The following is a 70,730-nucleotide window of genomic DNA, read 5'->3' as shown; positions in this document are numbered from 1 at the left end:
TACTAACTTAACTAAGTCCCTCTCTCTCTATGTGGAGGGGGGACGCCGTCCCGCAGGGACCCTCCAAAGGAGGGACTTATGCGCTATGTCAACCTTGTGGCCTGAGAGAATTTCAAAAATGTTGTTTTTTGATGTTTTGTAGCAGCACCAATTCTCATTGGGTGATTAGGTGTTGGGGGAACAAAATATGCAGAAGACCATGGAGAATCTTCCTACATATCTTTCAAATTTTTTGAAGCCTTGAGTGGCACTCAAATTACTTTTTTATGACCACCATCATATCTACTTCATCCTTCATTACACATCTTGCACTGTACAGGATCCAAAACTAATGATATTACAAAGGGTATTGCAGATCAAAGAAAAGGGATGGGGGAGATAGAAATAGTACATAGATGTAGACAGCTTGGGTGGTCCCAGAAATGAAAACTAGAAGGAATTTGGTCCAGAGACCCATCTGCTATGTTGATTATAAAAAAGTGCCCACCAAAAGTTGAAATTCTCTCAGGCCGCGGGGTAGACATGCGTGTAAGTCCCTCCTTCAGAGGTTGCTTTGCTCCCCCAAGGAGGGAAACTAGCTAAGTTAGATACACATAGCTAGCTGAAATGCAGGAGAATATGATTATTTATTTTTTTGTAAAATGGATGATCTGATAAATGGATACAATGAACAACAGATTCATAAATTTAATTTTCTGATTTGGTGAGTTTTTCAACAATCTCTTTTGATTCAAATCATTGTGGTTAACAGGCTGGTCTCCACCATCCAAAAAAGGAGAAAGGAGGCAATGATACATAATAGAATGTCATCAAAATGGGAGAAAGACCCAATCTTTAACATTATCATACATTATTGGCACCTCTTGCATTGTGTGCAGCCAATCTGGCGGCAAATCAGCCTAAGAAAATTTGTCTGACAAAGCATCAGCTGCAAAGGTTCCTCCTGTACAAAAAGCGGTGCAGCCAGCAGCCTTTCCACAGTGTGTTAATCTAGGATAAGCGGCCTTTCCAAGGCCGGGACTCATATGCTTCTTCTTGTATTATTTTTGGTGTTTATTCTATGAGTGGAGAACTTCCTGTCAATCTGGAAAGTCAGATCTGAGCCAACAGATTTCAGATTTCACAGGGAAATCTAGGTCCCCAAAGCTCCCCAAAGTGATCCAGAGTTCCAGATTTCAGATTTCCCTGCAAAATCTGAAATTCCACAGAAGTCCTCCAGTTTTGTGTAAAACTGAGGGTCCCAAAAATTCCAAGAAACTAAAGGAGGGGGGGAGAGAAATCCCCTCCCTCTACTGGCTGAAAGCAACAAAAATTGAAAAGGTTTTTTTTTCTGCAGTGCGCAAAGTGTTTTAAGCTACCACACACTCTGCTGGGACGTTGTCAAAATAGAAGCGTGTTGCCTGGTAAGATAAGGTTTTCCACCTCTTTTCTAGATAGCTCCTGGGTTTGAATGGTTACTGGTGCAGAGCTTCCGCAAAATACATATCTCTTCAGCACTCCACAATGAGCCTGATATGTTCCCCTGGTCTACGTAAGGTACAACCGCACCGCTTCCCCACAGTAAAACTCTGCAAGTAAGTATTCCCCACAGTAAAACTCTGCAATTAAGTAAGATTTTGGGTGGTAAAAACTCTCCGCAATGTAGCAATACACAAAACGTCAAATCACAGTCACTACAATATTATGTACAGTGTGTATTACATAGAATGATAGAATCCTCTAAGATGCGTGAGAGAAAAGCCGCCCCAAATTCCTTTTCCTCCACTCACTCCGCCGGCATAACTCTGCTCCCAGCCAACATCACCCGCATCCTTCCTTTCCCACACTTGCCATAATTCCACATGCATCCCCTCCCAGCCCAGTACCTCTCCAATCTACGCACCCTCTGACTAGCCTCCGGCCCCAGTTTTTACCTGGCACTTCTGCCCCAATGTCATCCACTTCTGCTGCCCCAGTTCACCTGGTTCCAATCCACACTATTCAGTCCGCCCAGAAGTCCCGCCGTAGGCCTACTCCAACCAATCCGCTAAGTCTGCGCTTCCAGAAGATGGCTCAAAACCTGGCTCCCTCACACCTGTGTTGTTGAGTATGTCACTCAGGTGTTGTAGTTCATTTCACCATTTTCTGTGCTTCCACCATTTCTCATCTCTTTCACACATCTTTCACAAGTTGTAGTTAGTCTACCTGAGGCAGCAGGCATGGAAGGAACCTTTCACCATCCTTCCACGCACCTTGAATACCGGCAACACTGTGCTTGCTGTCCTCAGGTGGGTTTCTCATTTCTTTCTCCTCTCACTCTTTCCCAGTGTTTTCTCCTTTTTCTCTCAATCTGATGCAATTCACCATCCTTCCACGCACCTCAAACACTGGCAACACTGTGCCTGCTGTCCTCAGTCCTGTCTTGCTTATCACGTGTTGAGTCCCCATTCCCACATCTTGCCCCCTTTTGGAGGGTCCCAGCGGGATGGCATCCCCTCTCCACACACAGAGGGACTTATTTAGTTAATTTAGCTGCAGCCTTCAATGTTGTCATGAGATTCAATTTATATGCAATCTTCAATAAGATTTATGCATGGTAAATTTCTTCCAAAGGGGAGCTTCCTGCCAAAAGCTTGTAGTTTTCTGAGGATAAGAAAGAGTTGTCAGTGATATTCTTGGCAGCCATTTTTGGAATCCACCTTACTTGAACCTCCTTAATGTGTGTTTTACATAAATGTCTGAATATTGCTCATCAGGCATATTTAAAGGTATAAGCTCAAACTGGGTACATGCACCAAAAATATTCTCTGTGTTGATACACATTCAAAGATAGCTTACATCAGATACACTCAAATGGAAGGCTTGGTGGAAAAAATACTACAAAGAATGAGGCTAAAGATTGTCCAATCCCATTCTTGAATGAGTTGGTCAAGTCAAAAAGAATGAGAAAACTACAAAACAAACACTGGTGATTTTAATTTTTGCTGGGCTGTGAGGATGTAAATACATGTTGACAATGGTCCATTTTTTGGAGGCGCAACCACCAGGAAAAATAAATTGTCACTGGACTACAGGTGACATCAGCCTAAGTCCACTGAGCTACCCACCAGTTGCACAGTTGGCCGCATGTACAGCTCCCTGTAGGAAACAAAGGGGCCATTGTAGCCTAGTTGTGGTAGTGCCAGAGCTGGAAAAATTTGACAGCTATTGTTGCTTGATGTCAACTGATGTCTGGTGACAATTGATTTTTCCTGGTGAACTCACACACATCTTCAGATTGGTAGGTGTCTAAATTTTCTGCACGCTTCAGTAACGTGCAGATAATCTACCTTAATACTATATTGTATCTCTTTTTTTTTTGAATCAAAAAACAGAGATGAGTCAGCGGTCTTGAAGAGAGTTAGATATGAAGGGAAAGCAGGTAAACCATGGGTCTTTTGCTTACCTTCATCTCGACAATCGCAGACAGGCACGTTGAAAACACATTCATCTTGTTGAGATTTAGGGAATTTGCTGTATCGGAACCAAAAAAAGACGGATTTAGTGAGATCCTTGATAACATAATTCAACAGGAAGAAGTGAACAGAGAACATGGACCAACCCATTGGTATACGGATTATAATTCCAGTCTTTGTGTTTTTTCTGGCAGTCCAAGGAAACGTCGATGATCATTTTGGTACTGAAGCCGAATATCTCGTCAATGACCTTGGCGTTCGGGATCTCATTCTTTGATAGCTTGCCAACCGCGCGGATGATGTTGTACATCCTTGTGGTGTAAAATAAATATTTTGGTTTTAGGAAAGTGTGAAGTTCTAGTCAGTACAAATCAGTGGATCACGGTGTCGACACTGCATGCTACTTACGGTCCCCCACGATTTGGACAATACGATAATCTGTCAGGTTGAGGCCATGCACCGTCTTTTCCTTTATCAGTACATCTCTGTTATTTTTTGGAGGCAGTTTTTAGCAACAGTTGATTAGAGAATCGGACGGATTCAGGGAGGCTGGTGCTTACATCGGCACCAACTGTTATGTAGCAATTCTATACATTTTTTTTTTTTGGTCTAGTCAACGGAACTTAATCTTTCATCACACCAAAAGAAAAGGCCGAGTTAGGGATAGTTACCATGCCGCGAAGCACCAAGTTCATAGCCATTGCCATCGTCACATTACGGAATTTATCCGCAATTTCGGGGATGGGCAGCACTTTCGCTGGGCTCAGATAGGTGCCACCCTTCAGAACACCGTAGATGCCGTCTGGAGAGCTGATCGGTGAATTGATGGCTTTTTTAATGCCCTCTGAGAGTCGCTTGTGGGCCTCTTGCTCGACAGTAGCCAAGTGGAAGACGACGTCTGTCCACTGCAAAAGATTGATTCATGAATAAAAGAAAAATTCGTGGAGGGATTCAAGGGTTGTGTTGCTCTGTACAAATAACTTACAATTCCGAATCCTTCGATGATGGGTCCCTTTGGCACCTTCTGAAAGTATGCCCAAAACCCAAAGCCACCGGTTAGCCCAAAGTTCAACACGTTCAAGGCCCAACCGATCGGTCCGGTCTCGCTTCCAAGCATTATCATGATATCCATCGCCACTACGAAGCAAACAAGAAAATATGTCTACAAAGTTCGACTCTTGTTTGCTCGAATCAGGTTAGGGAGCTGCTTACATGTGCCAGAAACTTCCATCATACCAGCTGAGACGCCCAAAGACTGCTTCGCATGGATTGCTCCACTAAGATCCGCAGCTGGAAACCTACGGAATCGGAGTGATGTCAGATTCAAATGCGAAAAATTCTGCTGTCTGTTGTTGGGGCTTGTACCCACATGGTGGAAATCAAACTGTTTATACTAGCTTTTATTGTGGCAGATTACCAAAGAAGAAGAAAAAAGAAGTTTCAGTGGGGGTTATAGCTTGGAGCATTCTATAGACAGGTTTCCCGACCTTGGACTATAGAGATGGCGTAGCCAATCGACATGTAGAGGATATTGTTCATAGAATTCCATTGTTGAAGCGCAAACAAGATGTACCAATCGTTATCGGGGACAGGATAGCACATCTGGCCTGCATTGCAAATCGAGCCGAGTCCACAAACGAAGTTAGATGCGTTCTTGGATGTGGCATAATCCTGTGCGCAAAAGCAATTGACGAGCGAATCAGTCGACTTTTATTTCATTCCAAATCTGGAATGGTTTTTGGTGCTTACAATCAGAGTCATCTTATCTCCATTGGGATAATTCAGGAGGTAAGAGTCTAACTCGAGGTCCATCCATGTTTGGGGCTCAAAAGGGAGCGGTTCACAGGATCTTGCCAGTCTTTTTTGCAGCGTCCATGACGAAGCATTGCTGCTACTTTGTGGAATGGCATGTTGGACGAGCGAGGTTTCAGGATAAGCGGGGAAGAAGCTGGATTGAGGTGCCGGAGGCCTTGTGCATGCTGGATGGAAGACGGAAAGAATGATGACTGAAGCAAGGAACAGGTGGCGTGAATTGAAGGCTCGAGTTGAAGGAAGATGCATCTTGAGGTGGTGGGCGCGTAGTTTGCCCAAGGGTACGCAACAAGGCAGACATCAAAGGTTATAGCTTCTTCCAGGGTCTCCATCCCGGTAGCAGTCCTTGGTCACCGTCGGTGATTAAGAAAGTGGCACACCTCCGCCGTACAGCACTACAGCCGGCTGGGTGAAGATACATACAGGACGCCCTCGAGACCGAACGCCACCGGTGCGCTGGCTCCAGGGGCGGGTTGGCTATCACCTTGACGCACGTCTTCCGCTTCGGAGGCCTCAAGAGCAAGACATGATGTCCCAAAACTGAACTGGAAGCTTGGGGCATTTTGGCATGGCAAACGACAACGTTGCCCCGGCCGAAAAAATGCTCCAGAGGCCGGCCCGGTGGTCGAGTGATCGGGTTCGGGTGCTCCCCGGCCCCTCAAACGAGAGCATTCTGCAGTACAAGCCGGGTCGGCCGGAAGCAACTCATCCTGCCAACAACCACCACCGCAATCCCCGCTCGTATCATCGATGTCTTCGCCCGGCTCATCCTCATCGTCGGCTTCATCTGCCTCGTCCTCATCGATAGTCTTTGACCCGAACACACTCCAACAACAACAGCCCGCTCCAGCCGACCTGCCACCCCCACCGCCTCCGACAAACCCAGACCAAGCCAGCAACCAGGTCCTCTCATCGCTCAACCCGACCATCGAGTCCAGCTCCCAATCGACCGTCTTCAACCTCTCAGGATTCTCAAACAACAGCAACCTCCTCCAATCTCAGATCACCGACCTCACCTCGCTCGCAAACACTCAATCGACGGTACCCCATGCCTCCCAACCCGCCTCCAAAAATGCACCCGCAACTGCCCCTTCGAGGGGTTGGATGAGTCAGCGTAAAGGTAAAGCTATCCACATCGATGACGATCAGGCCTCTCTCAGAAACGAGCTTCCGGGAGACTTGGAATCAGACCAATCCGAACGTTACACTTCCAGCACCAGCTCTCAGCGTATCATCGAGCTCGGTGTTGTAGAAGATGTTGGTCATTCCGATCTTAATCCTTTTTTTCGAGGGTAAAAAAACCTAACTCATTGCTTTTCGTGTCAATCGCAACAGCAATTAGCACAACTGCTCAACTTGGCGTCTGACGTCTTGGGCTCACTTGGGCCTTCATTGAACGAAGATGAGTCGACAAACACGGCGATCGAGACCTTTTCAAGCTCGATCAACGAATACTTCGAGCTGCTCAACGTGGGCAACTCACCAGAGCAATTTTCCTACAGAGCTCCAGCAAAACTGACACCATTCATAAAAATTTTTATGACCACATAAAAAAAAATACAGAAAATCCAACTAGGTCTGCGCACCTCGATGTCTCATTTACGAGTCTCACGAGTATCCACTCGTATCTTATTCGAGCCTGCTCATGTCTCCATTCCGAACTGTCCGGTCGGATTAGGCGATCTCACATTGTCGGCTAATCACCTCTCATCCCGCCCCTCAACTCATCCGCTCCATGCAGACTCCTTGAAAGATAAAGATGAAGAGGAGCCGCCGGCCTTAAGTTTGGGCTCATTGGTTGCCGAAAGAAACGCGTGGCAGGACTTGGTCGAGTCGCTCGAACTCATCAAAGCACAGCGAACTGTCCTGTGAAAACACCTTTCCTTGACACTCTTGATCCTGTATTAAAAACCCTATTTCTCCTACTGCTGTTAACAATTCTTGGTGACCAAAAAAAATACAAATTCGATAAGATCGCAAAACAAACAAAATTATACTCATCTGTTCCTCAGTACGTACTTCAACTTGACTTGTTAGAAAATTTTTGGTCCTAAACCCTCCAATTCCTATTTCGTGGGTGTTTTATTTACATGTTCTTGAAGAGTTTTTGATTGAAGTGTGTGTAAATATGTAACAAAAGCCAATGTAGGAGAGAGAGCAGACCAATGCAATCATATTATCCAAGTTTACTAAAGACAGAGAGACACAGAAACAAAGATTGAGGGTTCCCCCTACAAATTAACCAAATTACAAAAACAAAATGTAAGATTTCACCTGTTCAAAAAAAGAAATCACAAAAACAAGCCTTCTTAACACAAAATCTAAACACCACAAACTGGACCCACTATCCATCCCTGTCTAGCAGGGTTTAAAATAGTGGGTGGATGGCCCCCAGCGTGCTGCATTGAAGGCATTATGCAAAGGGGGGCCACCAAGTAGAGCCCCTCAAACTGTGCAAGTGCAACAGCGGAGGGGGTTGAGGACAAACTGCACACTGGAAGTACAGCCGCAGAGGACGCCCTGGGGGACACAAACCAGCAAGCCAAAGCCTACTTTTATAGACAATCCAGTGGTACATACAGCTCTCAAGATCCACGTCCAACTCAACTGCCACATTCATCATGTAAGCCGTGACAATTGTGCCACCCCCCCTCCGGTACATCTTATTGCACAATCACCAGGGGAGACTTTGACACACTCTCTAGAGAGTGCCAGAGTCTAATTTTATGTTCTTCTGGGTCTGATTTGAGTCAGATGTGGATTAGGAAATGATTGATAAATTGTTCAGAAGTCTATGGGAAGTGTGTCAGAAGTGATGCGGAATTATCACAGGACCTTGTGCAACGTTGTATATAACCATTTAATTTTCTAAGTATAACTTAATTACAATCTGTCAAGAAATCATAGTTAATCAATGCCCAATTATTACTCATTTATGGTGAATTTCTGTTGATCAATTTCTCTATGTCAAAGGGGTTCCAAACAACGTAAATGTGACCTGCGGGGGCTTTCATGGCTTTCTGACCAGTTTTTACTTGTAATGGAGCTGTGAAAGGCGCCTCAAGTGATCTGTCACCCTAATGCGTACACAAAGGTGACATTGGCAAAGTGGAAAAAAACTCACATGCATGTGCATGGAGACATTGGAAAACAAACAAACACAAAAACAACTCACAAGCTTATATATGTTAAGAAGCCACTGCCAGGCTGTCTATCTGAAATCTGGGACCACACACCTCCAAGCTTGACTTGACTCATATTTTCACCCTACTTTCATCCTTTTTTGGCTCAATTCTAGATGATACTGGCCTTCTTTAGGGAAATATGCCAATTCAGATGGGCCTTTCACATCATTCTAATAGGGTTGTACATCTGTTGATTAGAGATCACCAAGTGGACCCGGGTACCTGCGGTGGGTACGGGTACCTGTGGTCATTTTGGGCATATTTAGATACCCGGCACCCGTAGGGCGGGTACCGGCAGTACCCGTGTTGGTTATCATGGGTACTGCCTACGATTCAACCCTCTAGCTGGTCTATGCCGGCTTCAAGGGTGGTGTAAACTCTTGATGACCGGGGCGGCACAGACCAATCATCAAGGGTGTATATACCCTCTTGATGCCCCACCTGGGCTGGGTATCAAGAGGGTGTATGTATACCCTCTTGATGTCTGGTCTGTGCTGGACACTAAGAGGGCATACAGTCTCAATGAACGGCACAGACCGGACATTGAGAGGGTGTGTGTATACCCTCCCAATGTCCGGTCTGTGCCGGTCATCAAGAGTTTACACCACCCTCAAAGCCGGCATAGACCATCATCAAGGGTGTATATACCCTCTTGGTGCCCGGTCTGGGCCAGATATTAAGAGTGTATGTGTGCGTGTGAATTCTTGATGTCCGGTCTGTGCCAGTGTAAAGCTCAAAAGTGTTCCTGAGAACCTTTTGCTGAGTGCGGAAAGGGATGAATGAGGTTACCTCTGCCTTTCCTGGGTCACTAGACACTAAAACAAGCCCCCCAATCTACAATTGGAAGGTTTAATGTAGTGATAGTGGAGGTGTATCAAAAGATAGCCTACTTTGAGCAGGTGGCTTTAAGGGTTATGGTGATGTAGCTGATGAGTAAGTGTTGTAATGAGGTTGTAATTTGTATGTAAGGGTTTTAAAACCACAATATAGAGTGGGGCTAATACTGTAGAGTGAGCAAGTGTTGTACTGTTATGGGGTAAGCTGAGTGCAAGTAGTTTGCTGAGAGAATTTACAACTGGGGGGAGGAGAGCCTCCTTAAATAGAAAAGAGTGAGACATTTTAGCTCCAGGGGAACAAGAGAATGAGGGGTTTTAGCTGCCCTGAAGACTACAATGAGGTATTTTGGCTGGTGGTTGACAGGTCACATCACATGAGGTCTTGATGTCATATGAGGAAATTTAGCTAGTGAGAAATAGGAGGTGAGCTGTTTTAGCTGGCCTGGCCTGTCAAATGATGTCATCTGCAAGCTGCATGAGGGGTTTTTTGCTATCTTGACACCTGCATGATGTCATCTGTCAACTGTCAGACTGCAGCCCCTATTACACTAGTCTGCATGCACCTGCATAAGACTACATAAGCCTGCATCAAGTGTGCATAACACTGCATGACACTGCATGACATGTGCATAGCACAATGTAATGAGTGCAGCTGATGAGGTAAAGTATATGTAAAGGGTAGACAAGCTGTCAGGGTGGTCCATGTAACGGATTACATGTCCTGGGTAAGTGTGGTTCATGTAACTTACATGACCTGAGTATGGTGTTTTGTTTGTCTGTAACTGAATGATGGTGTCTTGAAGGGGTTGTAACTTGTGATCCAGGGGGGTTTAAGGTGTTTTGTTCATGGTGTCGTGCGTAGTTTTGGCCGTAGAATCCAGTGGTGCCGCCATATTGGTTGATTTGTGAGTGTACATATGAGAAAACAGGAAATTTTGAAATGGGCTAGATGGGTAACCATAAAGCATACCACACCGGACATGGAGAGAGTGTGTGTATAACCTCCCAATGTCTGGTCTGTGCCGGACATGGAGAGGCTGTGTGTATACCCTCCTGATGTCCGGTCTGTGCCGGACATGGAGAGAGTGTGTGTATACCCTCTCAATGTCGGGTCTGTGCCGGAAATGGAGAGGCTGGGTGTATACCCTTCTGATGTCCGGTCTGCCGGACATCAAGAGGGTTAGGGTTAGCGGGGGCCATGATTGCGGTGCAAAAGGCCGTCCACAACTGCTTGTCTCCAGACCTTTTGCAGCGGGTACCTGGACGGGTACCCACCATCCAAAATTTACATACCCAGACCCGCACACAGCATCCGCAGGAGGGTACCCGCCAAGGGCGCCCACGGATACCAGGTACCCATGGGCAATTTCTACTGTTGATCTGCGGGAGGCCCAACCTGCAATTTGTAACAAAATTACACATGTGCACATGACAGTTACATTAGCAAAGTGAAAACCATTACCACCTTCATGCGCATATAAATAATATGAATTGAAACCCAATAATTCATTAATTACCAAACAATTCAAATTGAATTTTGCTTTGATTTTGGCCATTGTGTCTTAGTGGTTTCAACCGCATTCCAGTTGTGTTTCAGTTGACTTCTGCATGACTTCTGGATGGTTTATTCATGAATCCAGGATCAGTTTCAGATCATTTGTGGATTAGTTCCAGAATTTTTCATTGATTCTTACAGTAATTTCATCAAAGGCATCCAGCACAGTTACGGAAAAAGGGTACAGTATGGCACTCTCTGGAGAGTGTGTCAAAATATCACCTGGTGAATGGTGTGCCAATGGCCGGCGCAGGCCCGTAACCACCGCCGGTCACAGTGCGGAGGATACACACTCCCCTGATGACCGGACAGCACACATGTGGAGTGCAAATCACCGGTAATCTAAGGGATTAAGCAATCCTCTTGATTACTGGGTCCATTGCGGGAGTAAACACACCTATTGATGCCCAGAACAGAATCTGTCATCAAGAGGAGAAACAGACCTCTAAGCTTTCCTCTACCTCCAGTGGCAAAAGTTGGGGCACAACAAATATAAAAGGGAGCTGATGTTGGAGAGGTGTACCGGTAAGGCCGCTGGGAGGAATTGACTGGCTCTGCCATTGTGGTGGTAAATCTGGGTTGCGAACCCGAATTTACCACACAGATTTGCCAAGGTTGCGTACTGTGGATTCCGCAAGACTGGCACGGAGTGGCACAGCGCGGAGAATGTCTTTGAGGCGGAGCGCGGAGCTATTGTACACCGCGCGGCGGCGGAGCTGGATTCGACTTAAGCAGACCAGCGCGGACTGGCTAGTAGCAAAGTTGACTGGGGGAAGATGTGGCAGCCAAAGCAGGCTACATCAGTGGGTGTAGCTGGGGCCAAGGCGGCCGGTGGGATCCCAGCATTGTAGGTTAGACAGTGGTGAGGAATCTAAGGCAAGGGGAGTCCAACGGTGGACAATGACATGTGGCAAAGTTGACAGGAGATACGTGTGAGAGCGGAATGGAGAGACAATGTGCATGGTTGTGGGAGTGTGGCTTGGCGGATTGCGCGTGAGGCGGGTGGAGGAGAATGGTTTCTTTCTCTCAGGTTGTTTTTCCTTTTCTATGGAGGGGGGAGGGAGTTCCCCCCCCCCATCATCCTATCATTATGACCTTTACGGATTTGGGCTTCATTCTTGTTATTACTCTGGTACGGATTCCTTATGGCCGACATTTTACTTACTTGGGCAGAGTTTCTCTTTTGAGTACTTCTTGGCGGATTTTACTTTTTTACTGCCTATTTATTTTGTGGTTATTCTATACATTAATTTTACCTGTGTTTAGAATTATTGAGCCTCATACCTACTTGTGAAGTGGAGTGGAGTTCTCCAGATCACCCAACTTTACCCGGGAATAATCTTGGAGCGGCGGGGTCCTGACATTTCTACGCAGGAACCACTTTTGTTCACCACACCGTTATTGTCCCCAGGCAGTGTCTTACATTAAAAATCATCAATTACGCCAGCAACTCCTTTCTTTGTGCACTATTCACAGACCCTACAGTAGGGAAGTGAAATGCAAAAAAAGGAGTTGTTGATGCAATTAATGATTTTTAATTGTGAAGCCCAGCTGCTACTTTGATTTCTAGCCAGATCAGTTTCATCCCACTTGATTAGTGACCACTCTAACATCAACAGCGCCTCCTCTGATCTCTGCTGAAAGAGCACAAGGAGAACACAGGTTCTTGGTCCTGTAAACTGATTATCATATCTATGCATACACCAGTGAGCTTAGGGATGAAATTGGGTTGGGTCAACCCAGCGGGTACCCAAGCCCTGTTGGGTCTGGGGCCAGGTTTGAGTCGCCTTTGCCTCAAAAACTAGTTTTTGACCCAACCCACCACAGACCCACTGGATTTTTGAATTGGGTTTGGGCAGCCATTTTGGCTGTTGGGTTGACCCACCAATCCAATTACAGACTTGCGCGGCTGGCAGGTAGCCATGTAACATCCCATTCCCGGCACTCCCAGGCTACACAAATTGCGCGGCGCTCCTGCTGGGCTGTCAATCTCTATTTAAAAAATTAATTAAATGTTGAACATAGTTTAAACCAGAAGCCACACACAGAAAAAATTGGGCAGCACTTGCCCCCTCCCACTTCACATTTGCAAAATTTGGGTAGATATTTCAAATTTGACCATGCATGCACTTTTGCAAGTTGGTGTTCAAGGCTTTTCTTGAACACAAACTTTCAAAAAAACATTCAAGCAGTTTTGGGGGGTGTAGTGCAATGTGAATTGTAATGTATGTGTTTTTTCAACTTGGTGCTCAAGAATTACTTCAAAGACCAACTTCTAAAATTGCACGCAAGTTGAACCTGGCCAACTTTGAAATTTGAAACCCCCTATCATCCCTGGAACACTTGGCTTGTAAGAAATTGGACTCAAAACAAGAGTCAATTGGTGCCGTTGAAATCAGTGGAAGCCTTTCCTTTTGAAGATTTTGAGACTTGATTTCTAAGAACCAAAACCAGAAACTGAGAAAACAACAGTAAGAACAATGAATATGGCAAGATGAGAACATAGAGAAAATGAGAATAAACCAACCCTTGAGTAACTGTTTTAATGATAAAGATGGACAAGGGCAATAGGGATAATACTGAAAAAATTGGTCAAGAACTGTGATGAGATGATAACAAACTCTATTTTATAGGTGATAAGGTAAAATGAGTAAGACAGAATAGGATGAAAATGATCAAAATACTAGAAAGCTAATTGAGAACAAAAAAATGTTGGCAACAATGATTGGGGAAAGAGGAGTGAAGCTAAAAGAGGATTGATCCAGGAATGCAAATGAAGCATTTCTTACCAAGTTGGATGCCAGAAAAGCTGTCCAAGTTAAGGCTTTGCGGAGAATGCAAAAAGAGAGTCAGACCAAGTAGGCTGACCGCAGGAGTCTTGATCAATATTGTCAAAGGTGGAGTTATGATTGATCATCAAAGATGGGGAATGTTTTGGAGAAGGAGAGGAGAGATTGATGAGGAAAAAGGAGTGGGACAGGTGATAGCACAAGCTAAAAAGATGGACTGATTAGGTTAGGTTTAATGATGAACCTAACCTGACCAATATTTGCTTGCTGCAAGATATGCTGCAAGGTGTGTAAGGAGCGCCAGAAAGGTATTGACATGTATTGAATGACAAGAATTCAACACCTTTAAACATTCCTGGGGTTGCTTTTGTATCTCATTCATATACAATTACCCAACATATTCTTGAAAACAAAAGACTACCAATATACTACCATATATGTATTGCCACAAGATCCCTTGGACCGGCTTTGGGCTTTTGTATTCTAAAAGGCTATTAATTGAGGCATTATCAGAAGATAGTTTGTGATTATTTTGTTTAAATTTCTGTCTCATAAATCTCTTGATTTCTGTTGTCCTCACAAGGAAAAACACTTTTCTCCCACCACTGCCACAATTTCCATTGCAACACAAGTGGACATTCCATTTTCTGGTGTCCCTTCTGATTCTTCTGACAGCTTCAATCAGATTGTCCACTTGGCAACAACGCAAGAGCTATGCTTTGCTACAAAAAGCAGTGCTTTTGCGTAGCAAAGCAAAACCCCGCTACTCTAGATCCAGAGCAGCAATAGCAATGGCGGAAAACCGCTACTGATCAGAGCCGTAGCAAAGTGCCAGCACCGCTACTTGAAATTAGAACTGCGCATAGCAAAGCAAGGATTTTTTTTGCTTTCACTAAAGCTTAGTGTAGCAGCTGAATTGGCGCTTTTTGGCGCTATATTAAGCGCTGCGGAGCGCCAAAAGCGTAGCAAATTGGGCCGCCATTGTGCCAAAAGCGTAGCGGGAGAGTCCGCTTTTCTGGGTAAAATGCTGCAAATGCTAATAAATCATCAATCCTCCATCACTTTATGATGTTGAGGATTCAAATTCCAATGACGCTACAGTAGCGCCACAAAATCACTAAAGTAGTGGTTTTCCACTACTGTAGTGGGAAGCGTAGTGCAACACCACTACTTGCCGCTGAAAATAGCTCGCTATTTTTTGCATTTTTTCCCCTTGAGAAAAATAGCAAAAAGTGTAGCGCCCAGCCCGCCACTAAAAGCGCAGCAAAGTGGTGTCCAAATTGCTACACGCAGTGTAGCTCTTGCGGTGTTGCACTTGGCTGGTTCATCATTTGATTGATTTTTTTCTTTCTTTTATGTATGTATCTGGAATTGTGCCCAGTTGACATGCTCAACTTCTTTTCATTTTTTTTACAGGTAGATTGTGGGGTGTCATCTCTCCAAACAAGCTGAACACTTGGTCAAAACTGAAGCCTCTTGACTCCCTCTGTATACCCACCAGCTGTTAGTGGTGGAACTCAACTTTTGACCAGCGCTGAATCCTTGGGGTTGGCCCCTCTCCTCAGTTGTTCCTCCCAGTGGGCTTGCCTTATACAGGTCTAAACACTCAGTCTTTGAGTCCTCCCCATTGCCTTCAGCTATTATCACATTTCCTGGCCCCTCTGTGCTCCAACGCCACTATCCAGGTTTTATCCCATCCCTTGTGTCTTGTCCTAGAAGGATATCTGTTCCAGTCTCTGCTCCCAAGGCAGGTTTCTTAGCCCTTTAGTGTGTTATTGCAGGGTTTCAATGGCACTTGGCACCTGTTGGGGGGTACCTGCTGCACTTTCAAAAAATTCTCTGCAAGCCTTCAACCAAGATTGATGCATGTGGAAGTTTTATTAGTGATCCAGGGTCAGTGCTCAATGATCCCCCTGCATTCCTGGTGGCTGGTGGCGTGAAGTTCATGTTTTGAAAGTGCAGCAGGTATCCCCCGACAGGTGCCAAGTGCCATCTTTACCGGCGGCAAGCATTTGTGTGTTCTGTTGCTTTTCCTTTACTGTAGATTATGGAAGCCCCTGATGCTATTGAGATTATCTTGGATCCCTTTACTGTTATTAACACCAAAGATGCTTTGCCTGCTGCACCTTCCAGTCCTGAGCTAGCCAAGGATCTGGATGATGTAGAGACACAACTTCATCAAGTCTCTATTGTAAGCAAGTAGTGCTCAGGTAGAATCTGGGCTCATAGCCCTTAGAGACTGTAAAATGAAGATGTGTCTGGTGAGATTCAAACTCATGACCTCAGCTATGCTGAGACACGTACTAGTCTGTTGCATTTAACAACTATGCTACAGGTGCTTGTGGCTTCCGTCTGGGTGGTGGGTTGGTAGTGCTCATGGGTCAGTCAAACAGCCCTCCATACTTTGGTGATACATCATAGTAGCAGACTAACAGATGCCAACTCAACAGATAAAGCCATAGCCCAACCTATGCCCACTCCTGTAGGATGTTCAATTCACAAGCTTGAACAAGAGATATTTTGACAAAGTATCTCTCCCCAGATTTCCAAGGCCAGGGCTGGGGCCAAGCCAGAGCTCATCCCAATGATCATGGTTGCAGTTGTAGCTGTGCACCCAAGTTGGCTCATTAAGGATTTCCTTACTTTCTTGCTGATGTATTGATTCTAGTTAGTGAGCTAACATGATTTGGGTAGTTCTTCTTTTCCAACCAAGCCGTGTTCAAAACGGCTTTGACTCCACCTCAGGCTCCAAGAGCCTCCAATAGTAACACCCCCCAATAGCAATGATGCAAATATTAAATTACATTTAGTGTAATTAGCGCTACATTAGTGGTTGTTGGGGCTGCTATGCTACACTAATTTGTAGCATAAAATGGATTACAGTTACAGATAACTGATATTCAAGAAAAAAAGTGTAATTTTAGCTTCAAATTGCAGCTAATTTAGCTGTAATTGGTAGCTAATCAGCTGTATTTTAGCTGTAATTTAGTGTTGGTGTGCTTTAGAGGCTGTGTATTACAGCTAAAGCTAAGAGTTGGGATCAACTATTACACTACAGAATTTGAAAGCTTTGTTTATGAAACTTAGGGCAGAAAACCCGTCAAAATAAGGGTTTTGGGCCCTAGTACTATAACTGTACTGATATAAACACTGGTAATTTAAATTACCAAACTTGTTACGTGGCAAATAAGGCCACTACAAGGGTTTTAACACTCTGTAACAGAGGAGGAATTAATTATGTAATTATTAATTACAGGGAATTAATTTGGCGTAAAAGTAGGTGGTAAGCGCTTAAACTGATTGGCTGCTTGACAGAGGCGGTGGTCTTACGGCAACTACTTATAAGGATAAAGCTTTAAATATGCTAAATAAGGGATTTTTGATGATTTAAAGGGTTTAATCCAGTGGATTTTACGTGCTGGGGATGGTTTATAAGGAAAAGTGGCTACAATAGTAGCAGAGGAGAATATTCACGGCAAACTTACAGTTTATGGGCGGTGAATGGTCTGGGGGATCTTTTCCTGAGGGCCAAATAGGCCTCTATTTATAGAGGGGAATTCAGTGGGCGTAAACACTGAGTCCTTTTCTTCCTATGGGAGTATCCAGGGGTGTAGCTGTGAAAAGGGCTTGGCTTTGGGCAATTTAATTGTATTGTAATAGACTAATTTCCCTGACTCTGTCACATGACATGTTTATAACCAATTGTCATGTGAAAGAGCTTCAGTAGAAGTCTACATAATACTTTCACGGGGTATTTTTACATGAGGAATATTACTCATTAATGTACAACAGTTTAATTTTATGTACATTGTTTGTTTTACTAAATTTTTGTATGTAATACTATTTTTGGACGCTTCCTGGTGCCAATTCTTATTAATACAATTAGTACATGAAGGAATAGGAATAAGGGGGTACTTTAAGTGGGTGACCCCCCTTAATTTATGATGGGGAATCTGATTCTGCAATAATAATTTAATAATAATTATTATTTACTAAGTTATTGCAGTCTTTTGGATACTTGATGTATCTCTAAGGCTGACAGAATTGTTGCTGCTAATTTAATTAGTGTAGTATTTGCATTGCTGCCAATAGACCTCTGGGTGATCGGGGTCAATCCTGGAGGCTCTTGGAGATAGAGGCAGAGTGAAAGACATATTGACCACGGCTCGGTTGGGTGATAAGAACTACCCAAGCAATGTTAGCTCAAAGGCTTGATAGACTTGATACATCAAACAAGGTAAGGAAGAATGTACTGTGCCAACTCAGGCACGATTGAATTGCCACCAGGTGTAAACATTGGCACAAGCTTGGACTTGGACACAACCTCTGCCGGAAGAAGGTAGTTGAGGAGCAAAATAAACAGCGGGCCGGCGTCCTCGGCCCGCGTGCGTGCCGCCAGGCCCCTCTCTCTCTCGCAGACACGGCTCGGACGCAAGGCGACGAAAGACGGACACCATAACCGCGGTCGATTTCCATAAAAAGCAGAAGAAAGAGCTAAAGAGAAAGAGAGAGACGAGGGACAAACAGAGCAGACTGGTACGAGACGAAGCGCGGGAAAAAAGAGCGCCATCTTTATGAGGGGGGGATGGGGGGGGCACAGCATATATGTACATGAGGAAGTAGTACAACAGGCGGACGGAGGCGAACGGGAGAGGAAAAGCGGCGGGGGCGGCCGCCGTGGCGGGGCCACCAGTCGCGCGGGGCCGGCGACAGAGCGCCGGACGGGGCCGCGTCCGGCGAAGACGAGGGACGTTTTTTGGGGAGATGTGCATGGCAAAACAGGGAGAAGGAGGAAGGATCTCGCGAGACTGGACGACTAAAGCTGGGACGAGTAAGTGTATATATGTCTAAAACTAAACTGATGTGTGGGACGGTTACGAGAATATAAGCTTGGTAGATCAGATGGCGGGCGACGATACAGAGAATAAGCAGGGGTAGAGAGCGGTGTGTGGAGCGCGGATCCGGGCGCGCTCAGGACTCGTCCTCGCGCTCTGCAGAAAAAACATCGCGACGGGAGCGGAACGAAGCGGGAACGAATGGCGGCAAGGGAGGGGATACAAAAGCGGGGCGAGCCAGGAACACAGCCCACGGATCTCTAAAAAAAAAAAAAGCGTATATATATGGGGAGGACTTTGAGCGAAAGGAGGGCGAGTTCCGGGCGGGGGAAGGAGGGAAGACGAGGACGGAGTGGCAGAGGGAGAGGGAGAGAGAAGGTCAAGAAGACTCGGGGCCGGGGGAGCGCGAGGCAGCGGGGGCAGGAGACGGAGCGGGGACAAGGAAGTGATCGGCGGGTTTGGCGGGGGAGAGGGGGCCGACAGCAGCGCCGGGGGTGCGAGCGACGGGGCCTGCAGTCTTCGCGGGGCTAGGCGAGGGCGTGGCGGAGGAAGAGGACCACAGGGTGCCCGCGCCGTCGGCTCCCGGCGCCGTAGGGGTCCGGCCCTTGCTGCTGGCCATGCCGACGGCCGACCCGCTGCGGACCGGCGTGCTGCCCCCTGCGGTCATCCCGTTGCTACTGGGCCCCGCGCTGGTCATCGGGGGCAGGCCGACCTCCTCGGCCAGCTTCTTGTACGCTGTCCCAGAACCCCACGCGTCAGAGCCAGAACAACAACAAAAGGGGGGGGGGGAGGGTTGGGAGGAGGGAAGCGTACCAGGGATGTGCTGGACGCGCAAGGCGACGAGCATGTCTTTGACCTTCTCGGCCATCGCGGGCCTCCGGGAGCCCTCGAGGGCGGCCGCGGGTCCGGCGAGCGTTTTGGAGATGAGGGGCACGCCGTGGGCTTGGTCTGCGAGGATCTCCTCGAGCACCTGTTTCCCGGGGCCGGCGAAGATGGCGTCGAGCAGGATGGTGGAGGCGGCGGGGTCGAAGGTCTGGTTGATGATCCTGAGCACGGTGACGGAGGCGAGTTTGTGGGTGCACAGATGGGCGAGATGCGGGGCGAGGCGCGGGGCTAGCAGCCGGTATCTCCCCGGGAGGCCCGACGAGTCGAGCAGCCAGGTCAGCAGCAAGGTCCCGTTCGGGTTCGTGGCCAGCGGGATCGAGTTCAGGATGACCGCGATCGCGACTCGCTTGATCTGGAGCGGCGAGGCGTGCTTGGACTCGAGACAGGTGCGGACGGAGCGGGCGCCGAAGCGGCCCTGGGCGACCTCCCAACACCGGTCGACGATCGCATCAAACACAAAGTCGTTGTAGGGCGCGCCGAAGCGCAGACAGCATTGCATCACGTAGTTGCCCAGAGAGTCGAGCAGGAGCGGGGGGCCGAAGGGACGCAGGTTCTGGGAGATCAACCGCATCTCCTCGGCGCTGCTCGCACAGTCGATCATCTTCTGCGCCGCCCAGGTCCCGTTCTTGTGGCAGCCGATGATCGCCAGATGGGGCGCGCAGCGTTCGAGCATGAGCATCTTGATCGGGTGCGAGCACTTCTCGAAGAGCTTCTGGACGATCGTGTTGCCGATGTAGTCCGAGGAGAGGTAGATGATCTCCTCGAGCAGCTCGCTCGCGATCTGGTCCATCTCTTCCTGGCTGAGCGAGTTGGAGTCGAACCTTTTGCGGATCTCTCTCAATCGGGCCGGGTCGGAGACCGCACTGACCAGTCTTCGGTGCGGGTCCAGCTGGTTGATCGGCGGCGGGACGGTGGTGTAGTAGGTCACTGGCGGACGGAACTCGGCCGCCGCCAGCTGCTGGTGGTGGTCCTCCTCATCGTACTGCTGCTGCTGCTGCTGCTGCTGCTTCTCATCTTCCGCCAGCGGCTCCCGAGAGAGCTCTTTGAGCAGGAGTTGCATCTCCGTCATCGGAGGCAGAGGGGCTGTGCATATTGTCGAGCCGGCTTCGCGGTCGAGCGAGGTGCCGCCGGACTCGTTCGCGACCATCGCGCTGGGGGCCAGGGGGAAGCCGGCAGCCGTGTTCGGGATGCTCCCGCCGAGGGGAAACCCGTTGAGCGCATGGATCCCATTGGGGATAAAGCTCATGGCCAGGTTGGAGCGGTAGTCCTGGATGCTGCCACTCAAGATCTGCTGGTCGAGCGGGACGGCCGAGGCGCCTTTGATCCGGGCAAGGGTCTCGTAGGCGAGCTGTTGCTGGGCGAGCTGCTGGTCTTGCGACAGCCCGTCGAGTTGGGCCGAGGGCGAGAAGGTGCCAGGGGCTTTGACCGGAACCTTGGCGTAACCAATCTTGACTGCGCCCACTTCACTGCCGAGGATCTCTCGTCCACTGAGAGCTTTGCGGGCGCGGACGGCGTCATCAAGATGTTCAAAGTTGATGACTGGAAAAAAAAAAAAAAAAAAAACAAGTCAGCACGAGCGAGATAGAAACACAGCAGCCAGCAGGTTGAGAGCACTCACATCCGCAATTCTTATGCGACAGAACACGGACTGATTCGATGGCGCCGTAGGGAGAGAAGATGTCCATGAGCAGATTAGGAGTAGTTTGGGAGGGGATGCTGCCGACCCAGAGGGCGCGGGTGGGGCTAGACTGGAGCACGGGGTCGCCGTTGGGGCCGAGCATGACGCCGCCGACGTTGGTGAAGCCTGCGGGGTTGGGACAGATGTTGTTGATCTGGGTGGAGGAGACGATGCCGTTGGGCCCGGGGATGTTGGTGAGGGAGAGCATCATCATCGCTTGCGAGAGGCCGTTGACCGAACCTCCTCCTGCTCCTGCTCCTCCGCTGCTGCTGCCGCCGCCTCGGGCACTCCCGATCGGCGTCGTGAGAAGCGTCGCGGGCGTTTGCGGGGCTGATTCGGGCTTGCCAAAGCCGATCCGGATGCACGTCGGCCCGTTCTTGAGGTTGATCTGGCCCTCTAATCGGTTCACAATGTCGTCCTTGGCATGCGCTGCATCATGCATTGACAAGAAGTTGATGAACCCGCATTCCTGGTGACCCCCATAAAAGTTAGTATGACTCCGGTTGAAGGGGAAGAAAGCGACTGACTTTGTCCGGCAGCAGACGCAGGCTCTCGATGGGCCCGTAGACCGCAAAGACGTTCATGAGTTCCTGGGCGGTGGTGGAGGGGTCGAAGTTTCCGATCCACAGGCTGCGCGAGGGTTGCTGGATGATGCCGGCGATGTTGAAGTCGGGGGTGATGGGGCGCGAGCCGGCCATCCAGTTCTGGGAGAAGAAAGAGAGCCGTCAGAATGTGTGTGTGTGTCTGAGAATGATGAGGAGGAGGAGGACTGACGTAGTTGATGCCGTTGATGTTGTGGCTGGAGAGCGAGTCGTGCTGCGAAGGGCTGTTGAGCGCGCTGAGGAAGCCCGAGTGCTTGGAGAACCCGGCCAGGGTGCCCGCGCGGTTCCTGACCGCGGCGGCGGCGGCGGCGGCCGAGTATCCGAGGGGGGTTGAGGGGGCGCCCATGCCGGCGAGGAGGGAGGCGCCGCCGAGGGTGTTGGCGCGGGGACGGCTGATGGGCGCAAGCAGGCCGTTGGAGGAGGTGGAGTTGAGCAGGGCCGAGTAGGCGGACATCTGTTTATCGTGGACTGGAGGAGGGGAGGGGGGCAGATTAGCGAGAGAGTGAGTGAGTGGGTTAGGAGTAGACGGACCTTCGGCCTGGATGGCCTCGAGCTGCTGCTGGCGAGTGGAGGCATACTGGCTGGCGAGCGAGTTGGCGCTCCCGAGCGGTGCGGCGTAGTCGTCGTCGAGGAGCGAGGGGGAGTTGGCTCCGGAGTAGGGGTTGTCGTCTGTGGGGAAGGGGGAGGGTCTGAGGGCGCTGGACTGGCGGCGGAGGGAGGCGGGGGAGGGAGCGATGCCGGAGATGGTGGAAGCGCGCATGCGGCTGGCGAGTGCTGAGAGGGAGGGGTTGGCTTGCTGTTGGTTGTGGGTTAGGTGGTGGTGGTTTAGGTGGTGGTTTAGGTGGTGGTGGTGGTAGGCTGGGTTGGGGCTGCTGTTGTTGAGGAGATGGTAGAAGCCCGATCCGCCGACGAAGGCCGACTGGGGGTGGTGGGGCACGGTGGGCGAGACGGGCGAGTCGGCATCCAGGCCGAGGTAGTCGAGCGTGCGGACGTGGCCGGCCTCGTCGGGGTCCTCGCTCTCGGCGAGGGCCGAGTCGTCTGAGCGGATCGAGCGCAGCTCTTCGTTCATCCGGGTGCTCCGGGGGACGAAGTTGGTTGCGAAGACGCCGCGGCCGAAGTAGGATGATGCGGAGGATGGGGGGAGGGCGACTGTTCCGGCGCGTGCGCGTGTCTTGTCGAGGGAGAGCTGGAGGTCTGGGTGGGGGTGTGTGTGTGTGTTAGTGTGTGTGTTTTGGTGTGTGTGTGAGTGTGTTTGGGTTGCTTACTCATGGTGTCTGGTCGGGTGTCTTGGTGGAAGATGGCTGGGCTGGCGAGTGGGAGGAGTGGGTTGGATGGTGGGTTGTACTGCCTGAGTGGGGATGGGCTTGGCTCGGCGGGGGTGAAGCTGGATGGGAGTGTTCCAGCGCGGGGCCGTCTGGTTGAGCGGGTGTTGTTGTTGTTTGTGGTGGTGTTTGTGGTGTTGTTGTTGTTGTTGGTGGTGCTGTTGCGGTACAGTCCGATGGCCTCTGCCCTGCTCAGCTCGCCCATGATGGATGCTTGGATGGATGGATGGATGGATGGAGAGTAGAGCAGAGTGAGTGAGAGTGGGTGGAGTGGGGGCAGCAGCAAGCAAGCAGCGCCAGCCAGATTAAAAACAAACAAACAACATCCCCATAACAATCAACCCTCCGAAACCACAACAACACAACAACAACACAACAACACAACACAACACAACACAACCGACTCTCACAAACAGATTGCACAGAAACAGAACACCACCTCGCCCCCCAGCAGCAGCCACACCCCACAACACACAGACACCCCCAGAACACACACTTGGCAAGCACGTCTTCGGGCACACACATGGGCGCACAGGGGATCCAGACCCCCGGTCCCACCGGGCACCCGCCCTCTCTTCTCCGGCAGGCATCCCAGCATGTGCAAAGAGGCCGATGGATAGCAGGATGGGCGAGCAAAGAGAGAGAGAGAGAAACACAGCAGACAAAAGGGAGGGGGATGGTCACCACAGGGCCGGATTGAAGCCCTCGACAAGCGCCGGGTCGCCGCCGTACTCGGCCGCCCATTGCCGGAAGCCGCCCGCGACGACGAGCACCTCCTGGGCCGCGCCGCGTCTGCGGGCCTCGGCGCCGAACGGAAGCGCCGACGTCAGCGCCCCCTGTGTGTGTGCCCCCCAAGATGTGTCAGCATGGGCAAGCCGGGGAACGAGCGAGGAGACGCACCGAGGCCAGCGCGGCGTCCCGCCGATGCGCGTACAGAGAGGCCGCCGTCGGCCCCCGCTGCTCTGCACCCCTCGGCCACCCCCGTCAGTCCCCTTCTCTCCCCTCTCTCTCTCTCTCTCTCTCCACCCCGGACACAGACACTCACGCGACAACATGCAGTGGAAAACCACACAGCGCACGTCCTTCAGCGCCGCCACCAGCGCCCCACACCGCGCCTCGAACGTCTCCGACGGCTCGTGCCGGCACCCCGGGATGTGTCCGCCCTGCACCACACACAAAAAGAAACCGCCGTCATTCCTCATGGCCCTCATCTCCGCCAGCCGGGGACACCCACAATGTAGTCCGAGTCTGCACCGCCGCCCCACACAGAAAACGCGGAAGAATCGGCGTCAGCGACGGCACAGCAGCAGCAGCAGTGTGTCTCAGTCTCTGTACCTCGCACGTCCACCACGGCCCCTGCGACAACCGAGCGGCGAAACAGGAGAGCCAGCCGTGCCAGGCGGCGAGTGTCAGCTGCGGGTAGGGGGGGGGGGGGGGGGATGATGATACCTGTTTCGGGAACTCACAGTCTTCGTTGAGGCGGCCGGCTTGGAGCCGGGCCGCGATCGCCCGGGGCGCCGCGAAGCTGTACAGGCCCATCTTGGACATGATATGCGGCTGGAGGGATGGTCGAGGAGGCTGGCGAGCGGGTGTCGAGGGGGGTATGTAGCGAGAAGGCTCTCTGCAGGAGAAAACAGCGGGCGTGGAACAGTGCCCATGGAAATCCCGGCCGCTGCGCTTTGCACACCGGCTGCGGGCGCCCCCTCCCTGACCAATCCAGACACAAGTCCACAACCACACACCAGTGTTTTCTTCAGTCTGAGGAACACATCGGCCGAACATGGGGCTTCAGCTGGAGAATAAAACGGTGTTGCTTCTGCTGGGTCACCAAAACCAAGAGGCTTCCAACACATATACATATTTAGATGCGCTTTCAGTTGCTTTCTAGTATGCATTTAGGCTACTTCAAATCAGGGAATTCTGGCCAAGCCATTCAGCTGCTTCGAACCACAACCTCGCTTTTTTCGAAAAACTAATGAGCCATATGTACAACATGTCCCTATCCCCTGCCCCAGATCCACCACCCCCACCTATCGGACTCGCTCAGGAGACACCCCTTCGAAAGGCCATCCAATTGTCTGGACACCTAGTATGATATCTCAACGAGGCAGCTTCAAGTAAAAACCCAACTCAGAGTCTGACTTTTGACCAAATCTATCACATCCTAAGCAATGTCAGCACAACACACACAAACCTTGAAAAGAACAAGAAAACGGTAATCAACCCGGTCGATGAATCTAAATCCAAACCTCAAATCCCAGACAAGATACTTGAACAACTAGATTGGATAGAGCGGCAATCTTTGATCCCGGCGCCTCCGCCTCTGCCACCGGCAACCTGGGCTTCAGCCGTTCACAGTAGCAAGAAGAAAACAAACCCATCAAAAGAACAACTATATCAGGTACCAAGTAATGCAGAGATGAATCAATACAAGAAAGCTAGCATTGTAATACACACACCACTGGACTCAATGTCAGCTGCGGAAATCACGTCTAAGATCAACAATGCATTCATCTCAATCAACGCATTGGTCAAATCACAAATTATTGAAGCATCTGGTATCGCTCTACTCCCATCCAAAGATCTGAAGATTCACGTTAATACCAGAGAACAAGCGTGTTGGCTACTTACAAACAAGCACATATGGACAGAACTTGTCTGCTCCAAACTCAAGACTTTTCCAAGCCAATTTCCTGTAATCCTCCATGCAATACCAACAAACTTCAATCCAGAAAACTCCAGCCCATCTACACGAGCTACAGTTGCACAAGGCAATGACCTGTACCTTTCTTTTTCTGGGTCTGGACAGTTGGGGGCCAATTTTTTTGGCAAAAAAATGTGATGGGCGGGCTTTGTTGGGTGGGGATACCCCTCAATCAACAGTTTTTGATTGGATCATGTGTTTTTTAACAGCAATCTGCTATGGCGTAGTGGTTAGGTCTCCCCTCTAGTCAGCTTGAGTGGTTGTGGGTTTGACCAACGGTGGGCCAGCTACGCTAACCGTAGCGTTAGCGTACCGGAATTCCGCCAAATTTTAGTGTAGCGTTAGTGGAATTGCACCTTTCTGCGCTAACGCTACACGCAAAGGGTGCACAGCTAATTTAGCTGTTAGCGTAGTGTTAGCATAGTGTTAGCTTAGCGTTAGCGCAGATGCGCGCAATTGCGCTAACGCTACACACGCAGGGCGCAAAAGAGCGCGCGCTATGGTGCACCAAAGTGCTTTTAGCTGAAAAAAGGCCATTTTTTCCGCTAAAAGCGCTGTAGCGCAGCGTAGCGTAGCGTAGTGACTGTAGCGGCGCGCTAACACTAACAAACAATTGGCGCCCTGTTAGCACCGCTCAAACGTAGCGCAGCGTAGTGGCGCTAACAGCGCGCTAACGCTACTCAAAATGGGTGGGCGCTTTTTTGCCGCTACGCTAACGCTAAGTGGCCCTGTAGCGTAGTGTAGCATAGCGGCCCACCGTTGGTTTGACCCTGCATGTTGGTGTGTTAGTTTGCTGCTGCCTGCAGTCCCTTTTGGCTTGGGGTTATGGGTTTAGAACATCAATCTATGGCTTTATGGGGCTTTATACAGGCTACATGCAAACCCATAAGTCCATAAATATGGGTATACTTGGGTGGGTCTGATCAGTCCGGGTGACATTTCAAAAAAAAAAAAAGAATGGCTGGGCAGAAACCTTAGCCAAGATATTTCTGGACTGCCCTTGGTCTGAAATGCACAAAAATTTGTGTTCAGGTTGTGGTTTGAGCCCATGGGCCTCACAACTTAGGGGCCCGCGTGCAAAATGTAAAGTTTTGCAGGCGCGCCAGCACAGCTTATTGCCTTGCGCAACTGTAGGGAAACAAAACCAAATAGACCCCTCTTTGATACAATCAGCCCAATGGTTGGGCAACCCAGTTAGCAGTGGAAAGAAGAATGGCTTGCTAGTTCTTCAACTGCTCAGCAAAGAGATTGCGCTCAAGGTAGAGAAAACTGGCCTGTTCCTTCAAAATGAACTTTACCAAGGCGCACATTACATTTGATTGGTACTGCAATGCTTTTGATGCTGGAAGCTAGGGCACACAGCTCAATGGTGCAAAAACCCTCCTCTCTGCAACAAGTGCGCCGGAAATCATGATTCTAAAACTTGCATTACACCTCCAACGGAACCGGCCAAATGCTGCCCGTGCATCACTTGGGACAAACTGTCTTCAAAAAATACGGTTAACACTTTGGACAAAAATTACGCTCACCCCCCGTGGTCTCAATCCTTTCCATCAATGAAACAAGACATCCAATGCCGCAAGCAACGACGTTGGAATGCTTAGTCTGGATTTTCTTTTCTTTTTCCTTTTTCCCCTCTACCAGCATGATTTATAACTCTCAACAAACCAAACCAGGCATATTGTACTAGAGATGGCCACTTTGCACCCACCGCGGGTACACCACTGGGTCACTTCCTGTGATTGGTGTTGGTTGGTCCAACTTTACCTGATCGGAGAATGTCGGACCAACCTATTGCATGATCGGGATCGGTTTATCCAGCCAATCCACGATCTGCATGATCGGGGCATCCAATCACCCCGACTTTGCGCGGAGCCTCAAAAATTCAGCCAATTGGCTGAATTTTGGGAAGTATCTACACAAAAAGCTATACTCCAGCATCAATCTGGTTGGTGCAACAGTCAATCTGCTTGCTTACAACCAGGCATAGTGATAAGGTTGTAGGTTTGATCCGCGCTTTTTGTCCTTTTGGCCGGCAGCAGGCTGCACAGCTGCAATGCCACGATTGGGACATGGCTGGGTGACGGTGGGGGACTCCGTTGTGCCAGCATTTGACCCACCATTCCCCTTTGGGGATGTCGTGGTTGCAGGGGACCCACGTTGGTCACCAAGACAGAGTGTTTGGTTAGCCCAACCATCGAAGCACACGTTGGGCCAATGTCCCAGTTGCCCGGTGGTGTATCCGCTATCAGCTCCATGCCAGTGGGTATCCGCCAGCAGATGCGGAGGTCTGAGATCCTGGGAAAATCCAGTGGATATCCGGGTATCTTTCAGCCGCATCCGCCCACCTCTTTGACCAGAACAGAACCCCCACCCCTTCCGGTCGTCGAGGTTGTCTTACCTCTGCAACCAGAGGGGGTTCCTTCTGGTCACACAGGTTATGCCACCTTGGCAACCGGAAGGAATCCCTCCAGTAGCCAAGTTTGTATGACCTATGCGACCAGAAGTGACTCCTTCCGGTCGTCCAGGTTATACTACCTCTGCGCCCGGAGGGGATCCCTTCCGGTCGCATGTATGTCCTCCGCGACCCAAATGAATCCCCTCCGGGCGCAGAGGTAATAAAACCTCAACGACCGGAAGGCTTCACTTCTGGTTGCAGAGGTGATAAAAACTCGGCAACTGGAGGGATTCATTCCGGTCGCTGAGGTTGCATCACCTTTGCCACCTCCCCAATTGCCAAGTTTTAAGGGGCGGGTATCTGCCAATACCCGCGCGGGTATCTGCTCCATGCCAGCGGGTATCCGCCAACAGATGCAGATGTCTAGAAATGCCAAAAAAAGCCTCGGATACCCGAATACGAGAGGGTATCCGGATTCAAAACGGCCATCTCTATTTTGTACCACTTGGATGTTTTTTTATTGGCGATTAGATGCCTTTTTTGTGTACAGAGAGGATCTACACTACAGTGCGCAATGTCAAATCAAATCTGCACTTAAAAAAAAAAAAAGGACCAAGCCATGGGCGAGTGGCGTAGATCTGCTTCGTAGTTCACATCAACTCCAAGCCACTTCTGGTGAAGAGTGCAACCGAAGCATAAAAAGGGCAAGACCCCACGGATCCACGAGTGGCACTCGTCAAGACACTCACCAACTGGCAAAATGCAGGGGTGTAAGATGGTTGGATTATGTATCAGGGAAAAACGTAGACACAGCTTTGATTGAAATTTTGGGTAGTCCCCGACTAGGTATTAATTGCATGCCGAGTTGAATGCAAGGTTCCGACCTAGTGACATTCTCACTTATTAGGTAAGATGCCTACAGCATTTTTACGTGATTCTGGCAAGAGGGGGTACTAAAGAATTTACATGCAGTAGATGGGAGGATGACGTTGAGAACAATACCGGATAGTGAACATGCGCGATGCTAGTCGAAGAGAACACGACTTCGATAAATCCGATAGCGTTCTCACCGACTACCACACGGAATAGCAAGTTAGAAAGGGTATTTCACTTGAGCCATAGGTAAAGGAGCTCACCTTTTCTTATTTTCTAGGTTGTTTAAGGTTGAGCAGGGGTCGATTCGGCAGTCGCAGCCGCCTGTTGAGGGACGACATAACCAGGTTGACCATAGCCTTGAGGCCCGGCCGCGTACTGAGGATAGCCGGAGTACTGCGGATAACCAGCCTGAGGCATACCATACATTTGCGGCTGGGGAAAGCATGATAGGTGGTCAGGAACCGAGGTTGAATAGATCTATGATTGGGGCGCATTAGCTTACCATGCCATACATGCCCGCAACCGGGGCCATCGGCATTCCCGAAGCGGGGGCAGAGTTCGGGTCAGCGGAGGCTCGATCTTTACCCCAGGAGCACTTCAGGGGTCGCCCGTGAACGGGAGTACCGGTCAAATTGACGATAGCCATGGCAGCATTCTCGTGGGTATCCATCTTGACGAAAGCAAAGCCTCTGTCGGCCTACATACATGGACAACCCAGGTCAGCAGGTTGGCTCACGCGAGCATACTTGAAATATTGCCTCATACCTGCATTCTGATTTCCACAATGTAACCGAATCCTTGGTAGAGAGGGATGAGATCGGCTTGGGTACAGTATGGGACCAAGTTGCCGGTGTAAACGGTGGTATTGTACGCAGGAGCCTGTTGCACAACAGCTTCGTAGTTGGTAGCACCTCCAAATCCACCGCGGTTCATTCCACCTCCTCCACCCATACCAGGCGCGATGACGGCACCGGTAGTCGCAGCCATACCTTGGTTCTTCTGGTTGGCCCAGTTGACGCGGATAGCCCGAGATCCGAGCCATTCGCCGTTCATCGTAGCGATAGCTTGCTCAGCGTCTGTCTTGTCACGGAAGGCCAAGAAACCGTAACCTCGGGATTTGCCGCTGTTCATGTCCCACATGACTCGAGCATCGGATAGGGAGCCAAAGGCGGCGAAGGCCTTAGCAAGGACATCGTCATTCACTTCAGGTGAGAGGTCACCAACAAAGACGTGGTAATGAGTCGACAAGTCCTCCTTGACGTTGCTTTGCTGTGGGTTGATAAAAAAAAGTTAGATTGTCATGATGAAAATGCCAGCCTGGGGTAGTTGCGACTTACAGAGTTCTGGTAGGCCCAGTTGACCCGGATTTCAGTGTCAAATATCTTTCGGCCCCCTAATGTTTGTAAAGCCGTCTCAGCTGATCGCATTTCATAATATTCAACAAAACCATAATTGAGTCCGCCGTGTTGAAAGTTACGATCGGGGATGATTTTCACTCCCTTTTGATCAGGTTGTTTTTCGTATGCAAGGGATGGGAGAGGAAGAAGAGAGAAAATGAGAGTGATGAGAAATAGACGGAAAGTGGAACCAAGCACAAGGTAAGGAGAGAGGAAGGGGCAGCGCGCGTTTATGACGAGACATGGAAAAATTCAATGAGAATTCAGAGAGAAAATGCCAATGGAACAAGATCAAAAATAGCTCACCTGAACTGGGCCGGCAACGGAGAAGATTTCCTGCAACATGTACTCAGTCACACGTGGGCTAAGGTTGCCAACGTAGAGATGGGCACGCTTTCCTTCGGGATTGCCGGTATATGGGTTAGGGGGCTGGGCCGCAGGAGCTCCCGAGCCAGCGACAGCGGGGACCGCGGCATTGTTGTTACCGTAGGCGCTTTGGGTGGTGGAGGCAGTGGTAGCAGTGCCGACAGGGAAGGCGGATGGCTGGTTCTGAGCCTGCTGTTGGGCTTGGGCCTGTTGTTGCTGCTGTTGGGCGTACGCAGCGTACTGCTGAGCGTACGCCTCGTAACCTTGGGCGCCACCTTGAGGACCGTAACCTGGTGGGACAAGACAGCCAGTCTCTTGAGTTTGCGAGACTTGACAGCAGGAAATGATGGCCACTCACCACTAGCAGGGTTTGCGGCAGAGCCGCTGGGTGGTTGGGGGTGATCGGCGGACATCTTCAGAATCAACTAACCAAACGAGTACGCCAAGGCCGCCCGATCGACTGAAGAGGAGCAGAAGGTCAGTTATTTGAGGCAAGGAAAACTCGTAAAGAGAGAACCAACCGATGAGAACGACGGGAGGGGAGATTTGATGGGTAACGCCGGGGAGGCGATCGATAGCCGAAGAACGAGAAGGTATGCGCGCAGGTATCCCGAGGAGTGGAGAGCAATAGATAGTTAGAGGCAGGGAGAGTTCGAAGTAGAACGAGCAAGAAACACGAGGTGATGAGTCGATCATCCGGTCAACAGCGATAAAGTGGATCGAAAGAGGGGAGGAAGTGGAAGACTCACCTGAAGACAGAAACAGTCGGATCAACTGTGAAGACAGAAGAGGTAAAGGGTCCTTCTTGATGGTCAAGAGGGGATGGGCTGTAGGATCCTGTATGTAGTCCGAGGGAAGTCACAGGGAGGGACAGGACAAGCAATAGTCGAGAAAATGACAAGGTGAGAGAGAAGATGGACTGAGGAAAACGAGACCAAAAACCCAAATCACAATCAATCAATCAAAGAAAACCTGTTTTGAAGTTGGGATAGAGAGAGAAGGAAGAGAGAGATAGAGAGAGATGAAGGAGATGAGAAACAGAGGAAGGCAGAGAGAGGAGAACACAAGAGACGGCGATCGAGGCGAACGAAACTCTTGAGCGGTCGAGTACGAGAGCGAGGGCAGGGGGGGACTCAGAGGTGGGTGGGGTTTTATGTCGGGTGGGGGGATGTGGAGGGAGCCGAGTCGGGGTGGATCCGTTACTCGAGTTTAAGCCCGGTTTTAGACATGGACTAAAGCACCCACTTATGGACATACACGAAGGGAAGCTCATGTAGTTAGGGCAAATATTTACATACAAAATACAGCTAACCCAGGAGAGCTTGCAACTTGGCGCGCAAACTCCGAGACTTTGTGCCGCAGCGGCCAGACTTGTCCGCAGCTCCAGACATCCGTGCGCGCGGACCGTGCCCGGGGGAACCCGGGGGAGGAGCCTGCAGGAGAGCTGCCTGCCGCCAACCCAAACCCTGCCTGCCGCCACCACCAACCCACCACCCACCACCGCCGAATCCATCAACCCCGCCACCGCCACCCCCAGTAAAATCAACCCCAACGGTCCTTTGGAACCATTGTGCCATTGGGGAACAATCCAACACGCGTGAGTTATTTTGGTTTATCATCATCATGTGTGGGCCTTTTCTCACCACAAACTAATTTCTATGCCGCAATTGATCATTTCCGTAAAAGTAGCAGGTTCGGGATGGACAATAACTCCCGTTATCGTTCAGTTTCACCGTCCAAATACCGCGAATGGTTCCACCACCCACTGACGCCGCCTGCCGACAGACACGTGCCCTCGCTTTTTGATGGCACTGCTCACTTGGTCGCGGATCGCAACCGCCGCCGGGACGCCTTCATACGAAGCCAGCAAAGACCGTCTCACGTCGACCCATCACTCTCGGGCTTACCTACAGCTTCACCAGCCACCAGCCAATCGAGCGCAGCCACCAGCCGATCGAGCGACTTGATACTATCTCAATCATTGGCTACCAACTCTCAACAACACAGCCAGGCACTTCCCAATTGTGCAGGATCCACTTCGGGCCGCCCTGAGGTTCCCATAAGTATCGAGTTCATCCTATTTACACCCCTTCCCAAACCTCCTGCTGCAAACCCCCGCAAGCGACGAAGCCTAGCTGGTTCCATTGGCCCCCAATACAATAAAGTCGAATCGGAACCTGGCAAGCTGATGATCAACTGGGACACTCACAACTACGATCTCGAGAGTTTCAAAGCTGCGGCAATCAATGAGATTGAACACAGCGAAGACGAGGGGCTTGGATTCTTTGCCCGAGCCCAAGCTCTAAAAGGTAACATTGTTTGGAATGCGATTATCCCAAATGGACGCGTGTTTTCAGCAGCCCAAAAAAAAAGAATCGATTCCGATGTGCCCAGTTCCTCCTGGTTGCCGAGGGCACTCCGGAAAGCCGCCAGATTATATGTCGCTTGGTCCAGAAAGATCCGATAGTTGTAGCTCAGGTAAGTGGCTTTTTCCTGTCCACCTCAACCCAGTCGGAATGTCTCATTGACCTCATTTTGTGTGATATTTTAGAAAGAATCTGCCTACAAACACCTCAGGACCATGCATGCCGGTCCCAGCTCTGAAGAAACTCCATCCAATGGGCCCTCCGCAGGTGCACAGGAAGCGGCTTCCCTCACGGACTTGGTGCAGCAACTTGGCTGTATCCACGAACCCGCTGAACACCTGACTAGAAGTCACAAGGTCGGCGTGTTCATCAATCCCGAGAACCCCAACGAGTTTTTCAAGATGACTCCCAAGCGAATTGCTATGTGGGCCAAAGCGATTGTGAGTGTGTTCTATTCCCTTTATTCCCTTGGGATGTATGGCTGAGGATCTGATCTGACTGCTCATGAGATTCATAGAAGACCAACCCCGGCCAAGTCACCCTCCGTGTTCCCCCAAAATCGGACAGCTTTCAATTTCAGACCAAGGAGGATGTACCGCCGCCTCAAGCTCCAGTTCACCCCACACTTCCAGCTCCCGTTTTGGCCGCGTTTCAGTATCCAACAACGTCGGCCGGATTCCAATATCCAACACAGTTTGGATTTTCAATGCCTCCGGGAGTGTTCTTGAACCCAATGCAACTGGCCGCCTCGCAACTGGCCGCCTCGAACTCAATGACCGGCCCGACCGGCCCCAGCACCCCAGAACATCCCACCCGGGCTTTGTCACCAATAACCCCTCCAAGCGGCGAGGACCACAGCCTTGAGGATTTCCTCGAATTTGCACACGTCAATCCAGATTCCCCCGGAGTCATTGAGGGGATCGGAACCCTTGGGATCACTCACTGGACTATGTTCAAGTCCTTCAGTTCTGACGAGCTTGCCAGCAGAGGTATCCCCAAAGGCCCCGCCCGATCCATTGTCTCATCTGCAAAGAAATATGCGCATCACTTAATGAAGGTTTCTAGAAACCAGGGTTCTAGAAACCAATAAGTATCTTACTCCCCCGATCCATTCTTATGTACTCCTTTTCCTTATTGTTTCAAAGTCATCAATACATTGTAGCTCCAGCATTCTAGCCTCCTTCCGACCATCTCTTTATGTAAATTCTAACCTCCTTCCGACCATCTCTTTTTGTAAATAAAACTGGTTAACGTTGTTATAATCGATAGTCCATTTGAAGGAGCAATCAATGGTCCATTTGATTGGTCCAAGATGAGTTTGCGCATCATGTACATGGGTCTCTTGGAATGGGAGGCTCTTGGAACGGGAGGATCTCAGCAGACCCGTTTTCCCAATGAAGTCTCAATCTTGTGGTGGATCTCAGCAGACCCGTTTTCCCAATGAAGTCTCAATCTTGTGGTTAATTACATCCAGAGTCAGATAAATATGCAGAAAAACCAAATGTTAAGTCAAAGAATCGAGCACATTGATTACAAAGTAATGTTACAAAGAATTGAGCAAGTTGTTTATCAATACAAAAAAACGGGCAGCCGGTAGTCAAAAAAACGGGCAGCCAGTAGTCCGGGGATCCATTAATCGGTGTAACCAGACCCTCGGAACAGGCCTCGCATGAGTTCGTCGGTGAAAACAAGCCTTGCAAAGGCCTCGATTGCCTCCCCATCGGTTTCGCCCCCATCAAGTTCGCCATATTGTCTGAGTGATGATTTTAACACACTAAAACCCTTTTCAATTGGGTTCAGGTCGGGGGAGTAGGCCGGAAGATAGATCAGCAGACAGCCGTGATCCTCGACTATGCGTTTGATGTTCCCGTTGTGATGGATTTGTGCATTATCCATCACAACGATGCTTTGGGGTCCTGGGTATGGATTCATATTTGGAAGCTTCAAAAAAAAAAGTGGTCAGTTAGGATGCCGCGCGCAGAATCCATCAGGCTACTCACCAACACATGCTCTAAGTATGTCTCGAAATCGATTCGCTTGACAGTTTCAGACTGTATCATCACTGCAACCAGCCCGCTCAGGGCCACCGCTGGGATTAAATTGAAGCGGTGGGTAGCCTGCGCTACCGGGAGCCGTGACGTCCTCTCACCCACTTGAGCCCAACCCCGAGTGCGGATCACTGCATCCAAACATACCCCGCTTTCATCTTTCAGAGAGGGAGGGTGTTAGCTACTATATACAAATAAAAATTCAGAGAGAGAAGAAATAAAACTGACCAGTGAAGACGAGGCATTCAGGCTCAAAGTTGGCCATCAAAAGGAGGTACTTGGCTCGTTGAGTCCGGTCTTGATTCGGATTTACCTTACGCATAGTTTTTTGACTCATTTGGAGGCGTCCATGAAGCTCGTTCGAGATGGTTTGGACTGAGATTTGGAGGTTGCATTCGGTGGATAGTGCCTGCTGAATTTCTTGTAGGTAGATTGTTGGGTTGTTGGTGACTAGCTCCAAGAGAAACAATTGTTCTTCTTCACTGAGAGCCAAAGGGCGCCCCCTTTTTTTGTACGTTTCGGGATTGACAACAACCGAACGAGTCTTTTCGTATAGAACACACCACCGTCGGAGGGAATCAGAACTAACCTCAGATCCATTTGCCGCGTTGATTTCGGCGAGTGGTTTTCCATCCAGGGCTGCCCAAACAACGATGAATTTGAAGGAGGCTGAATACTTGACAAACATGGTGTCTAGAGGAGGGATCAGCTTTGTGACATTCAAGGGAAATCAAATAGGAACATACCTGTGAGAGAATCCAAGCTGCAATGTCAGTGGCGACTGCTGGGTTTGATGATGGTGGTGGTGGCTGGATTCGACAGCGGCGGTGGATGGAATGGACAACGGGGATGGATGAAATTGGTGGCGGTGGCAGGCTGGCGTCGCTCGGCAGTCAATTCGGCGGTGGTGGGTGGTGGGTTGGTGGTGGCGGCAGGCAGGGTTTGGGTTGGCGGCAGGCAGCTCTCCTGCAGGCTCCTCCCCCGGGTTCCCCCGGGCACGGTCCGCGCGCACGGATGTCTGGAGCTGCGGACAAGTCTGGCCGCTGCGGCACAAAGTCTCGGAGTTTGCGCGCCAAGTTGCAAGCTCTCCTGGGTTAGCTGTACATAAAACTCACCGAGACGTGGGGACTGGCAAGTTGAACACTCGACCGAACTCTGGCAGAGGAAAAAGTCTGTTGAGGGGCGAGTTCAACGTTGGATGGCACGTTGGTTCGCGGACGAGTGGTTGATGATATTATTTTTTCTTACACCACTCAGCTGTGAGTGGGGCTTAGGCTTGGAAGGTGGAGACAGGAGACACAAACACTCAATTCATCGTGCGCAACGCAACAACTCCGACTCGCCACCTCAACCATCCCCCCCCCCCCACTCACCCCTCGCCACCCAGCCGGATCAGTGTCGGTGGCAGCCGGGGATCCGGTCTGAGCAGTTTTTTCTCTCCCTTTCCACCTGATACATAATTGGCGAACTCGCAGGGCAAAGCAAGGGCGACTACCATGAACAACCTTGGATCCATGGCAGCTGAGTGATGATGAATCTCATTGGGGGTCGAGAATTGGGATGGAATTTCAAGCGGTCAGAATCCTTCCGCCCCTGCCCGTTCCCCGTTGCCGCTCCCGCATTCATTCCCAAAGTTCATCTGTTGAAAAAAGCGATCAGGTGGGTCCGGGTTCGTTTCGATAACCCTAACCATAAGCTGCGCAAGCATGCTGCGCTTTCCGACCGCTCTTGACCCCCTGGTTTCGGAAGTCGAATTACCCCGATAGAAACGCAGTGTCAATCAGATTACTTGATTGTGCTCCAACTTTGCTTTCCTAAAATTAACATGGGTATGCACTTGCCCGTACTTTTTCCTGCAGCCCTGAAGGTCATTTCCAGCTAAATTCAGTGCTGGAGTCTTAAAGGCGAGGTCACAGTGGCTGAACTCCATGGTGAATTTGGGAATTTCCTTCTTGAAAGACATCAGGTGTGAGGTATACATATAAGGTGTGTGGGGAGTGGCAGTTTGGGCAAAACCAGCTAGAGGACTGCCTGGTTCCTTTCCTCTGGGCTCCAATGGCTCCCTTAAGTCACCAGTAGGGATCTGTAGGCTGTACTCGACTCCTATGCTCCGGGTTTGGAGTTTGTACAACTAGGTTTCTCAAATTTGGGTGTCATGAAATCCTAGCATCAATATATATTCTTTGGCTAGATTTCAAAAAGTTGATATGGAATTTTATGTAATAAGATCTACTATCATCCTTCTAACCCCTGTAAATTGGTCCACATCAGTTTTTCAACAGTGAACGGTTTGAGAAGAAGATTTCAATGAGCAAGATGACTTAGAAGATGTTACAGCAGAAGATGTTTTGGAAGTTGTTGGAGCAGAAGGTTTTCATAGAGTGAAACATGAGGCTGGACTGGCTTTTTGTTTGGTGGCAGGGTTGACAGTAATTTCTGGAGAAGTTGAAGTTCTGCTAGGAGTCAGTTTTGGATCAGTTGAGGTTGAAGCTAGATCAAGATCCTCCAAGTGATATTGTAACCAAAAATAACACAAAAATACAATTGAAGGACTGGAGGACATCCCATGAAGATCTGGGGACCATGAAGAATCCATTCAGAGGAGCTTCAAGAGGGCCCTTGAAAACCCCAAATCAGGTGAGTAACCTAGATGCATGAATTTTTTGCACTTTTTTGCAAAATTTTACACAGGCAAAATTGATATGGATGGCTTTCACCAGGGAGGAAAGTATTTCACTCTCTAGAGAGTGGCAGCCTGCAGGCCATAATTTTATATGTCATGTGGTTGATATGAGTGCAATGTTAACTTTAACTTGTTGTTCACTTTCTTCCCCATACAAGAGTCACTGTAGGTCAAGTTGTTGTGGAATGATCTGTGACTTAATGCCAACACATGAAAATATCTAGGCTGCAGTTTTGTGTTTGGTTCATCATGATCACAATTTTTGAAGTAAGCTTCAATAGAGCCTACACAACTGCTGGACCAATCCAGTTTTGAGCTCCTACGGCCACCCATCACCCACTTGCTACACAACACCACAACACCACCTACTTGATTTTGATATGTAGGGATTTTTATCTTCCTGGATTGTCTTCATTATGATTTTTCCAACTTTCTTTTGACCTATTGACCAAATTTGTTATTTGCTATTTTGGACCAGGAACCAAACATTAGTGGGATTCAAAGTAGACCTGCACATGCCACTTGCAAGGCAAGGCAAGCCGGCGTTCAACTCAAATGTTGAACGTTGACTTGCAGTCTCCCTGCAAAACTGGGTTATGCAAAGTGACCTGCATGTACACGCGGGTCTACTTTGAAACCCCCTATTAATCCTTTCATATTGCCAGAGGATCTCCAGATCAAAGCAAGCAACAAGGAGACTGCTTCAATCATGAAGTGGCTCCAAGATCTCTGTCAGCAAACAGCTCAGCATGTTGCAGTCACAAAAAGAAAGAAAAACTTAGAAGAAATTTGGATGTGCAAAAACAAGCAGCTCACAAACACTGCCCACAAGCCAAATGCTATCATCAAGCCCAAGGTCTGTGACCTTGTTCACAAACACTTCACCAGCGGACAGATGAAAATTGCCGAGGCTACAAGAGCCTTCAAATTTGTGTGCCAAGCTGTCCAGAAGATTGTCAGGGAGGATCCAAACCATGTTAAAACATCCAAAAAGTTAACAGGCAACATGAAGACAAACCTCCTCCTTCAACCCAAGGAATGGTCAGCCACAAATGGTCTTGATCTCAGGAGTAAGCAAATTTTTGTTGACAAATCTGGCTTTGACCTTCACTCAGGCCAATTGCATGGGTATGTCCCCTGTGGTATTTATCTCTTTGCTTTCTCATTTGTTTGAATTGGATCAAATTTCAAAATCTTGGTTGGTAATGGGTGGCTCAAGGTCAACCTGTTGTCTTGAGCCTTGTACCCAATTTCAAGCAGGTGCCTTTGATAGGAGCATTGTTGAAGGTTTTGAGTATTAAAAGCTCTGCAATGCCAATGGAAGGATGGCTAAATCATAATGGGTTGGGGAAGATGATGTCTGTCTCTTCCTGGCCATTTTTGCTGCTAGGCTGCCAAGACTCAGAGGCAGTGTTGTTATTACATATGGAAAATGCTCCAATCCACAAGGGTTCTTGATTTGACAAATTAAGAATGCCTAGCAAGGAATCAAGGGATATTGAAATCAAGTTCCTCCCCCAGAAGTTGAACTTGCCCTTTCTGAACCTAATCAATTATTTTCTCCATTCAATCAAGGCCTGGGTTTGTTCAAAGAAGCCACCCAATTTTCAGGCCATGGTTGAAGAAATCAAGCAAGGGTTAGAAGTGTCAATCACCCCCAAAAAACCAAAGAAGGTTTTCAATAATTGTTGGCAGCTCTATGGCCCTTGATTAGAATTCCAGCAGATCATGAGGCCTGTGTTATCAAGCCATCTACATTCAACTCTCCTTCCTTTGCTAGTTCTAAGTTTCCCACAACCATAAAAAATACCCACAAAGATAATTATAAAACATAATGTTTACAAAAAACAATCTCATGTATATTAAAACTGTAGCCAGAAGTAATTATCCTAAAATACCCTCCTTAAGAGCATCTCCACCGCGCGGGACTATCTGAGGGACTAAATCCCCAACTCGCACGACTGCGGCGCAGTTTTAGTCCTCCGCCCAAAGACTTTTTCACACCGCGGAGTCCCCAAAATAGCACCTCCAGGTTGTGAAAGGAGCTCCCCCTATTCCCCCCTGCTCCATGACCGGTCCTCAAAAGGAGACCTATCAATAGCCGGTGCTGAGTCCTGACTGGACATCGTCATGCACCTCACCAGCCATCGATCGGTCCTCTCAATGGCCGATATTGCAGCCATTGATCGGTCCTCTCAATGGCCGATATCGATGTCCGTCAGTAGAAGTGCCTGACAAAGGAGAAAAACTCGGATTCCTCTGTCTTCTACTTGGACCGATCCTCGATGGCCGATATTGCAGCCATTGATCGGTCCTCTCAATGGCCGATATCGATGTCCGTCAGTAGAAGTGCCTGACAAAGGAGAAAAACTCGGATTCCTCTGTCTTCTACTCGGACCGATCTAGTTGTATCGGTCGGAGAGGAAGAAGGGGATTCCTTGGGGGATTTTGATGTCCGGTACCGGCCATCAAGAGGTATGTATTGATGACCGGTACCGGCCATCCAGAGGTACTTATTGATGTCCGGTACCGACCGGACATCAATGTGTATTATGTAGTCCTCTCAATGGCAGTGGAAGCCATCGAGAGTTGAGTTCAACCTCCGTTGACTGGAGTGTTATGTAGATACTGTAGCTCGGCCGGTAACGGCCAAGAATAGTACTGTACGTGCATGTTGAGGTTGGGGATATCGGGGTTTGTGTGCGGTGATGAGCAGAGTATCACAAGCCTATGGCTGTGTGATATGTGAGCCAGAGGGACTATGTGGGGAGCTATGCTGTCCTAGATTTGGGACTGGTATAGGGCCCCGATGGGTTTTTCCTAGTTTAGGACCTCCTTTAGGGCCTCCGGTGGAGGGACTAAACTGGGTTTGGGGGACTAAATTTGGTATAGTCCCCTGACTCAGGGCCCGCGGTGGAGATGCTCTAATGAGGCTGATGGACACCCTTGAGGTTTGCAGAGCATGTTTTGATGTGCCAGCACATGGTGGTGCATTGATTGGTGTGTGTGGCACATACTGCCAGCATATTTGGCTGGGTTGAAGTCATCCCAGTTTAACTGGGATGCACTCAACCAATTTAAACTTGGTTGATCTCAACCAATTAAATATAAACCCAAGGGGGGTACCTTGGATTTATATTTCATCAGTTGTGATCACCCAAGTTTGAATTGGTTGATTGCATCCCAGTTTAACTGGGATAACCTCAGCCCAGCCAATTATTCTGGCAGTGACACTTTCTTGGGCATTGGCCCAGTGGGGCTTTTCCCTGGACAACCCAAATTTGGCCATGTGCTAAGTGGGACTTGTCACTTGTGCCTAGGCCAGGTCGGCTTGGGGATTGGCCCAGCAGGCTTTGACCTGGGCACACAAGATTTTTGCTTTACAGCCCGAACTTAGGCAAGTTCCCAGATGGGCTTGATGTGTTTTATTGGTCATTGAGCTGGGCTTTTCAAATCCCAGTAAACTGTAAACAAGTGGAGTCTGTCTTCACTCAATGGCTGGTATACACAAGTCATTGAGATGATGATCCCTCCACTCAATGGTCATTAAAACTTGAGTAGAAACATCCTCCACTCAATGACTAGTATAAATGGCCATAAAGTGGAGGATATTGTAAGTACTTGAGATTTCCTTCACTGAGAGTTTCAAAGATGTGGCACAAGGGACAAGGCAGAGAGCCTAGAAATGTTCTAGGACCAAACACTGGGGGGTTTGATGACTGGCTCAGAGAGAAGAGAGTCACTTCTCTTCTAGATGATAGAGAGGGATGAAAGACAAAAGAAGGAAAATGGCTTACCTGGCTCAGAGAGAAGAGATTCAGTTCTCTGCTGAGCCAGGGAAGAAAGAGGACTGGGCTAAGTACAAGGTTGTGGCACTGGAAGGGCAGGTGAACTTTGGGTGACACCTTGTAAACCCCAACTTCAAGGGAGGAGGGGGGTTTACAGATATATCCACTCCATGGCCAATATGCACTTGATGGCCATCAAAAACAGTCATCAAGGGGAGGGCTTCTCCACTTGATGGGCACACAACCCAGCAATTGAAAAGTTTGGAAGGACTAAGATTGATTTCTTTAATCAGACTACTAGGGTTCAAGGGCGGCTACGCCGCCCTGTGACTGATCTTATGATGTCAATACCACTAATACAAAAAGGTTATGTAAAGCCAGAAAAAGAATTTGTCAACCCTCCTACAAAAAAATCAAAAGCCTGCTCCACAATGAGACCAAAACTTACTAATTAACTACAACACATATCTGTCAACCACATTGAAATTAGGTCAAAAGACAACCCAATTTGGAAAACTACCAAATTTCTGGACATGCCACCCTTGACAAAGCTACATATAGTTGACCATGTGCAAGAACTTGAGACTTCAATACAACTACTACATTATTCAAAGTCTGACCTTGGCTCTTATTAATTATCATTGAAAAACATGCTACTACGGGGAATTGATTCCTATAGAATGAAATCTTTGCCTGGGCTTTGCCTTTGTACCAAAGAGTGATCTTTGTCAATGTGACTTCTTTCCCTTTATGAGAGCCCATCAAGATCCTTGCACCCATTGTCCACTTCATCAAGTGGTTCACTATCATCTGAGTCCCATTGGACAAGCCTTGGGGAATGTTCAAATTCTGCAATAACATCACCGGCATGCCAACTGCCAAAGATAACTGATGCTTGGGAAAGCCAGGGAAATTGAGTTTTTTTAAGCTTTCCTCTAGCAGAAAGTCCAAAGCTTCATTGTCCAGTCTATCGACTGACTTTGAAGTAAACACCTCAACATTCATCCTTTCAAGTACTGCGCGGTTGAGAGCACAAGAGTCAACATTAAGTGGGTCCAGGATGCACCACAAGCTTAGATATTCCATGCAATGATCATGTGATTTCCAACATTCTAATTTTATACTAGAGGCCAAGGCGGCTACGCCGCTGCAAGATTTAGGGCCTATTGCCACTCCCCCCTAATCCCATCCAATCCTTCAATAAACACAGCTGTGCTCAATTCATAATGCAACACGTCCTCCCACATCTTTGGGAAACTACTTCCTTCCACACCCTTCCACCATGGCAACTCTTGCTATAGATTTAGGGTGTTCAAAGTTGACTTGCATAAAATCATAAAATTCTAAGCTGAAAAAAATATATACACCCAAACACTCAAATTAGAGCAGCCTTTCTAAAATGGTCCATATAAAATCATCATTTGAAAGTTTTATGATTTTATAATTTTAGGGGGTTACTAAACGTACCCGGTTTTTCTGCGTTTGTACCCGGTTTTTGCGTACCCCCTTTTCCGCGTGCGTACCCGTTTTTTTCCTACTCATTTCTACGCAACGCAAATAGGCTTAAAACTCATCTAAAATCCTGAAAAGAATTATGATACATTCAAAATTTCAAAAAAGCAACTTTGAACGATTTAATTAATTTTTTGCACACCCCCTTTTCCCAAGTGTGTACTAAGGGAATATCTTTTTTGTTACATGTACCAGGGTTCCAAAAAATTGAGGGAACATTTAAACATGCATTAGAAGCTTCCTTTGAAATTTTTGAGAGAAAAAAATAGGTACGTGGCGGGTACGTGGTGTGCTTAGTAGAAAAATGACTGCTACATGTATAACCTTTTTGTTACACATTTAAAGAGTCTAGAAATTTCAGAAATGTTTCTATGGTGTATATTCTGTGCGCCATTAAATTTATAGCAATGGGGTAAACACCAAACATGAGATATAGGGGGGGCGGGTAGCCTTAATAGGAGCAATCTGGCTAATTATTGAATATCTTTTTTGATAAATTTCCCAGAAGTCTAAGGACTGCAGGGGTTATAGAATGATGCATATTCTCTGCGCTCTGAAACTTTTGGCAATATTGGTACCTCAGAACATCAGATATAAGGGGTGCGCAGTAAGGCAATATGACTACCACACACCCCTTATATTTCATGTTCTGAGGTACCAATATTGCCAAAAGTTTCAGAGCGCAGAGAATATGCATCATTATGTTATCAGATATATAAATCCTACTTTCTACCTTGTGATTCAATCAAAAGGGAAACTGATACAATACAATATTGGACCAATTATGAGTATTGTATTATTTTTTTAATACAAATAAACTGGTAGTGGATGTCTTTTATCAGCTTAGCAATACAAAACACCTGGATTGTATAGCTTGCTACAATACACAAATATCTTTGATCTTGTATTTTAAATAACCACTAATCCATTTGACAAAGGTGGGTTGCATACTACACTGTTCTAAATGACCAGATTGCGCAAGCATAGTTGCCTTTGCCACAACCCTCATTTTCTGTGATTTTAGCCAGACTTTAGCAGTTCTACACCTCTCAGTAGTATTTGATTTCTTTTTCCACTTGAAAATTGAAGTAATGCAACACAGAAGTCATTTTTTCTGGAGGAAATGGTTAGCTGAGTTCAACACTGCTCAAAGCTGAGACAAAATATTACACTGCATTCCAGTGGTTTTAGTTGCTATCAATAGATTTTTCTGCTACAATAGCTGTTTAACACTGAACTGCTGCTAGGGTTTTCTGGCTGTAAATGTTAACAATATCACAGCACTGCTAACAGATGACACATTTCATGCTTAGTTCTAGCAGAATTACAATACTGCTGCACTTAGAGTAGGATGACCAGCTTGGCTTGTGATAAAAGTTTTATGAGCTGCACCTGTCATGAAATATACACACACCTTGTAGAGAGAGCAAGAGAGAGAGAATGTATAGGACAGCTTTGGAGACAGGGAACAGCAGAATATGTATCAACACTGATAGAGGCACACATCCCCTCTCCTCTCTGCCTTTACCCCCCCCCCCCCCCCCCCCCCCCCCCCCTCCTGTCCGCGCACGTCTAAGATGAAAGATACTATACACACACATATATCCGGAAGAAAGAGAGACGGACGGCGTCGTTTTGGGGAGATAAGGAAGGGGAGACGGGGAGGAAGAATGTCCCGGGGGATCTCGGGCGCAGCAGAAGCCAAGGCTACACCGGAACGGCCTCCTCCTCGTCTCGAGGCGCACGGCGCCTGTTAGGTCCAATGCCGGCGCCCGTGGACGACGTCGCAGCGTCTGATCCCGTCTCCGATGGGCCACCGCGAGCCCCGGGCGGCTACGAGCGAGCGTCGACACAGTCAGCCCATACCGGCTCAACTTGGGCAACGTCGGAAAGAAGCGGATGCATCAGACCCAAGATGTTGAACGCCATTTCTTTGGCCGAGAAAGTACGGACACCGTGTGTTTCGACGCCTTCAGCGATCAAGTTGTTCGCCGACATCAAACCGGTACCACTACAAACAGAAATGAAGTTACGTCAGAATGTTGCAAATGAGGGATAATCGGAGAAGACTGCAACTGACCGAGTCCAGCCAATAACAGCCCCTGCGAGACACAAGTACTCGCCCCAGGACTCAGAAGACCATCGATTGAACAAGGTCGCGAGATTTTCGACTCAGAGTAGAGACCATCGTTACCGAAGTCGCCGCGATTGGGGGACAGCGGCAGGACAACTTGGGTAGGGCGGGTGACGAGTTTGAGAGCATGCTTTTTCTTCTTGACCTCGCCCATCAATCTAAGCAGGTTGGTCAGCATCACTCGGTGAGCAAGTTCGGAGCGGTCATCTAAACCATCGATTTCTCGTCCGTTCTCCGGAATCGCTGCGAAGGGCAAGATGTAATCGAGGTCCATGGCCAACCCCTTGTCTTTATCGGTGGAGTAGATGTAGTCAACCAAGGGTAAAAGAAATCACTCGAAAATCAGCAGAAGAGTCCCTCGCATATTAAACAGAGCGAGATCGAGTCTGACCTTCAACATCCTGCTTGGATCCCTGATTGAAAGGAAGGACGGTGAGTCGACTGCCGCGCAATCCAACTTCTTGGTAAATAGCCTGGTAGTATTCCACCGTCGCACGAGAGTAACGAGAAGTGGTCACAATTACATGTGCGCCTCCGCTCAACAGACCCTTCAAGATCTCTACTCCGATACTGGCCTTACCGACACCGGTCAACGAGGCATTCTTGTGCTCGAACGTGGTTCCCGCGGATGCGATTTCGGTCAAGACATCGAGATAAAGCTGTTAGAACAGGCGAATGGACGACACTGATCAGCGTCAAGCACAAGCAATGAGTCAAGATACGAAATGCGTACTGTGGTGAGTTTGCTGCTGTAGACCCAGTTAGCGAGAGACGGGGGATCAATGTTCGTTGCTTGATCGACGGCCGCTGGTGACGTTGGCCTTGATGCTGACGAACTGGGCCCGCGATTGGCCAAGATCTCTGAGCCTGGGCGAGGGGGAGTGTGAGAAGGCTGAGGCCTTGGGATTGCTGGTTTGACGGCAAGAAATAGTGAGGGTTCAGAGCTGGTTGATTTTCTAATTGGTGTGGCTGATCTGGACGGTTGGTGAGATTTTTCGAGGTATTGGTTGAAGAATAAAAGGTCATGCTGTTGAGTCGTAGTCGGTGCCACGTAGGTGAAACATCCATGGGCGGCGTGGCGGTACGATTGTTTTCAAGGATACATGTATGTATCAGGGGAGAGTCGAGGGCTTGAGGCGAGCTTGCTGGTGGAACACATATAAAAGGGGGTGCCCTTGTGGTCGGATAATCCCCCAGGCGTCCTCTGCTGCTGTACAGTGCCCCCCACGACTTCTCTACTACCCCTACAGGGGGGTTCCAAATTTCGGAGATTTTTTTTCTCAATTTTTTTTTTTAAAGTGGGCTGTAGAGCTTTTTTTTCGGCTTTTTTTGATGCAAATGTCACATTTCACCAACCATATACATGATAATATTATGTCTTCTCACGTCTACTTGCACACTTCATGTACATATGAATAATTGCATAGCAATTTCAATGAGCCTCATCGAGTCCTGGCTCTAGAGGAAAACCTGCTTTCCAACCATCAAAGATGTCGGTCAGTAAAGCTGCCCGAGCGCAAAGAGCACGAAGAGCTCACGAGTCATCCACAAAGAAGAAGCTGGTTCAAAGTGCTAAACAAGGCAAGAAGAAAACCAAAATTCAAAAACAAAGTCAACTTCTCCGGTCCCCAGTTATTGAAATTGCCGATGAGGACGAACCAATTTCCATCTCTGACCACAATGAGCCACTTGCGGAACTCGAAAAAAACCAGAATCCAGCTGATCAAGTTGAAATTTTCAAAATTTTTGACCAGCATGTTGCCTTGATCGATGAAGCAAACCAGATCATGACTTGGTGCAACGAGTCGGACCAATCTGACAGCAATGGCGAAGATTCTGATGAGGTTTTCAAGTCATTGTGGCCAATCTCTTTCTCTCACTATACCGAGCCTCCAAAAAGAAAACTGGCCTCCGGAAGATCTGGATATCTCCTGCCAATGGCTAATCCTAACTCTGAGTCAAAGAAACTTGTTCCACGGCGGCTTCCGAAATCGACGAAGCACAATTACGCGGCAAGAGGTACCAAAGCTGTTGGAAAGAAGAATAATATTATGGCTAACTTTCTCAAACGAGCAAAGGATCAGCTTGATACGTCTATGGACAAGGAAGAAATCAGTCTGAATTCGCCTGTCTCTTCATCCAATGCTCCTGATCCTCCTGTTTCGTCAAGCACCAACAACTACCTTCCTAATCCCCCAAAAAAGAAGCCACCTTATGATGAACAAGTTCTGTTTGCGAGAGAATTTGAAGAGCTCAACAATGTCATTGCCTTCATGAAGAAAGAATACCGAAAACGCGAAAAGACGGAAAAAGGTTTTAAGTACCCCGGACTAGAACTTGACGAGCTGCAAGAATTCAACAACTTGAGGAACGAACATCGCTTAGACGGCATCAATAAACCGGCAATCTTAGCATCACTAACGGCTGCTTCTGCATCTAACCGTCGCCTCCAAGTTGGAAAGAAGGGATTTACAACTAGCGTCGGTCAAGCGAAGCGCCTTTGTCATCAGGCAAGCTATGTCCTGAAATTCAAGCAGCTGTACACCAACAGCCAAGGCAAAGGGGCTGAAAAGAAAACCCTTCTCGATGACCCCGACATTTTCAAATCTCTTAGAAACTGGGCGGTGGAACAAAAGCCTGGAAGTGTATGCCTTATTTTGCTTGCTTTGATGAAGTATCACATCAGATTTGTGACTTACCTAATTTTTATTACAGGTTACCCCACGCTCATTTCACCAGCATGCAGTCAATGTTGTGCTTCCGAGGCATGGCCACCAAGCAATAAGTCTTAATACAGCAACTCAATGGATGTATAAGTTGGGATTTCGGGCACAGCAGCATCAAAAATCAGTTTACTTTGACGGACACGAGCGAGAGGATGTTGTTGAATCAAGGATCAAATTCTTGGACGAAGTTGCTCGGCTGCGTCGTTTTTCGAAAAAGTATGATGGGGACGATTGTGGAACTGCGGTCATGGTTGACCCAGAAATTCTCGGCGACAACAAGGAGACAGTCTTTATCTATCATGATGAATCAACTATACACGCAAAAGAACGGCCGACACTGTCGTGGCTTCTCCCAGGTGCAACCGAGCTTCGATCAAAAAGCCTTGGACGGCTCATGCACATCTCTGACTTTATATTGGAGTCACACGGTTGATTAGTTCTATCATCCGACCAGCAAGAATTAAATCAGCTTGCTTGTTCAGACGCTGCAACAGTAATCTACCCTGGCTTGCAGGGTGATCCTTGGTGGGACATGGCTCAGCTCTGCAAACAGGTATCGGAGAAGGCCTTGCCGATATTCAAAGCTTTGCACCCCGATTGCCAGGGTGTTTTTGTTTTTGATTGCTCTTCGGCTCATGAAGCGCTTCGAGCCCAGAATATGAATCTTGGACCCGGTGGAAAGCAATCTTGCATGCGGGATACGATAATCCCTAGCGATGATCCTCACATACCGGAAGAGCTAAGAGGCCAACCGCAGAGTATGTGCTTTCCAATGGACTACATGGTTGAATCGCTAGCTGGCCAGCCCAAGGGAATCCAGCATGTTCTTATGGAGCGTGGACTCTGGGGACACTACTGTTGTGCTCAAATCGCGGCCCGCTTACCTCCACTGCGAATGAAGTGCAAGAGTTGTTCCACCAGTACTGCTGTCAAAGATGCTGAAGCTAGGGCAAGCAATCTGGTGAAGCAAGCCAAGGCTCAAGGCTACTTCATCGACCAAGACGCCTGCTTCAGAGAGGAGATCGGCACTATCTCAGCAACCGATGTCCAAGCACCAAAAGCAAAGGACTGCTGCTGGTCACAGATTATGGCCAATCAATCCGATTTCCTGGCCGAGAGGCCCTTACTCCAGACTATCATCAAAGAGGCAGGGCACATATGCCTGTTCCTGCCAAAGTTCCACTGCGAACTGAACCCGATTGAGCTCTTTTGGGCCTATGTCAAATCAGGTAAGCTTGCTCTTCATTTTGTTCATCATATCTTAGAAGTTCGTTTCTAACACCGTCTCCGTCATTCATACATATGTTGTAGATTATCAAAGACTGAGCCATAAGTGTTCCACTTGGAAACAATACCAGGCACTTTTTGAAATCTCCAGGCGTTCTTGCCCTCTCTCTACAATCCAAAAGTTTTTCCGAAAAATTGATTGGCAGCACTCGGCATATGCTCTTGGTCTCACTGGACCTGCTGCCCAGAGAGCAATGAAGAAATATTCTTCACATCGCCGCATTCCGAAGAGTGCGCTGATGGATCTTGCAGTCATCAACAACTAAGGAGGTTCGTATATACATATACCTAGACATGTACATACATAAACCTCTGTAAATACATACCAGATACTTTAGAAGTCCATAGTACATGTCTGTAACCACATACTATGGGTTTAAAACCAGCCGTTCCAAATTTTGCATCCAGAAAAAATGAAACTTTTTTTTGAGGCATTGTACAGACTTTGAAGTTATATTTTCAAGTTCCCCTACTTCTGTAGGGCTCAAAAATATATAGTTCACATCTGATACATGTCTGGTGACTTTGAACACGTCGTTCAAAGTTCAAATTTTTTTTTGCGGGCGCGGGGTAGTCAAGAAGTCGTGGGGGGCACTGTACTTCCAGCGTGCGGTTTGCCCTCAACCCCCTCCGCTGTTGCACTTGCGCAGTTTGAGGGGCTCTACTCGGTGGCCCCCCTTTGCATAATGCCTTCAATGCGGCGCGCTGGGGGTCATCCTCTCACCATTTTTTAACCCTGCTAGACAGGGATGGATGGTGGGCCACGGTGCATCAGCTTGCTGATGTTAGGTGGCTGGGTGCGGATTATTGTTCTGTTTTTGTTTTTTTTAATTGTAGTTTTTTTTTGTTGATTTAGGCATTTGTAGAGGGAAAACCCTTCATATTTTTTTCTGGAAGTTGTAGAGGGGAAACCCTTGATTTTTTTTTTGTGATTTTTTGTGATTTGTAGGGAAACCCCTTGAATTTTTGTTTTGTGATTCCAAGGCTTTAATAAACTTGGATTTCTGCATAAATAATTGACCAACTTCCGCACAATGTCCTCTGGAGAAATTGTCAGGTTAACATTGATTTTTCCAAGTTGTACCTTTTTGTTTGAAGTGGTTTGTAATTTTCCTTCTCCAAGATCAAGAAGTTCCTGACCAAATTGGGCAGTAGCACCACCAGTATCCTTGCTTTGCCTGAGTCTCATATTGAGAGTTAAAGCGTGCTTTTTAACAGCTGTCCATAAGTAGGGAAGGGATGTGGTGTAGCTTTGATAGCGGGATAGAAGAGCTTACTGTTGGGAAAGCCATTGGGTGGAGATGAATGAAGAAATTTTGTTGTAGGAAAGGTGGCAGGAAAATCATTGGGTATCAGACATTTTATAGCAACCTAATCTTGCATATTATAGGTCTAAGTTCCACAAAGTCATCAAGATTGGTCCACAATGTTGGGCTATTTTTTTGAGGCCTAGAAATTTGTTTCTTTTTAGTCCTGGTATCATTCTTTCCACTTAACCACCTGTTGATTTAAATATACTTCCAGTCTTCTTGTCAGTCATGTACCAAAAACCTAAACTCTACTCATTTCATTGCCTAGTCCTAGTATCATTCTTTCCACTTAACCACCTGTTGATTTAGATCCACCTCCAGTCTTCTTGTCAGTCCGGTACCAAAAACTTACTTTTTACTCATTTCATTCCCTGTTGATTCTCACAGGTTTTGTTTTTTCTAATTGTAGCATCCTGCCTTTTCTATCTTGTGCTTTTAAATCCACTGTTTCAGATGGTCAACATGTAACAATCCCAATATTTCTCTTTCTCCTTCTTTAATTGAAAACCTTGATAAAATTTGTAACTACATAACCTGTCACATTAAACTACCATCACTCTGGTATCAACATCATGGTTGTAATTTGTGCTCTGACACGCTGAATACACAGCTGAGGAGGACTTCCTGGTGCCAAAATGGCTAGATAGATTTAGTGGGAGGAGCTAAACCTTGTTTGATTGTGAAAACTTGATCTCAATCACCTTCCCCCAGCCAGTAAGTCTAGCCTTTACCTCCAGATCAAGTGTTTTAGCCGACGGGAAGTCCCTCACTACCTGAATCTCAGGATTCCCTTTTTGCAGCCAACATGCAAACACACCCAATGGATTGACTGTTGAAGAACTTGTTTGTTTTCTTGAGACAAGAGCACGTTCATATTGAAGCCATATTATTTGCTTTTCAAGATTGGCATGTTCTTTGTTTTTTTCTTTCATTGATTTCATGAGGAGAGGGGATTGTGCAACAGGAGTTTTTATGAGAGGGTATTCAGCAAAAGAGGGGTGGGTAAACACCAAACAAAAAAGAAGTCTGGCCAATTACATGAAAAGCAGCAAAGAAAAAAAGAGGGGCCTGGTGAAGAAAAACCACCATTAGACAATTATCAACACGTAAAAAAATTGACATTGAGAGATGGTTAGACCGATCCACCTTTCATTGTGAGGGAGTCGGTGTTTTTCTAGCGGAGAGGATTTGAGAAAAAGGATGAAGAGAATCTTTTTAGGGGGGGTGGGGGGTATCAATGATTATATAATCTTTCTTCTTCTGTTTGTCAGATTCTGGGGGTGGAGGGTGGGGTTGGAGTCGTTAATTTTGTCCTGTTCCTCTTTGTTGCGGGATTATTGCAAAAAACCACAGAGAAGATCAGGTTGATTCTATTAGCGGGCCGTGGTGAATCTCATACTGGTTCGAGTGAGGAAAGACGCACCGCTCGATGGCTCGGCAATGACTGCTGTTGGGGTTTTAAGCTCTGCGCAGCTATATCACTCAACATTTTGACGCTTCCAGAGACGGAAACGAGCCTTGCGGAATGGTCTTCTTCAATTGTGGTGGGCACTCTTATACATACAAATATCACAGAATGGACGGCGCGTGAGTATAATGGTATGGTGCCCTTGGCAAACAAGTAAGCTCTTCTTCTGTGGTTTACTGACAGCTTCCTTGATGTTTTTGGCCTTGATTGATTTGTCACCGCTCTGACTCTTGACAGCAAGTTCACGGAGCTCGGCCACCAAATTCATCGCCTCCTCCTCCTCTTCAACTGGAACGTTGTCGCCAGTTGGCTTGGTTGGCTGCCTCAATGACTTCTCGACGTTCCTTATCTGTTTTGGCGTGCTGTTCAGCCTCTTGCATCATTCGCTCAATCTCCTTGTTGGACAGACAGGACAAAGCAGCGATAACAATTAATTGCTCCTTGTTCTGCGGTAGCCCAATGGAAATATTTTGTCAGTACACGTTTGGTCTCCAAATCAGATTCTATTGGGTAGTGCTGACCATGGAAGAGATATTTGCAGAAGCTGATTGACTTGCCAAATTCTGATCTGGTTGTGGTCGCAATGGTGGAGCTTGCTATGCTGATTGAATTTGAGGTTGACCGCTCAGAAGACCAGTACGCAGTCTGAGATTCCCGGAATTGGTGAATGTCCTCTTCCAAGGATTTGGCGAGGCCCAGGCAAAAACTGTATCCCTGAACACGGTCCAGTGTCCCGCAATTGATGAACGGACTATTGGTACAATAACCGGGACCCCTATTCCGGGACCCGGTCTCAGCTTCCCGGACTTGGCAAACGTCCTCTTCCGTGATGTTGGCATGGGCCGCAGAGACATGATATCCTGGGACACGGTCTCTTGCCGGAAACAGTCTCAGTTTCCCGGATTAGGAGAATGACCTCAGCTACATATATATGCAAATGGAAAATTTCATGATTGTGCACACACAGACAATGGGGGGGGGGGGGGGAGGAGATGTTGAGAGGCGTGATGGGATCGGAAAAGGAAAAAGGAAAGGCAAAAGTCGTGGTCAGTTGAGGATGGGGGGAAAGGTATAAAAAGGCAGGGTGTGTGAAGTAATGGAGGTCACCACTTGGCTCTTGCTCGGCGCCAATTGCTTAAAGAGCCAAGTGGTCCAGGGCTTTTTGTACCTGTGAAATTATTGTACAGCTGGGGAAATGCTGGCACTTTTTTTTTTTCCGGCGGGCCTTTCGGTCCGCTTAATGTTAAACTGTTAATTGCTTTTTCCTCTAATTACAAGTTTATCATAGTGTTATTTCAGAAGGTAAATTACCTAAGAGCAGGCAATTGGCCGCTCCAATGATTGAGATAAAGAAACAGAGAAAGGGTTTCTTGTTTGGTCTTCCTTAATCTGTTTTATGTGAATCACATCAGTGCCTGCCTGAGTTGTCTCGACTTCATTAAGCTTAGAAGTCCTTACCGGATACAAGAGAGTATCTTGCTTTTATCCGGCTAGTTTGGTTTAGCTAATTGGCAAAGGAGTCGTTCTGCGTCGTCTACACTTGTAGCAAGCAAATATCCGTTCAGCCTGCCATGACCTTTATGAACCTGGTTAAAGATCCGAGTTGCTTACCAATTGGTTCTCCAGCTCTTCAAGCGGAATTGGTCTTGGTCTGGTCTTTTCCAACGTTGTCTAGTATGGAGAATGAGGCGTGAGCTCTCATCTATTTCTTTCTTTAGTTAGGAATCCAGCGGCTTACCTTTGGCGCTTGCTGTGATCCTTTCTGCGAGTCTCTTGTGGCTAGGATTATCCTTGAGCTTATTTTTCTCACTCGCGTGCGTTGTACCTGCATACATTCATAGAATGTTATCAGTTTTCCAACTCCGCTGCGCTGGTTTTGGACTGCGGACTTGGGTTCGCTTTGCTTACCTTTGTCCGCAACTGAATTAGATCCCAACATCTTTCTCAATTTATGGGAAAGATGTCGTTCACCTAGGCGTGCATTCTCACAGTAATCAAGTGGAGGGTTTCCCCATTTGATGGTTGGTACAAACCAGAATCCCTGTGTACTGGTCATTGAGTGTAGAAGCTCATTAGTTGAGGTTAACTCACCAGATCCAACAAGATTTGATACAGATAAGATCAGTATGACTTGAGTATAAACCACAATGGGCCACTATGCTACGCTACGGGCCAATATCTGTTAGCTTATCCATGGTTATTGGTGAGAAAAATGGGGTATTGTTATCCTCAATTATAGCCCAATAAACTAACAGTTAGTGTTTCCAAATTGTCTCATTGAAGATCTTGGGTATTCTTATCCAGGATACACTCAAAATACACTAACAGGTAGTGTATTTCTTTTGGATAACCAAGATTTCACTGTAAGTTAGTCTATCAGAGTGAAGATAAAAATCTTCTGCACAACAGTATCTGTTATTTCATGGTTTTGAGCCTCTAGAAAATGATTCTCAAAACATCATGTCCTAGATTTATTTTTTTGCAACTCAAAACCAACTTTACTACCAGAAATATCAATACGCTGAAAGTAATTCTATCATTAATTGCAGAGATAAACTAAGAGTTATTTTATTTGTTATCAGGAATAACAACAGACAACAATCATAAAAATATGATTTGGTTATTGTTAACCTGACATATTTCAGCTACACTAACAATACAATAACATTAAAAAGATGTATTGTTATTGAAAGAAAATCAAGGATAAAAGTATTATTTGTGTAGTGCACTGGAAAAAAATAACAATACACTACACTAACAATACAGTAGTGTATCAGACCACTGTTGGTATAAACATACAACCAACCCCCAATTTAATTACACATGAGGCAATGGTTCATATCTGGCAAAATTCTAGAGAGAAATTGTGGTCTGGAACTCTCTAGAAAGCGCATGAAATTCCTACTGGGTGTTTGAAACCAAAAAGGGCACATACCCAACACAACACAAATGCATGGATACCCGCTGAAATTTATCTAAATTGGCTAAACCCCACAGATTCCCACTTTTTATCAGTTCTTGTGAGCTCCCCGGGGATTCCACCTCAAGAATATGACACAAACCTATGAATCAGCCAAAAAAACAATTCCCTGGCACCCCCCAATGCATGAATTTGCCAAAATCTTGGGATTTTGGCTACCCGCCTCTGCAGGGGATTTCCAGGGTCCTGCCTCAAGGGCCTGATTTCCCTGTGAGAATCATCACTATCCAAATCAACATCTTCTCCAGGGTTGTAGGTTTGGCAGCAAGTCATCCACTGGAAGAAATCCTGTTGAATCAGGGCCCCTTGTAGATGTTGATTTAGACATAAAAAGTCTAGATTGCCACAGGGAAATCTAGATTTTGGCACTCTAGATCACTTCAGAGAGGCCCACAGCACTGGATGACTTACCATTGCATCTACCTAACACCCTACCAGATTTGAATTTATACCAGCTAATACTTAATTTTTGGTGAAAAGGAATATGTTACTCTAAGCCTGGAATTCATTGCTGCCATGTGCACTACTGGTGATTTTGGTGACAAGGACATTATAAGTCTCTGAATGCCAACAGGAATGCTCCAATATACACAAGAATCCAGATCAGATACTTTTTAATTTAGAAAATCTCTTTGATAAACTACCCTCTAATAGTATCCAAGGATTGGGACTGGTTGATACATTGTGAAAGCTACTTGGAACACTGGGTAGTACATATTTGACTGTGTGGGCACATTGATTGAGACTCACCACTTTGATATCATCAAAACCACAAATCTTTCTTGATTGTGACATTCAGATTAATTTGCTTTTGTTCTGGGTATTATCTCAATTAATCCATTTCAACCTGGATTGTTTGTGTCAATTATGGTATTCAAAATTGCATGTCACTGTTTACATGAAATCATAAAGCCAATTTTGGCTGGGAGATGTCAGCATGCATAAAACTTAAAGTGGCATCTCCCAGCCAAAATTGCAGTTTATGATTTTATGTATGTTACTAGAAAAATGCATAAAGAAAATGGAAAAAGCTAGACGTTCCCAGCATCTGCCTTGGTCCCTTTAAACAGGATCAATTCAGGCCTGAAAACTGAATTGGCAGAAATGATAGGAGCGCACACTACAAGCAGGAAAACAAATCACATAGATGTGTTACTAGAAAAATGCATAAAGAAAATGGAAAAAGCTAGACGTTCCCAGCGTCTGCCTTGGTCCCTTTAAACAGGATCAATTCAGGCCTGAAAACTAAATTGGCAGAAATGATAGGAGCGCCTTCAGCTGTGAGCACTTGCTTAGAATCGAGATCCAATCCGTCCTGATTTCTGTTTGAATGCGAGGAAGCGTGCCTTCCATCCTTGGTAAAATAAATCCTCCTTAGTCGGACACTAGCATGAACTTGGACGAAGTCTGTTGAGTGGTATCGTGTGGGGATCAAGCTATCAAGAGGTAAAAGTAAATCATTCCATTTCGTTTGCGTGTAGGCTTCCGAGGTGGGAAATACTAGCGGAAAATGAACAAGTTTGTAAGGGCCACTTTGAGAATTACTTGATTCTGAATGCGGGTACAATTTTGTTTCAGTCTGAATGTGCAAGGCCGGTAGATACAAAAGGGAGCGAGCTGTTAGTTCTGCGCGTCGATGCGCTTCAATTTTGCTTGCCTGCTCATCGGTTGACATATCATGATTCAATGTTACTCAACTTGAAACGTCGAAGCCCTGATCAAAATTCGATCTCCCGCTTGGTCCCGAACGCCCACTTCGATCATGAACGTATGGTCCAGAGGTTTGATTTGGAGATGTAGAAATGGTAGTTCGATTCCTAAAACAGGATGGCAATTACGATCCTTATTAAAGGGAGGGAACCTGATGAATGTATTTTTGCAGTTTGGAGATTGAATATGCAGGACAATTGAGCGGACCGGCCAAGTCTTATCTTGATCGCCCAGTAAATTGGTTGGGCCGCTGAGCTCTGATGAAGAGGGCTTGTATGAAGGATGGTAGTATATCAGTGGTTTGGAAGAAGAGCCAGCGATCTGTTGAGTGGTATCGTCGAGTAGGGCGATAAAAGAGTCCGAACTGAGCTGAGAATCGATTGAGAGGCTAGCTTGATCGAATGGGGCCGAGATTGGGAGTGACGAGAAAAGTACCAACGGCGATGGCTTGAGTAGGACAAGGTTAGTACACGCGTTCAACAACCACCCATTATCAAGTCCCGGTCATCAGTTCGGAAGGGTGAGGTGCACACCTGAATGACGTCCTCGTAAATCGCTTTCATGATCGATTTGTGTGAGCATTGAACAGCATCGTGAGGGTCCCGTGGGTCAACATTTCGAACATGCTGCCCTAGAACCCCCTGAGTTCTGGCGCCCTCTTCCGGGGACCAGCCCGACTACGCCGCACCTGGCCATGGATTTTCCTTTTTTGTTTATTTCTGCTGTTTCGACAACTGACCGCTCAAGCTTTGCTCGTGAAACAGGTACATATCAGAACGCCGTAGGTTTCCTTAGATTACTCACCAATCTACTCCACTTTCTTTGTTTTACTAGGTTTTACTATCTTTTGTCGCTTAACTCCCATTTCACACAGCTATCTGTGTGCCATAGCCCAATTGAAATTCTCTTGGCTTTGCAATTAGTCTAACTCCACAAGCACGCATTTGCTTTATCTACCCCATCATTTTTGGGAATCAAACTTGAAAATCCTTACAGGCTGGTGTTTTTGACACGGCCTGCCTTGACTCTTTGCCTCTTGTGGTGATTACAACCCTGCAGGCTGCCACACATTGAAATTTGATGGGTCTTTGAGGCTGGAAAATTACAAGATAATTTTTGATGAGGGATTTCTCACATCCTGAAGAAAAACCCTTTTGGGCATTGATAAAAACTTATCCTGTTTTTCTTGGTAGGAAATTTTAATGGTGCCACACTATTGACATCAATGTCTGATGAGCGATTCTTCCAAGGACTGTAACAGGTTTTTTTAAAAGGACTCTCTCAAAGCTGCAATATCTTGGTGGCCTCTGGTGCACGAAGTCAAAAGTCACTGATTTTTTATCTTTTTAATATTTGGTGAATTGGCAGAGCAACTCCCACTTTGGCATCGGACTTGTAAAAAAAACAAAATCCCAAAAAAATCGAGACCAGAAGATTGGTCGGATCCGCTTCTCCAAATGTTGGGAATTGTATAACCAAGATATAACCGACGCCCAATCATGCCAATGTAGCAAAAACAACGAAAAATCTTTTCGCATCTCAAAATGTGCACCGGGACTTAGAGCCACGTTTATGCTCAAAGTAATATGTTTAGCTGCCCGTGCTGCACAATACGGCCAGCTGACCTATGTTTGTGTCAAGTGGGCCTGATCTGTCTCTCTTTTAAATTTCTGGACTCTTCAGTAAGATATCAGATTTCATTCATGTAGTCATGCGTGTGTAAACGGGTAGCTCCGGTAAACAAATAGGCCTAGCAGACAGATGCGACATGTGTAGAAAGATAACCTTTTAGACACATAACCATTGTAGAGTAAGAAAACTTTTGAACTTAGCACCCTCAGAGTAATCTAGGAAAACAGAACAAATAGGAGTGGAAAATTAAGGTTTTTAGAGCTTTTATTTTTTTTTGTTATTTTTTGGTTTTAATTGATAAGACGACAAGATGAAAGCTGCTACGTAGTTATATGATTTGTTTGAGAAAAGGGTGCTCTTTTTTGACGATTGATATCTCCCTAGATAACACGATGTTTTCCTATGAAATCAGGTATTTATTGGTAAAAATCGAGGAAGTTGGCTCTTCATTCTAGATGATATTGGCAGTGACATTCAGAACAATTTCCACGCATATATTTAGGCGGCAGCCGTAACCATGGGTGGACTGGGCGGAAGACCAGCCGGGCGAGCGCTGGTGGCATGAGTTACGGCCGGGGAAATCTTCTGATCGGCTGGTTTAAGTGCAGCATGTGAGTTGACAGAGCGAGGGTAGCTCTGAATGATTTCCTTCAACGCAGATTCAACCTGTTCCTTTTTTAGATATTGCACGTCCTCGAAGACAACCGTATGAGGTAAATGAGTTTGCATGTGGTCCTTCATTTCCTTTAGTTGCGTCAACACTTCGCGGTGCCTTGGGTCTTGTTTGATCTTCTGGCCCATTTTTTCAATGACATCGAGTATTTCCTTATCGGCAGCTGGGGCTATATGTTTCATTTCGAAGTCTAGCGCAACTATTTTCAATCTCTTTTCCAAGTTCTGCTGCGCTCCCTGCGCACGCGTTGTCCATTCTGCCGAACCCAGCTCGGTCGCGAGGTCGTGAAGCCGAGAGTAAAAGGAATTTCGGAAGAGTTTCAATTGTTTCTGCCTTAATTCTTCTGGGAGCTCCTGGGTAATCGTATGATAATAACCTTCGAGGCTTCCAAGAATTGAAGACGTGAAGTCGTGCTTCGGGTTACTGGTTATAAATCCAAGTGTATTGAAGGCCTCTGTGAAAGCTGCCCCAAGCTGGCGGGTGTACAAGTGTGGGCTTTCTCGAAGGGCAGCTTGTTGAGTTGCGTCAAGCGCAAGGCCACTCGTTCCCAAGACATCGTGGGGCGTCATTGCCAATGTGACGATCGGCTTGATCGACTCGCTGGGGTCAAAGACTGCCGGAGGAGCAATAGCTTGTCTGCATGAGAGGCAAATGCTCAAGATAGTAGCAAGCTGACGAACGTGCATGATGTTCGAACTAGGCTATGATAAGCGATTGATATAGAAGGGATGGGTATGTAATCCAACAGTCAAAATTGAGTCGGTGAGGTGCCAAGTGATATTTGTCTAATTATGAGTACCGGGTTTGGGAATGAGTTCAAGAGCCCTGGGAGGTGCTTCAGGATCGAAATATGGGGGTATTTATAACTTTTTTGCTGGGCAGGAGCCGCCCCCTGCCCTCACAGGCTCACTAGATTCCACGTCATCTGAGGTCGCCGCTTGATGGCAAAGACAAGATTGTCTGATCAACTGGGTGTTTCATTTCTTGGACAGTCTCTATACTCAGGGATTGTTTTGCATTCTGATGATCTGTGACGGAGCCGCTATAGTCAACACGATCATCAAGCGTCTGGACTTGAATCACTTACACCTTTAGGAGGGGCGGAAGGAGATGTTTCCTCAATCAAAATGATACATAATATCGGACGTGAAGACACCAGTAGCATATCTTCAGCCATTCACTTGGTGGAAAACGCATAGATTGAGGACATTTCGAAAGTTTTCTCCACCTCGTAGAAAGAGCGCTTGAGGAGATAATGTCTGAGATCCCTCTAAATGCTTATCTACGTCCACGTGGCACGTACGAAACACATTGAAGGAATCAGGGAAACACCTGGAAATTTCCAGTGATCTGGCGACTTGATCGGGTTTGGTGTATGTACTGCGCGGAGCTTCAATTGTGTTAGACTTCGAAGAAAGGAAAAACGTATACAGTGGATGATGGAAGGGGGAAAATGTTCCACAAAAGAGTTCATACGACGAATAGTGTATCAAATTATGCGGCAAGCTAGGTTTAAGGGGCAGATCAAGCGGCCTGGACGAGGAAATGCCAAGGCCAGGTCTCGATGACACGGAATGCATCAAAGAGTCAGTTAAAGCTTCGTGCAAAGTTCTAACACACTTTTTTTTGGTTGCATTTGCTTTGTTGATTCTATGGTTACCAGTAAGCCGTTGGTTAACTGGGAGCTAAAGTCTATCTCCGCCGCTGAGTGGATACATAAGTATCTGCTTTCGGCTTGAAACCTTCCCCACTTTTTTCTTGGAAGTTTTATATAGCGGCTCCCAAGCCGAGACAAAAAAAAGTTTAATCAGTTGTGGCAAAGGCAAAGGCAAAATTTATCCTGGACTGTCATGAATTTAGTAAGGGCTATCTGTGCTCATGGAGTCATGGTGGGAAATTCCTTTCGCCGGAGCGAGAAACCGGCCCAATACTTTTTTCGACATGTCCCAACGGTTTTACGTCGCGCCCGGAAGCCCTGATGTGCCTCCTAAAGCCATGCCCAAGGTCGGTTGCAGCAAGGCTCGACAGAATGACATCCTCTAGAAATACTGGTGCAACATGTCAGAGTTGTGGATAGCACTGCCCCCTTGGACTTGGCGAGTAATAAATTGAAAGGGTGGTACCTGGCCAACACTGGAATGTGCCAGAACGAGTTCATGTGGGATGAAAACACTCGGTAAAGGTATACGATGAAACTTCAACACTAGCCTGGGAGATTGGGCGATTCCAGCCTTCTTTTCATTACATCCGCCATAACTAATGGAGCCATTCAGGTAGGAAAAATTTAAGACCCACTTACTGACGTGTCTGGTAATTTCAGTAAGCTGAGGTTGAATTTAAGAATGTGAAGAGTGGATGGCTTATTGTTGGGTCTGCAACCCTTGCAGCATCCATTTTGCACCCCCTAATTAAATTCTTAATTTTTGGTCGCAAAGAAAATGTTTTCCTAGCGCTGTGATTCATTGCTTTCATGTGGTCTGATTGTGGGTCTGGTAGTTACGTTGATTCAAAATTTGGATAGACATCTAGAGATCTGTAAATACCCACACTGACAGGAAGTCCTCCAGTGGAGCACTTGCTGTCAAGTTGGCAACCCTTGGAGATTTCAATTTACACACCCTCACTCTTCATTTTTGGTGAAAAGGAATGTTTTTTTCTTAGCCTAGCATTCATTATTGTTTTAATAGCTTTTTTGACCCAATTCTGTCACCCAAAATGGTTTGATTTAGAGGGGGATGCTAACTTTTTTTGCTGGTGAAAACTTGATCTCAATCAATTTTCACCAGCTAGTAAGGTTTATCCTTTCCCTCTGAATTAAAAACCAATGGTGCTACGCTCTAATGGAGGACTTCCTGTCAGTCTGGAAAGCCAGATCTGAGCTGACAGATTTCAGATTTCACAGGGAAATCTAGGTCCCCAAACACTGCCAGCATAATTGGCTGGGTTGAAGCTATCCCAATAGCACTGTTCACATAAGCTAAACATCAGCAAGATTGAAATAAAGTTTATCCCATTGTGCCAGCCAAGTTGGCTGGGAAAGTATGCTGATGTATATCTCTCACATGGTCATAGATTTCTTACGTGAATAGTGCTAATTTAACTGGGATGCATTCAACCAATTTAAAATGGGTTAACTCAACCAATGAAATGTAAACCCAAGGGGGGTACCTTGGATTGATATTTCATCAGTTGAGATCAACCAATTTTAAATTGGTTGGATGCATCCCAGTTTAACTGGGACAAATTCAGCCCACAAGCATGCTGGCAATGAAAGATCCCCAAAGTGATCCAGAGTTCCAGATTTCAGATTTCCCTGCAAAATCTGAAATTCCAGATTTATTCAAATTTGACGGGAATTTCTCCAATCTATCAGTAGAAAGAAAAAAAAAATGGAGGTCTGGTTTTCTGGATGAAAGATGGCCAGGCACAACACTGAAACCACTGTGTTAGTTGTATTTGTAGCGGCCAGTGGCGTATCTTAAAAAAGTGCTGTTGCCTTGCAGCGGTAGCGCATTGGCCGGCTGCTATGCTACAGTGTATTTGTAGTGGGCAGCCAAGATTTCTACATGTGCTGAGAAATGAAGCTTGGTGGACCCAAGAAATTTCAGCAGTAGCACATTGTGCCATTTGAACAGCATTAATGCACTACAAATTTCCAAAAATACATGCATTTTTTGAAATTGCTGTCTAAAAAGCACTGTAACGGCCATCACAGTACATGTATTTTAATGGTTTCACCCTTGCCAGGCAGTGCCTGGAACCAGTTAGTTCTTACCACTCTTCTGGCAATGGTACCTGCACAGTGGTGCCAGATGTGGGACCTGGTTTGAGAAAACAGCAGCTGGTACCCTGGTACCACTGTGGGTACTGGTCAAAAAACCCCTGCATGTGGTACCCAAAAACCCCCTATAAGGGGATGGCTGTTGATGAGTTGACAGAATTGTAAACCCCCACCCCTTGTGGGGTTTCACAAGTCCTGTCACCCGCTTACATCAGCCCCGACTTGCCACAAGTACTTCGACTCGCCTCCTCCCCCTCCTTCCTAGTCCGGCAGAGAGCTTTCCCTCTCTCCGGTCTAGGTAAGCCAGTCATGTCTTTCCTTCTCTTTTGTCCTTCCTAGTTGTACTTAAACAGAGAGCTTTCCCTCTCTCCGGTCTAGATACCTGCAACAAAGCCCCCCCAAGGTTGGAACTAGAACGTTTCATGGCCCTCGTGCCACTCCCCGTGCCCCCTTCAACAACGTTCAGTGAAGGACTCGACAGAGTCCTTACAAGAATCTGATCATATCCGTCCAACATCCCATTCCAGAGTATCCCTCTCACCTCTTTCAAATTGAGTCTTCATTGCCTCTTGTGCTGCTTCAGAATTTGTTGAGCTCTGCCTGTACCTCTGCCAGTTGTTGGAGTTTCTCCCCAAAACTGTGGGTATGCACTTTTCTGCTAACAGGACTCCACTGTATGGAGGGTTATCACCTTAAACTTCTTTGAAAGGTAAAAATCTTGTCAAATTTTGACCATGCATACCCAAAGTGTTGGAGAAACTCCAAAAACTGGCAGAGGTGTAGGCACAGCTCAACAAATTCTGAAGCAGCACAAGAGGCAATGAAGACTCAGGGCCTGTACCATAGCGGGTGAAAAAACTGTTTTTCCAGCAGAAATCAATTTTTTGTGCAAAAAACAGTTTTCCCCAAAAAACGCGTACCACAGCGCCTGTTTTTTGGGACATCCAGAAAACAGTTTTCCCCAAATATGGTTGATTTTCAAAAACAGGTCTGACCCTGTTTTTGAAGACTGTTTTTCCTGCCCATCACCTCATTACTCCGAGACCGGAGCAGTCCGGCAATCAATCATCTTTTCGTCTCAAAGAACTCCTCCCTCCCCTTAGGATAATCTATATAGCATACAACTGGATCGGTCCAAGGAAAAAGAACGGAGTTCGCTACAATTGAATCGGACCAAGGAAAAAAGAGAGTCCTTCATCTCTCCTCTTTTCCCTTGGACCGTTCTTCTCCCTCTTCCCACTCGGACCGCTCTGTACTATTGTTTGGAGAGGAATTCTCCTTTCTCTCCAAACAGAAGTTGATTGTTCCGAGAGAAAAAAAGGAACTCAATCGTTCATAGAGGAACAAGAAATATCTTTGCCATAGGAAGGAGGAGGAAACCTCGGATCCCTCCTCCTTCCCTCCCCTTGGACATATGTATAGAGCTGACAGGAAAGACAAGGGGATTATATTTCGATCCTCCCATTGCCTCCGACACCAGGAGGAGGGAGTTCCTCTTGGACTGGATGAGTGATTGCAGGCCTCCTCCCTCTTGGACCGGTCTGAAGATTTGCCAGAGTACCAATGATTGTCCGAGGTGTTCATGAGTAGGGAAAGCACCACAATGACCCCTTCCCTACTCATGAAGATTTGTGAGTGTACCGAAGATTGTCTTTCGGTGTTATGATGATTGAGATGGATGGTGGAGGAGCAGTGCGGATGTGGAATCTGAAGTGATGGTTGTGGTACACATTATTGAAATCTGTTTTTCTGAATGAGAGTTTTTTGAAAAAACAGAAAAGTGCAAAAAAAAATTGTTTTCTCTGCGCAAGAAAAACAGAATTTGTATGGTACAGGCTGTAAGGGTTTCACCAAGGCTCCACCCTTACATAAGCTGTGTTTTAATAGAAGCATTATTATCCATGCTTATACATAGTATTCCCGCTTTATATAGTTTTGATCCCATCTCTTCTCTTCTCCCCCAAGCTGGTCTTCCCCTTCTTCCTTCTTTCATCGGCCGATCTCAGAAATTCACATTCTTTTTATAGACTTCAGGCCTTTGGCCCTCCGTCCCTCCGTTCCTTCCAGTGAGGGTTCACAGAACCCTTACGCAGGCCCTCAATTTGACAGAGGCAAGAGGGATACTCTGGAATGATATTTTGGACGGTGTGGTAACCCTGTTCCCACTCATATCACCATTCTCATATCATACATATCCTTCACATATCCATCATTATTATTCCAGATTTAGATTCTACACCTCGTTTTACCCCTAGTCACTCACTCATACCACCCTGAAATTCCCTTTGGATCAGAAGTTATTAGCATATACAGTTTCATTGGTATTTTCCTGCTTCTCACATTTCATCTACATTACATATTCTAGTCATCATTACTTCACTTCATCATTACATTTCATAGTGCTCATCATTACTTCACTTCATCATTACACATTTCATAGTGCTCATCATTACATCACTTGATCATTACAGTTCATAGTGCTCATCATTACTTCACTTCATCATTACATTTCATAGTGCTCATCATTACTTCACTTTATCATTGCTCATCTTCAGACATTGTCACATTGTGCTCATCATGATTTCCCCTTGTTGTATTTCCTCACATATATACTCCCCTCTATATGTTGTATCCCCAGGCATGCACATGCACTTTCTACCCCATACACCCTGTATGACCTTTTCACCACACCATTAGATACACCTTCATCAGTACACATTTCACCACACCATTAGATAACATTGCCATTCACACATCTTATACACTTTCACACATACCAGAAATATATCCCCCTGCATATATCATTCACATTTGCACACCACCTTTCATCTTTTTCCCCAATACTCCTCCTCTCCTCCTCATACCCTACAGGTACATGTAGTCAGCTCATAGTATTAGTCAGTCTAAGATCATAGTAGAAAAGCCACACCTTTCTTCTTTTTTCTTAGTGTTACACTCATCCCCAGCAGTATTAGTCAGGAAGGCAGCTCTTATATCAGCATCCTTGGCATAGCTTACATTAGTACTAGTGTAGTTATACATTTCCCTTCCCAGCTCTATTCTCCCATTTGAGTAGTTCCACAACGGATATGATCAGATTCTGTCAACTGATCACACATCATGCACAGTGACTGTGCATTCAGGCCCCGTTTGGACGCCGTGTGTGATATGATAAATGGTATAATAAATTACATAACACCCAAAATGAATTTTGAGTGTCATAAAATTAATTATGCCACCAACAGATTTAGGCCCCGTTTGTTAGCGTTATAAGAGCATCCACCACCGTCTAGGTAAATCTTTAGGTAGCCAGCGAGTCCCGCGAGGCTTGGTTGCTTAGCTAAAGAAATAATCCACCCTCGCCAGCCGGTATCGGCTCGGTAGGCAACGTGGATTTAGATAACGACACCAACTAGCAGCAACTCCACCCTTGTGTTTATCTATGTACATACATACACCCCTTGGTAAGGAACACGACACCGCTGATGACACCCTCCAGTCATACAATTGGTGGCCGGTCGACTTATCGACTGGTCATACTATTGGTGACCGGTCATTGTACCATCAATGACCGGCCATCAAATCGTCTGACCGGTCATCCAATTGAATGACCGGTCATCCAGTCGACTGACCGGTCATCCAATTGAATGACCGGTCATCCAGTCGACTGACCGGTCATCCAATTGATTGACCGGTCATCCAATCAAATGACCGGCCATCTAATTGGATGACCGGCTATCAAATTGTATGACCGTGACTGGTCATCCAGTTGACTGACCGGTCATCCAATCGGATCAACGGTTATCTAGTCGAATGACCGGTCGTCCAGTATCCAATTGATGAATGAGATGAATGACCGGTCATCCAGTCAAATGACTGGTCATACTATCAATGGCCGTTCAAACGGCAGTCTTGCGAGTGCAGTGTGGTGGTCTTAATATTTGACCGGTCAACCTATTGAATGACCGGTCATGACTGGCCGTTATGAGGACTGGTCATCCTATCATGACCGGTTGATTGATGACCGGTCATCCCATTGATGACCGGTTGATCAATGACCGGTTGAGGGGTGGAGAGCTACTGGCATGTATGTATTTATCTGCTGTGTATGTACATGTGCTGGGTCTTGTGGCAAGGACAGTTGGCAGGCTTGCTAGAATGGTCTTACAGAGGCTCTGTAGCCGTTGGTAAATCTAGCGAGCCTTAAAGATTTACCGAACAACTATTTAGCTAAAGAGCCCTAAAGAGGGCACGGGGGTAGAAAATTGCTTACATACTCGGTAAATATGCCTTACCGAGCGGGTTTACAGAGACGGTGGTGGATGCTCTAATGGAGTGTGATAAAAATTGTGAAGGCAAGTGAAATGCTAGTGAAACCTCCTTTTTTGCGGGAACAATGTCCACATGTCACAAAAATTACATTATTTATCACACTTGATTATGACGCAACAAACAGGGCCTTATAATTTGTCTGTTCGGCATGCACTCCATAAACATTCCTAGGGTCCATTTATCACCTGACTGTTTGGCAAACCAAAGCAGACCAGTGTCATACATGTACACACAACACACTCCTGGGAGTGCACAACCTCTGGATGACCGGTTTAAACGGCCATCCAGAGTACTTCACCCCCTCAATGACTGGTGAACTGGTCATCTAGGGGACTTCACCCTTTCAATGACCAGTCAACCGGTCATCGAAGAGGACACACCCTCTTGATGACCGGTCAAACGGTCATCAAAGAGGACACACCCTCTCAATGACCGGCCGACCGGTCATCAACAAGGACACACCTGTTGACCGGTCATTGAAGAGGACATACCCTCTCAATGACCGGTCAAACGGTCATCGAAGAGGACATACCCTCTCGATGACTGGTCACCCGGTCATTGAAGAGGACACACCCTCTCGATGACAGGCTGACCAGTCATCAAAGAGGACACAACCTTCCGGTTACTCCCGATGACCGGCCCCGGTCAACGAGGTGTTTTGTCCTCTTCAATGACCAATCAACCGGTCATTGAAGTGGATACGACCTCTGGATGACCGGTTTGACTGGTCATCCAGAGGACTTAGCTCTATGACCGTTTGACCGGTCATCAAGAGGGTGTGTCCTCTTCAATGACCGTTTAACCAGTCATCAAGAGGGCATGTCCTCTTTGATGACCGGCTGACCGTTCATCAAGAGGTTGTGTCCCCTTTGATGACCAGTTGGCCGGTCATCGAGAGGATGTGTCCTCTTTGATGACCGTTTGACCGGTCATTGAGAGGATGTGTCCTCTTCGATGACCGTTTGACCGGTCATTGAGAGGGTATGTCCTCTTCGATGGGCGATCAACCGGTCATCGAAGTGGGTACAACCTCTCGATGACCGTTCAACCGGTCATCGAAGTGGGTACAACCTCTCGATGACCGTTCAACCGGTCATCGAGAGGATGTGTCCTCTTTGATGACCGGTTGACTGGTCATTGAGAGGATGTGTCCTCTTCGATGACCGGTTGACTGGTCATCGAGAGGATGTGTCCTCTTCGATGACCGGTTGGTCATCAAGAGGTTAAAGTTGCAGGTTATGTCCACCTCAATGACCCGCTGACCGGTCATCGAGGTGGTGTGTAGGACTCCTCTGGATGACCAGTTGAACGGGTCATCCAGGGTTGTGTACATGTTCCTAGGTATACTGATGGCCAAATATCACCCGAAATAGAGGTCAGGACCTCTGTTTTCAAAATGGCTGGGGATATAAATGGCCTGCAATACAGAGTCATGAATTTTACGATATCATTGGCCGTCCCAAACACATATAAGTTTGGTGTTATACCCCGAGCACCCCCGGTGATAAGTTGCGCGATTTATAACTGAACTAGAGACCAAGGCGGCTTCGCCGCTGCAAATTTCAGCTTCAGTCACTACAGTCCTGTCTCTCTTTAAAGCTCAATCTGGAATTTCTAGTTAGATTTTGAAAGTTCACAATTCACAATCAGTTGGATCCAATCTGAAATTTGTGAATATTTGATCCAGCTCACCCTTTTTAGCTGTATGCATTCTTTGTGGCTCTTAATTTCCTTGTGTGCATCTTTACTTTCTCCTTTTTCAGACAAAGAACATAACATATGTAAGAAGCTTTAGCAAGTACAACAATGCAAGAAAAACTCTAGAAACTGCTTGCAGTTGAGATGCAGCAAGCTTGAATCAAGCCTCAGATCAAGCTGGAGTCAAGCACCCAGATTCCATGCTGGTGCACCTTCAGTGTGCACCTTGTTCAGCATGTCAATGCTTAACATGCTGTAGTGCTCATGCAGTAGGCTGAGACAAATGTTCAACCTTGCAAATGAGCATCCCCCTGAGCACCCTTTTATTTGATTTTAGAAAACACCCCATGTACCATTGAATCCAGCTAGACTAACATAAAAAGGTTATTTACACATGAAAGGGATATGTACATGTGAGAGTAATATGTACGCATGAAAGGGGAATGTGAGAAGGTGTATTAACACATAAAAGGGATATTTACTCATGATGAAAGGGATATGTATGCATGAAAGGGGTATGTATTCATGAAAGGGGTATGTATTCATGGGGGTATGTATGCATGAAAGGGGTATGTATGCATGAAAGGGGTATGTATGCATGAAAGGGGTATGTATGCATGAAAGGGGTATGTATGCATGAAAGGGGTATGTATGCATGAAAGGGGTATGTGCAGTAAGGGGTATTCGCACATGAAAGGGATGTGTAAACATCAAAGGGGTATGTAAACCTGAATGATGAAAGGGTTGGAAAGGATGTAAAAAACTCAAAGGGGACATGTAAACATGAAAGGGTCATGAAAGCATGATGAAAGGGGTATGTACACATTGTTAAAGGGATACATGCACATGAAAGGGATACACATAAATGAAAGGGATACACGCACATGAAAGGGATACACACGCATGAAAGGGGTATGTGCACATAAAGGGTTATGTACACATTATGAAAGGGGTGAATACATACAAAAGGGATATGAGCACATAGGGGAATTTGAACAGGTATCAACTCACTATTTTGGAGCCTGTACTCATTTTTTTGTACCTTAGACTCACTCTTGCATAAATTATGCAATGTGCATGGAAATTGAATCAACCAGTGCTTGATTCTTGCATGATGCACAGCTTGCCTTGAGCTCTTGCAGCTCAACTGCAAGCAGTTTCTAGAGTTTTTATTGCAGTGCAAATAACAAGGAAAAGGAGAGGGAAGAGGGGCTACTTGTTGATAGCCAACATGGCAATTGGTAGAATTGTTTCAATCTTGCAAGTAGGGAATGTTAGGATACATTTTCCAGGCAGCATCAAGTCATTTGAGGACCATCCAGACAGGTCAAACTTGCATTAATGAGTTGTCAAATAACCAGCACCATTCAATCTGAAATGGAATGCCCCTTGTTGAGGAATAACCCACAGGATTCCTTCTTGGGCTGTACTCAACACATAGGAACACAGGAGCAGTGAATGTAGCTGTTTGGGAGTCAACTAATACAGACATAAAAAATATTGCCCGTATTTAGTGACAAAGATTTTTATTTTGTCTAGGACAGGGAAGAAAACATACTATTCCTTCTGTTGGGGTAGCTTGGCAAAGATTAATTTATCAATTGGTCCAGGGAACACCTTGAAGCTAGTACCAATGCACTTGGTGCACATCTTTTTGACACCATGATGAGAGGATGATAGAATACAAGCTTGTTGAGAAGGAAGACCTGGGTGGAGCTTAAAGGTTCATTAAGCCCTGCCGCAATACTTAAGCCCGGTGTTTTGTCATCCCAGAGCAGGCTCTTTGGGATTGAGTGCCATGCTGCTCAAAGTTGCTCTAGAGGTTGTTGTTTGTGCTGTTCCGCTAAGTGGGCTCTTTTCAACTGGTTTCTCATGAAGGGGTCTCACATCAGCTTTGTGAGTGAAGTTTTTCACAGAATGGTCATACA

The 70,730-nt window shown here is 47.1% G+C and overlaps 8 protein-coding genes across 8 annotated transcripts; 2 read left to right on the top strand and 6 right to left on the bottom strand.

Moving 5' to 3' along the window:
* Positions 1-2,930: 2,930 nt before the first annotated feature.
* On the bottom strand, positions 2,931-3,744 carry PtA15_7A604 (uncharacterized protein; the record flags this gene model as incomplete). The annotated part of the gene is made up of 3 exons (XM_053171228.1): positions 2,931-2,968; positions 3,425-3,492; positions 3,581-3,744. 3 exons carry the CDS (start codon positions 3,742-3,744, stop codon positions 2,931-2,933), a joined length of 270 nt encoding a protein of 89 aa, XP_053022430.1.
* Positions 3,745-4,057: 313 nt separating this feature from the next.
* On the bottom strand, positions 4,058-5,495 carry PtA15_7A603 (uncharacterized protein; the record flags this gene model as incomplete). Its single annotated transcript, XM_053171227.1, has 5 exons — positions 4,058-4,339; positions 4,420-4,571; positions 4,647-4,724; positions 4,922-5,105; positions 5,184-5,495. The coding sequence occupies 5 exons, from the start codon at positions 5,493-5,495 to the stop codon at positions 4,058-4,060; spliced, it is 1,008 nt and encodes a 335-aa protein (XP_053022429.1).
* A 501-nt stretch (positions 5,496-5,996) lies between these two features.
* On the top strand, positions 5,997-7,118 carry PtA15_7A602 (uncharacterized protein; the record flags this gene model as incomplete). Its single annotated transcript, XM_053171226.1, has 3 exons — positions 5,997-6,503; positions 6,582-6,716; positions 6,810-7,118. 3 exons carry the CDS (start codon positions 5,997-5,999, stop codon positions 7,116-7,118), a joined length of 951 nt encoding a protein of 316 aa, XP_053022428.1.
* Positions 7,119-16,079: 8,961 nt separating this feature from the next.
* PtA15_7A601 (uncharacterized protein) lies at positions 16,080-24,481 on the bottom strand (the record flags this gene model as incomplete). Its single annotated transcript, XM_053171225.1, has 13 exons — positions 16,080-16,091; positions 18,249-18,427; positions 18,490-18,706; positions 21,579-21,713; positions 21,784-21,864; positions 21,952-22,079; positions 22,143-22,280; positions 22,509-22,797; positions 23,644-23,769; positions 23,834-23,895; positions 23,979-24,096; positions 24,168-24,289; positions 24,400-24,481. The coding sequence occupies 13 exons, from the start codon at positions 24,479-24,481 to the stop codon at positions 16,080-16,082; spliced, it is 1,689 nt and encodes a 562-aa protein (XP_053022427.1).
* A 4,712-nt stretch (positions 24,482-29,193) lies between these two features.
* On the bottom strand, positions 29,194-31,087 carry PtA15_7A600 (uncharacterized protein; the record flags this gene model as incomplete). Its single annotated transcript, XM_053171224.1, has 6 exons — positions 29,194-29,343; positions 29,414-29,608; positions 29,677-30,180; positions 30,249-30,410; positions 30,615-30,964; positions 31,033-31,087. 6 exons carry the CDS (start codon positions 31,085-31,087, stop codon positions 29,194-29,196), a joined length of 1,416 nt encoding a protein of 471 aa, XP_053022426.1.
* Positions 31,088-39,901: 8,814 nt separating this feature from the next.
* PtA15_7A599 (uncharacterized protein) lies at positions 39,902-40,128 on the top strand (the record flags this gene model as incomplete). The annotated part of the gene is made up of 2 exons (XM_053171221.1): positions 39,902-39,988; positions 40,012-40,128. The coding sequence occupies 2 exons, from the start codon at positions 39,902-39,904 to the stop codon at positions 40,126-40,128; spliced, it is 204 nt and encodes a 67-aa protein (XP_053022425.1).
* Positions 40,129-44,941: 4,813 nt separating this feature from the next.
* On the bottom strand, positions 44,942-57,249 carry PtA15_7A598 (uncharacterized protein; the record flags this gene model as incomplete). The annotated part of the gene is made up of 6 exons (XM_053171220.1): positions 44,942-44,945; positions 45,244-45,493; positions 45,597-45,864; positions 56,223-56,555; positions 56,675-57,133; positions 57,220-57,249. 6 exons carry the CDS (start codon positions 57,247-57,249, stop codon positions 44,942-44,944), a joined length of 1,344 nt encoding a protein of 447 aa, XP_053022424.1.
* Positions 57,250-58,816: 1,567 nt separating this feature from the next.
* On the bottom strand, positions 58,817-59,677 carry PtA15_7A597 (uncharacterized protein; the record flags this gene model as incomplete). The annotated part of the gene is made up of 1 exon (XM_053171219.1): positions 58,817-59,677. The coding sequence occupies one exon, from the start codon at positions 59,675-59,677 to the stop codon at positions 58,817-58,819; it is 861 nt and encodes a 286-aa protein (XP_053022423.1).
* Between the last annotated feature and the right edge of the window lie 11,053 nt (positions 59,678-70,730).

The sequence above is a fragment of the Puccinia triticina genome, chromosome 7A, assembly GCF_026914185.1.
Source record: "Puccinia triticina chromosome 7A, complete sequence".
NCBI lineage: Eukaryota > Fungi > Basidiomycota > Pucciniomycetes > Pucciniales > Pucciniaceae > Puccinia > Puccinia triticina.
Note: the sequence above shows the minus strand (reverse complement) of the source record. Positions and strands in the feature narration are given on the sequence as shown.